Genomic DNA, 72,089 nt, shown 5'->3' with positions numbered 1-72,089 from the left:
GAGTCATTATATTCACACTGTGGTCTCGTAAGGTTTCCACCGTGTGTGGTATAATAAGAAAATTGTGCCGACCAACTCCGACGCACTTTCCACTCGCTGCCCAAAGGCACGCGATTAGGGTGAACATTATTTTTGCCATTACAACGCGAACGGGGCTGAGCTTGCAGTGATGTACACGAATCGTACGGTATCACGAAATCGTAATTTTTCAACACTGAGGAAAAAACCACCCCACACACGTTATACTTAATCGCAAACGTATCATAGAGGCGCAATAATGCCACCGATAATATTATTAAGACGTAGTGGAAATATTTCATAATACTTAATGATAATAGCACATGCAGGGTTATTCTTTAAACACCCACTAGTCATCTTGAAATAATCAGCTATTTTTTGTGGGAATAATTTTTTGAGTTGATGAAAATTTCGAATTTTTTATTCCTAGGCAAAATATCAATAATTGAGATCATCGAAGGGTACATCTGGGCCACTCCTCTGCGTATCGTTAATTTAAACTCTGAATACATATAATTAATTATAAGTAATTGGCTTTATATAAGTACTCATTTAAAATTTCATTTTTTTGTTTATTAATTATAATTTATTACGAACCTCAGAAAAATATTCATCTTAGGAATATGAAATAAAAAAATTTAATAAACTAATAACAATAAATAAAATATTGTGAAAGTTTTTTTTATCATGAATTCAATTTTTATGTAAAAAAAAATATTTCAAAATATTATGTCAATACTTTTTGAGAGAATGAGAGTGTTTACTAGTAAGAAAATCACCCAGTATAATAATGATAATTATTATTAATGCTCGCGTGGGAGGCAAAATCGATGTGTTCACTGGGAGGAGGGGGGTAGGTGTGTATTGTATATAAAAGCGTCTGAACGATAATAATTTATCATATTTTTCCGACACCTGTGGAGTGGTCTATTCGGCCGAGTACCGCGCGTATAGATACTTATTTATATTTATAAGACATATATATTCTGTTTAATATTGGTACCTGCCTATAATGTACGCGAACACGATTTCGGGTCGTCCGTCTTCGCCTCGATTTTCTTTTCTTTTCTTTTCATTAATCTTCGTTATTGTCGACGGATCGTGCAAAGTATCCGATATTTTGCAATGTCTCATTTGCGCCGCTCACCGTCGACGCCACTACGTGTGCTCGTCGTTTCGTTTACGTACAAAATGTTTGCCTCGAGTCTGTATTAAAGTGTAAGTGTGTGTACAGGTTTATGATGTGGAGACAACTCGCAGATTGATGGCGTCTAGAACAGTCGTCCTCACGACACGGAGTGTCCGTTTGGGGCCATACAGAAAATCGTGGTTATTACTCGGAACGATGTTCCTGCCGCCGACATACGGTTTCGCTGCTCATCGGCACTACTTCCGGTGTTGGCAGTCGAATAGCGTGTATTTGACAGTGTCCTGCGGGGGCTGACAGTAAAGCCAAATTGCATTAGGGGCGATCCCCTTCCAATGCAGGTATAGTGCCTGGAACACCCACGTACAGAAGGAGCCCGAGTGACATGATACAACTCGAGGTCCTTGGAAATGTCCAGAAGAATCCTGCTCGTTCAGGACTCCGACAATAAATTGGTCCTATCGGGGTCGTCGAGAGTTAGCTGCGGATCCTTTTTAGTTCCATTGCGAAGGGATCCTCGCGATTCAAACAAAAAATAGTTGAAGCATTCATTGAAATAAATGTCTGTCAACAAAATAAATTAACTAAATAAATAGTGGTCCGTTTAATCAGTGCGAGTAAAATTATTTTAAATAAAAACAAAAAAATATTCCTTGATTTCATAATTTAGTTTAGGATATACTACTAACGTTTGATTTCCCAAACCACTATAGCTAAATATGTTCAATAAAAAGATACGAAGAAATACTATAGGATGAAAGTTGAACAAAATATTTAGTTATTATTTAAAAAAATTTGAATATTGCACAGAAATCGTTATGTAACTATAGACAGATAATTAAAACAAATTAAAATCAACTTATTTTTAACCGAGTTAAGTTAATATTTTTACCGGGTAAACTTTAAACAGTTTAATAAGTTAAATATAATAATATTGTTTGTTCACTATTAATTATATTTTTTGAATGTTGACTTTTCTTAACTAACTCAAAATAATTTGGACCATCCGTTACTTATCAATCTATGATTATTCTCTCTGTGACATGCACATCAAGAATGTTGGCATTTTTATATTACGTATTTTTATTATATTACCTACTATATTACATTTACTAGTTTTTTACTAAAAGCTAATAAAAAAAAAAAAATATTATATTTACTATCTTTATATTTTTTGATTTTCTTCTAACAATCAAATTTTAATATATTTTTTTATGATTTTCAGATGTTTGATACTTAAGTATCAATATGAGAAAATATTTATGCTTTCATATCGATACTTGAAAGGCATTGACATTCGTTTTCGATTCCGTACCAAGTGAAATGATTGTTGATACTTATCTCTCGATGTAACATATCTTTGACGTGGATGGTAGAACCTGGTTGGATAATTATTCTAAAAAACGTGTTTTCCCTACTATGTATGATATTCGTTTATTATTATTATTTTTTTTTTTTTTATAGGCTTGTTAAGGCGTTGTAACATTATAGTGTCAAAAGTACAATATCGAGTGTTTTACGAAAATGAATGAAGAAATATAAAGAAAAAAAGAATACACGCATCGTACGTTTACGTCATGGGGCAGATAATAAGTGTGTCGAACACAATATTTCACTTTCCCTCAAACACATGACATAAATCTGTACACGCGTCGTTTCATGAAGTGATGACATTATTTTGTGGAAATAAATTACTTGTGAATCATGGTTTAACAATAATATGTTAATAATCGATTATATGCAAGGCTCGTAACCCGTACAACCTACATTAACTGAATAATAAATAGCCTTATAATTAAAGCCGAACCAGGACTAAACTTAAATAAAAGTTATGGCCTGAAGCACCATAAAATCATAACCGACAATTTTATTTCGGTTTGACAAATCCATAATGGTTTACTTGGCGATCTAATTATAATATCTCATATCTACAAATTAAAACATGTGCGCGGGTTGAAAGGTGATGTATTAAAATATAACCAAAATATTCTGCAATAAATCTTGAAATATGTATATATATATGTGTAAAATGTAAACAGAAATTACGTGTCAGTTTTGATTACCTACCAAAATCCGAAAAACAATTATATAATTTATATGATAGTAAGATAAAATAAATTAAATAAATACTCTTACCCAAACCATAACACTATTTCTCTACTTTTCACCGAAAACCGCAACCTGTACAAATGGTCTCTGTTACTTGTCCGGTTTTTAAAAAATCTACAACGGTAGGTATGAAGACATAATATAACTATTTGCAAATGTGAAATTACATATGAGACCAAGAAGATTATTAAAAAATAATTAAAATAGTGCAAAATAATAAAAACGATTCAGACCGCAATTTTAAAGAAGAAATCCTCGATGACTTGACCATTGGTTTGTTTCACATAAAGACACTTAAATAATTTAAACTAAATTGTACAATCAAATATTTGTCATAAACAATAATATATTTTGGATGGCTTCTTTGTCGAGGCCCAGTACGTCGTGAAGGTGCTCAGGTATGTTGCATTTTTGTTGGGCCTCTCGAGTGTCTCTACATTCGATAATTATGTATAATAACAAATGTATTGTTTATTTTAATATTAAATTTTTTTGTATACACATTTTAATATATTTTATGCATTTCGATAAAAATAAAAACTTATCCGAGTTTAATTGATAATTTATTTAGTCTCACATATCCCTCTAAGGCCAGTACCTGTAAAAACATTGGACTAGATATAATAATATGTGAACTATATTATAGAATATGAACAGTGGGAATATTTCAAGCAAAGCCCTCGGGTTCCCGTTGGAAAGGTACGATCATTTTTCACGATTTGACGAGGAACCGATTGGGACGAAAAAATGTAAAAAAAACACAGTGTCGAGTAAATAACACCGGGGTGGCATGGTAACGCACTAACGAAAAATAAACTCTTCAGAGTAGGTATTGTATTTGGCAATATTCGGGAGATCAATATGAATGGATATATATATATATATATATATAATATATACTGATGTACAACAATGAATAAAGTTGATGAAAACATTTATATTGTATAATTTAATGTCGCGATTGATCTTAAAATTGAACACAAAGAGACGAGAGTAATACCTACTTTTGTATTTTCTCGTTATAACATTGCGTACAATCGACGTATTGAACTTTACACAGCTGTACGAAAGTCGTGGGTTTCCACCATCGTCTAAATACATTTGAAAATACCCGCATAATATTTTGAAACCATTGTCGACTCGCTGCGTAGCACAACTTTTAATGTTTCCAGAATTATTCAAACATCTAATGTGACTAACAAAAATGTTTTCACGGTGAAATGTATTTGTAGATAGGTACCTAACACAAACGTAATTGATCGAGAACGCAGCGCAAACGTTTGGGTACCTGCACTTCTCTTATAAAACATTAAAACTCTTTATTTTATGGAAATTAAAGCGCCATATTATGATGGGAAAAATGCGTCTCGAAATGATTATTTTAATATAATTACTGAACAAAAATAATTTCAAAAAAACAAACTCAGAAATTGTCGTCGACAAACACTTTGTACAACACATGATAACCTATAATGTTTACTTTATTTTAGTGCTGTTATGAAATAAATAGAACGTCCGCGATTAAGACTCTCTTCGATCAGCGCGGAATATTAAAATATAATCGACCATAGATCATAATATTAATACGCGTATAATAAACCATTCACCGGAACCTCTGGTGATATTATTTGAATTGAATGAGATTCAATTTTTAATCTGCTTGAAATTATTATAATGAAATGACGATGACTAAATAAAAACGGTTTCGAAAAATTCGAACTCAGAAAAATATGTTGTTGACAAACACTCGCCGTACATAAATATTCTGATTAATAATGTTTAATACTATTACAAAACCATACCAGTATTATGACATGCATAATGAAATAAATATAGCGTCCAAGATTGAGACTCTGTTCGATCAGTAGAATATTTAAATAATATAAATAATCGACTGTAGATCAATAATGCGCGTGTAATCACCGGAACCTCCGGCGGTATTGTTCGATTGAATTCGCATCGGTGGGCGACGTTTGGGCGAACGCAATAATATTATATTTTATTTTATCAGATCGTTATTATATTAACATTATTATTATCATTATTGTTATAAAGAATAGTGGATACCGGTGCCGTCACAAAACCGGCATGGTCGGATTTCAAAAATGAATTGAATAATAATTTTAAACAGACAGTAAGATGGGAAGAGAGTGAAATTATTACAATCGTAAACTCGTTATGACTATAATATATTATTATTATGTGTTATCTAAAATACTAACAGATAAGATACATACATGTATGGTATCATCAGGCTTCGTAAATGGTTTTAAAATATAATTTTTCTTATTATTATTCTTCTTCGGAGAAGTGGTTATAAAATATTATATGATTATTTACTATGATATGATTCTTGTAAATCAATTGATACTTTTGAGTTCGCAATAAACTTACACTTTAAAATGTATTATTTAGCATATTGATTAAAATTTTTTATCGGCTAATAATAATAAAAATATAATAGTGGACTTGTGATCTGTTTTTGCAAATCAATAATACACCGGTAATATGAACTTGTCTCCTAAAATGTTTGACCTAAATTGTGAATTATCATACACACTCAATTTCTTATATACCTAAATATGAACTAATTAGACTAAAAATATTTTTAAAAATTCCAAATTATAAACTATTTGTGAATTCGTTGTGAATATTATAAACGGTATTGAAATCCATATAGTAAAAAAAAATAATAAACATAATTTGTTCTGTTTGCTTATCAATGCATAATATGAGGTTAAACATAGTTATACTCACCTCCATAATTGAGCCATAAATACATGATTACTGTTTACAGCTATAGTCTATACTCATGAATCGTATAAAAGTCTTACTGCTTTTCATTGAACAGTTATAAGAAAATTGTAATGTTGATAAAACTGGAAAAAATAACAATATACGTATTTTTGTAAATTTTAAAGTCAACATTAAATTTATATAATATTATGATGATTATTATTATTATTATTATTATTATTATTATTATTATTATTATTATTATTATTATTATTAATATTATTATATTAATAATTCTTACACTGCGAGATTGTGTAACCTGTGGAAACAAAAATTTAAAATAAAAAATACTTTTCCAAAACACGCACTGATGTGAATTCTCACTTAAGTCAAACCGCGTACGTTAATCCTGTAAAGCCACAGATATTGTAATGTTAATAATAATTTATTGAATATTGTACCTATGTTATAATAACGATAAACGACCATTTTGGCTCTGATATCCGTGGACAAATCGATACAGCAAAAGGCAGTTGTTTTATTTTTGTATTAATAACTCATAAATAAATAATAATAATAATAACAATATTCAAACTACACAACTATTTGATTTTATGTTTCTTGGTACGGCAAATTTATATGGTATAGACATGAGACCTAAAAAAAAATCATGATAAAACATGTGTAAATATTTTAAGAGTCATAAATCACAAATTTCCATCAAATACATACCTATGTTCTAATGTTTAGGCGAGGCTTAACGTTTATCGGCTTCAGGTTGCAGATGTTATGTTTAGTAGAGTATATAATATTAACCTTTAATATATTTGACCATGTATGGACGAGAACTGGAAAGTACGGTGATTCGGTGATGTATAATATATAACTCAGGTCGGGAGGTGGATCAGTGAAAAAACTCACATTTATTGACGAAAAAAAAAATAGGCGTTTCAAGGTATTAATATTATAATGCCTTAAAAACAAAACAAAAATAATAATACAAATAATTTATGCCTATGATTATGATATTATAAAATTATACTATAAAAAATATTAATAAATTATAGTCGTACAAATTGCCTATGAATTTTAATAAAATGTATACGTCAAATCATCGTATATTGACTGTAAAATACTAAAAACGAAAACCGCCAGTGAGCAGTCTTAGGAATTAATAGTCAATAATAGTATTATTTAATAGTAATGGACTAATAATAAGGCCATAAGAAAATTTGATTCTTATGAATAATTCTCTACTATTATAATAATTAATTTACACGAGAAAAACAAGTATTTCATATTATTTAAGTTTTGAGTCATTAAGTTACGACTTAAACGGTCATTGGTTTTCGATGTACATTTGTACAACAAACAATAATTAACTGTTTTTACTACCTAGTAAGATTACTGATTTTTATATATTATATTATCCGATTTGCCCAGGAAAAGATCTTTTATTTACATTTTTTAAATTTAATTTTACTAACAGTGATGGCATACTGCCATACTGGTGTATTCCTACTATCTTAATTGGTACTTTGTCAATCGACCGACAACCATTCGACCGACTTGACAATCGACCTACAACCAAAATACCGACAAGATATTTAATTTCACTTTTAATTTATTTTCTTATTTTAAAAATCTATCTAATAATGTATATTATTGACTATATTAATAATACATTTTTTTAATAATATTTAAGAATGATAAAAATCGTCTGAAAATAAATAGTAATGGCTAATTAAATATAATTCAACCGGGAGCATATGTCATAAATTGCTGAACATTTTGAAAATTAGCACATGCCCACATGCCGAAATTATCGGAGATTATAACTTTATAGAAATACATTTTTTAAATAAGAATATAAATTAAAAGTAAAATTAAATATCTTGTCGGTATTTTGGTTGTCGGTCGATTGTCCTGTCGGTCGAATGGTTTTCGGCTTAATTTACCTAATAATATATAAAAAAAAAATGGTTGCACCAATCTATCATTGTTATTGTACCTATGACATAATATCTGTTTTTACCTTACTGCAGTGTACATACACGGAGTGATCGGTACGACAAAAAAATAGTGCTTGCGTATAAATTAATGTATTTTATATTTTAAGTTTTTTTACCTAAAAAACATAATTTCATAAAATGTCTTGATGTCCTTAAAAAAAAAAAAGCCACGAGGGTATCGAACCCCCAATTTCTCTTCCTGCCCATACACTCCTCTATTGTACACTGACCCGCAACCCCTAATATATAGTGGACGTTTTCACGAGCTCCGCACATCGATACAGCGATTTCCGGTCGGCGGTGAGGGTGTTCGTCGTCGGGGGATGCCGTGAGGGGAGGGATACCCATTTCTCCGTAGCGTTTCGTGGGTCAATGTTGCCTCGCCCCTCACTGCCTGCATCGGTAGTCTAGCCCGTCCAGCGGAAGTGAAACACCGGAAATCCTAGGAAACACGTCGACTGGTCCAGACAGACCAATAATAATATTTAACAGTGTGATGCCGTGACCACGTACCTATATGTTTTCTGAGGGTGTCGAATTATTATATCATTAACGACATAACTTAACGAACCCCTTTCCGCGCCCTCGACTTAAACACACAGTGCTTAACTTAAACCGTTAAGTTATGAAATTAAGAAATTGACTTCGGGCTGAATTGCTCGTCTTTTTTTTTAATGCAAAATTAATAATAAAAAAAAAAATTTCAATTTTCGTCAATCGTTATTATCTCGCAGCATTTTCTAAGTTGGCTTACAAGAGGTTTTTTTTAATATTGTCAACATAATATTTTTAAGTCTTTCGTATTATATTATTATATTTTATTTATTATTATATGCCTTAACACTTCATTTTTGCCATAAAATTAAATTATAAACTTTTTAATCATGCAGTTATTTCTCGTGTTTTTTCTTATGTTATTTATTTGAATTTCTTTTCCTTAAGTTTACATAGAGAAGATGACTGAAACACTACGGAAAATATACAGCGTTTATAAAACTTTTTTTTTTAATTTTTTTAAATTGTCAGAGGTATATTGAAAAAAAATGAACTCTTATTGTAGTTGTTGTTATTATTGTTGCCGTAATGAAATTAATAAGATGTTACTTAGGTATAACGTGTTCATAATATTTTTCACTAATACGATGGTATTTTAATAACTATACTTTTTTCAAATCTTCTTATTTCGAATGTTTCAAAAAAATTCTTTTAATATTTTTAGATAAATTGGAAGAAATTTACTGGTTATTTTTTTAAATTTAAATGTTATAAATATTAATAAAATATGTTTCTAATACATAGAAACGCTCGTACGCCATCAAAGACTAAGTGCAATTATATAGTGAAACACATTTGTAGTAAACTAATCATTAAATCCGAGTGAAAATATAAAAAAAAAATATCGAATTCAACAAATTCCATGTCGTAATGATTACTGTTATTATGAGATAAAAAAAATAAGAAGAAGAAGAAGAACGTAGGTGTGCTCAAAAGTCTGTACCTATGTAGGTGTAGCGTGTAAAATAATTTTATTATCCAATTGACTTACATCACTTTTAAGACATCTTGACAATATCAATGTTATACGTACATGATACATATAAGGTGATCCATTGAAGTGACTACACTGATTATTTCGAATAATCGTTTAAAAAAATATTAATTTTACATATTTTACTTGATTTTATGGTAAAATGAATTTTTTTTGCAATTGTATATTGCAATAATTTTAAATATGTTTACTTTTCTGGACGAAATCATACATTTCTAATTGTGATTCAATTTTTAATTTCATATTCCGAAGAAGAATATTGTTTAGAGTAATTCGAAACATAAAAATCTGATTTTGAACTAGCAAGTAATAATTTATAACTAGTTAAAGTCCGTCATCGAAACATTAAATGCTTATATTGTGTACCTGACTAACTTCTCTGCAAAAATTCGATTTTTATACATTATCAAAAAATACTCTAGACAAATATTTTACTATGGAAAATAAAAGAAAAGTTGTAATGTTATCATTCAAAAAAGTAAAACCTTCAACAATTATACCTCAATAAAAAAAATAATTGTAAAAAGTATAACTTTCAATGTTGTTTTGCATTGAGAAAAGGAGGTAAGTGGATGTCGCTTTGCTGTACATTAGATGTCTAAGAACTCGCTGTAATGGATGTTATTAAATTTGAATTCAATGATATCAAATCATTGTGTACGAAAAACGATTCTGAGTGGAGACGGTATGTCAGTTATAGGATATTTTATACTGTTATTACTTATTATTAATATGGTAGCCGGCAAGTTGAATTAATATTATTCATAAATTATTAGTGATGCTGCAAAAATATTAAATATATCTATGTAAAATCGGGCTGTCTTGGAACCGAATTACAATAAAATGATGAAATTTGAACTTAAAATGTCTGTACAAAATAACTGTATTCATATATTTTTTAGATTTCTTTTATGGAAAAACTGAAAATTGAGCCTTTTATACATTTTTAACTACAAAATCATTTTCAGTTTTCAACTTGATAAATATTGTCAAAATTTGAACTTTAAATGCTTATAAAAAAAAAGTGCCTATGTGTTTTTAATATTTTTCAACTGCTATTGTAACAAATTATCTCTTGAAGAGTCTTGTATTAAATGTTCATGCTCCTTGACCCCAACCAATAACATTTGATTGACATTTATAGAAAACAATTTTAATGGACATTTGTGAGGAATCTTATACTCAATTTTTAAATATTGGATATAAATAGAAAAAATTTTAAGAATTTCTAACTAAATATAATTTATTAATTTTCATGACTTTTACGAATTTTGTCAAAATTCTAAGTTTAAATTCTCATAAAAAATTATTGTGGATTTACGCTCAACTTTTTTTTTAAATTTCCATTAATAACACTTTACGAGGAACCTTGTATTACATTTTTAAGTTTTTTGACAAAGCGAAAATTTTTTTATCGACTTTGGTTGAAAAAAAAAACAAATAATAATCGAAAATTTCATTTGCCTATAAATAGTTCAGCACAAATCAAAATATTTTGAAAATTGTATAGAGTATAGAAAATGCTTCCACAAATATTCAGTGAAAATTTCATGTATCTATGGTCATATTTGTTAGAGATATACTAAAAACCAAAATCGATTTTTCGAAAAATGGTTTACCTCCTGAATGCTCCAACTAGATTCGCTTTCCTACCAGAAAAGCTGCTATTGAAGAAAATCGAAGCACTTTTACTGCCTCAAACTGTGATGGCAGACACAAAAAAAAAAAAAAATAAATATAAAAACACACTTCGTTGTAAAATCAATACATTCATCGCTCCGCTCAGAATCTAAAAGTTAAAACTTTTCGAAATAGTGTTTCACTTTAATAGATCACCTTGTATATTTTATTATATTATAATAATAAAATATGTTGTGTAGGTGTGGAGTGTGCGATTCTTATTCTTTTTTATTCGGAATTTTTTTTTATGAAGGGATAATTGAAAAAAGAATAATAACAATAATTTTGTGTACTGAGCTGCACATCAAAATAAGAGGTACGAACGAATGAGTTTCCACAGTAAACATGTTTTTATTCGTCAACTGTAATATAATAATGTTATATTATTGTATACTATTATTATGGCGTACTGTTATTTACTCATAACAAATTGTTTTTGTGTAACGACTTCGTCGCATTGTTTCGTCCATTATTCGTGTGCGCCATATTTTAACGACATGTAAAATCTTGAATATTGCTTACAGTACACTTATACGAGCGCAGACCGGTGGTCGGCAAGTTTTTCTCGAAATGTAAATAAAATAATAAACCATATTGATTACGACCACTTTTGCAGTGCACTCGAGTAAACGTCACAGTCTCGTATAGTTTTTCCGCAATAACTTATCTAATGAATAGGGCTTTACGCTGCAAAAACCAAAATGCTTTTGTATGAATAGAGTTAAACGTGAGAACGTCACTTAGCATAATGTATTCAGTCACCTCCCCAGGTGGAGCTCGATGGATTTTAATTGATGGAAAGGACTAAGAACTGATAGTCACAAACATGATATTTACTGTACAACCTACATAATTTATTTATTTATTGTTCAATTGAAATGTTTATAGCATACTGGTTTTCAAATTTCCAATAGTAAATTATTCAACTGCTCTTACTTAATACTTTAGAAATATATCTATAACACCCACCTACGCATATGTTTCAAAGGAATGAAATGCAGGAATCTATTGTTTTTTTTTTGTACTCTTCTCAAGTCGACTGTCCATATTAATATTCAGTAATTATCTTTCAGTTCTTAAATAAGTAGATTGTTTTTATCGTCTTCGGTATTGTTTGATCAATAAAATGGGTCTGCGTTAATTCAATTATTAACTCGCACACATTACAATGAGCTTTGATGATAGGTAAGTACTTGTATTTTACATCTAGGTATAACAAGACAATATTAAGGATTATGTGGTGAACAGAGTTATATTAGCTGTTGAGATAATTTTTTTGAATATCTTATAGCCTTACAGGTAATATATTATATCATACTATAAAATGTACTAATAAAAAAATACATAAACTCATAGGTGCATTATAACATATAGTTTTTGAATGGATAAACTTTTCAACAACTTATAATATTTGGTTATGTAATTGTTGTACTAAACAAGGAAATTCAATAACAATTATAAGACAATAATAATAATAATAATAATAATAATAATAATTCGCATTTACATTTACTTCACTTAACGAATTAAATAGACTTACTTTAATCTTGTATTTGAGCAAAATAATAATAATTAAAACATCAATAATACCTATTATAGTAAAAATAAAAATATCGCTTAGCCATAATAATAATAATAATAATAACTACGTTCGTCCATCATATCTAAAAAAAAAATGTAATTAAACGTAAGTATAATGGTAATAGAACCGTCCGCACTTGGTTTCGAATAAAATTAATGACTTGGCATATAGCAATACATCGTTCTGAAGTGTATAGGAGTGTCGGGAAGTTGTACATTTCGAGTCTCAACAAAATTTCTATTTGTCTATAGAAACTAGAAATATTATATTATTATAGTTGAAATGTATACACTAGACAGGGAAGGCGGACAACCGACGAAAAAAAAAAATACGAAGTTTAGTGATGACGGTGGCGAATGATATTATAACGTCTAACTGCTGTCGACCGCAGCCCCGGACACTGCTTGCCCGTAATACACAGTCGTCGACAATAATTTAACCCTCGAATTTCGTCCTTGAATATTACGATAATATTATTATTATTATTATTAAGTATAAACGTGAACGCGGGCTCGGGAAAGTCATAATATTGCAGAGTCTCTCGGCTGTGAGCCGGCAGAGGTACGGACAGTGCAGCTGCATACTGCGGACAATGTCGAGGTCGGGAAAACAATTACTATAGTGATATTCCGTCGATCGTCTTCCAGCCATGATAATATTACAGCTCTCGTATTATTGGGTCGGTCCACGGTTTCGTCCACTGAAAATTAGGTAAGTGTGTCGACGATTTGACGTAATATAGTGAACGCACAAGACGGAATTTTAATTAGCACGACAATAATTATAGTTATTTATTTTAAGCTTCTAATAAATAATAATGATTGTTATTGTATATTTTTTTAAATTATTATTGATTATTATTATTAGTACACTACGATATTTGAAGCTACTACAGTAAGTAGTAAGCACTATACGGTCGTGTATTTCGGTAAACCCTTCGAAATCGAGTGTGGTGACGAAGTTGATATTGTGACTATTATTATTTATTTTACACCGACCGTCGCATAATAATATGCGGTTTCCTGCACCGGGGCGCCGCAGCTGCAGGACCTGCAGTCGTTGTCCTCGGAGCTATATCGAAATAAAAATCTAAAAAACGATATCGGCAACGACGATAAAAATCATCCTCCTACACACGGTCTATAGGTATATTATACACAGCATTCATGATAAAAAAAAAAAAAAACGACTAGACTTTGGTTGGCGTCCTCGTTTTTTGACAGTAAGCACGTCCGGTTGTGTTATTTTATAAATGTACCGCCGTACAGTGCTACTTTATTCTCTTCTGCGGTACAATGAAATGTCGTGTATTGATTGTTGTCTGTTCGTTATGCGATTAAAAAACAAAATAGTTGTGAGTATATTGTATTATACTGACCTCAGCTGCAGCGCCCGTCACACAAAGAAAAACGATCTAGTTTTTTGGTTTGCTATTTTTTATTAATTTAATTTTTTCATTACTATTTTTATTTTTTATTTTTTTGACAGGCGCAAGATTATATAAATCGGCCCAGAATAACGTTAATTTTCCACGACCTTAATATTAATAATAATAATAATAATAATAATAATAAAAATAATAATAATTATAATAATAATATAGTACATGGATAGTGGATACATAATAATTAATAAGATTCGATAAAGAAGTACGGAAACGGCGAATCGATCGATTTTCGCCTTATTAATAAAACAACTACAACGGTAATTTACCAATCACAAAATGTATTTTAAAATAATATAATACACCGAAGGGCTGTAGACGTTGATGCAACGGTCGATTTGTTTTACAATATTATTATGTAGAGAGTACTATTAAAATAACACTACAATACCTATACAATATAATATTATATTTCATTAATATTATTATTATTACGCCGATAATGCCACTTGAATTGAAATCTATTGAAAACGATCCGCAGCCCTTCGATCTCACAAATGTTAACTATTTTGAAATAATTATGCGCGTGGGTGATGTAGATTACATAAAAAATATTCACACACATATAAATATATATATATGTCTAAAAAAAAAATATATATAAATACTAGATTGTATCCTAATTAAGTAATAAAAAGTCACTGGGTAAAAAAAAACATATATGTATATACCTATGCGTGCGCGTTCTTGGTGTTTAATCCGTCACATGTGTAGAGACGTCACACGCACACGCACAGACATACGCACACGTACATTGTACATAATATAATTTTGGACGGTAAATTTGATTAATTTATGTCACAAAAGAATGCTGAGCAAATATTATCGTTTTAATCTAAGAAATCGTTATTAGAATAATATACACGTCACGATGGTTCCGTGAGGGGGCGGCGTTATGAGAGGGGGGTAGATACATTGTGGGAACTGGTGGAGGGCGAAATCGGCGTACTCGTTTTTCCGAACGGATTCGTTTCCGGTGCAGGCCATTTGCACCCACCTCCAGGGGGGGGGGCTAACGAAAACTCTAGCTCAAACGTCCGGGGACGACGGGACCCGTGAGTGCTGGCGGAACGACGGGATGACGGTTGGTGACGGGGACGAGGGGGGACTTTGGGGGCGTCGACGCTTAGCCGCGCTTGAACTTGAGTACGGCCATGCTGATGGACAGGAACAACACTATCCACGAGATGGTGGACACGAAGCCCAAGTACACGTCGGGTTCCAGCAGGTTCCAGCCTCGGGTCAGTATGCTTCTCAGTGACGTCGTGGCCATGGTCAGCGGCAGACAGTAGCTGACGTACCGCAACAGGATGGGCATGCCCTCTACCGGCCAGATGACTCCTGGAAAAAATAATTATGGTTCACAACACGTAGATTATTGAGGCGCGGCCGCGGCGAGCAGCAGGTAGGTGCGTGGCGACGATATTATTATTATTATTATTATTATTATTATCGAACGTCACGCCAATATGTCTCGTTGTACTCGTTGTACCACATAATATAAACATTGTTGTTCGCGAGAAAATCATTAAACGAGCGTGTATGTCGTATTAATTGGGTCGCAATTAGGATTTAGCAAAGTTACGCTGCAGTTACACAGTACACAGTGAGTAATGACTGTGGGGGCCCTCGTCAAAACTAATAAACGTATTATTACTGCAATATAATGTTCAGAGTGGCGGAAATGACGAGATTGAATTATTCGCTAACGGATTCCTTTAGAGGGGGGTTCTTGAAATGAACTTTTTAGGGACACTTGACCATCCCAATTTCTAACCCTTGTTACGTCTTATGCGGAGACGTGTATTGTATACTGTAAAGACTCGACCTCTAGGACGTTGTTGTGACGTCATATGTCTGGAACCATGATAATTTTATACACGACTACATTATACAAATACATTATGCTGAATACCTTTATCGTCATTATAAAAATATTGGTTGCAATGAAAAGAACTCGTTGACAAATCCTTACGATTGCGTCACTTATTTACGTCATACTAATATAACTCACATTCAACTGGTCTAAAAGTAAATATTGAGGTAAAACGTGTGTGCTTGTAACTACGTACTATCAATAATGAATTGGTACAACTTATGTGAGGTTCCATTGTATGTTCCATCGTTCTAATAAAAACAATGAGTCTATGCCGAAATAATATAATTATTATTTAACGTGTAAACACATTATGTTAACTAAGATTTTTGTAGAAGAACAAAAAATGTAAACAAAGTTTAAATAAGCCTTCTGCTTTGCGGCAAAAAACTTAAAATTCGTTATAACACTATTGACATATTATTATCTTGATATTGATATTTTAAAATTAATTTCAGTGTACTCTGAGTACACGCAATATTTATGTTCTATTATTATAATCTTTCATAAAAAAATCGCATTTTAATGTTGTTTTTTTTTTTTCTTTAAGCGAGTAACGTGTTATAAAATTGTATTTATCAATCGGTAAAAGGGGAACCCTATAACTTAGTTTGCAATAAAAAAAAAATAAATAAAAAAATATAACTAAGAATGTCGTAAGACTTATTGAACTGGAGCGATAAATAAAACGACTAGCGCAAGAATCGAGTGTATCTACCAAGAACTGCGGTACGCTCCGAGTAATATGCATAATAATATTATGATCCTAATGCGTACGCGAATAGACGTAATCAATAATGTTTACAGTGTTATAGTTCGATATTAATTATGATAATATTAATACGATAAAATTATGATATTTTTTTTTACTGCTGCTGAATCGATGCTGGGTGACCACTGACTATAATAATGCCTACAAACGAAAGATAAGAGTGGAACGGAAACGAAAAAAGATAAAATTGTTTCCAATCAAAATATTATATTAGTATGTCGTCGGGTGCAATTTAAGTAATAATTTGCATACCTCGAAATGAACCTACCTAATTTACTGTTGTGCGTTCGTATACAACACTGTCTAGTCCGGATAAATACCGTGTCCGGCGTGCTGATGTATATTATTATCATTGTTGCAAATTAGGGCGATATAATAGTGTGCAGGGCTGTGTTGTTTTAATCGGACAGAACTCATTGAATCGTCAATAATTATCATTCGGCCCGGACGGGCTTCGAGTGTTTGCTCCACGACAACTCGGATATAATACACTTCAAATTCAGCTGACATGACTACACGTCGACGACACTATAGATAGCGAGTCCTCGGGACTCCTAACGATGGTAGTTATGTAAGGACAGTGCTGAAAATATCTTTGTTTATTTTCAACCCTCGTTACGCAATGTCGACTAGCTGCTGTATGGTATTCTGTGTGAGCACGATCGCTTCGTACCTTCTATCCACGGGAGGGGGGTGTAGAGAGTGCGGTGTCTAAGCGAGTGTCTCTATTATTATTTTTTTTATTATTATTGTTATTGATAAATTTTTATTTATTATTTTCGGTTGATTTTGTCTCTTAATTTTGTTTTTTTTTTTTTTTAGTTGGCTTTTGGTACTCGACTGAACGACATATAATATAATAAAATATTATTAAATAAGTAATAAATATTTTTTATCGCATACTACGATTTGGTGTTCACATATTTTAATTCTTATGAGCTGAAACTGTGTTAAACACAATATTATGTATGTACCTTATGGCGAAATAACATTAATTGCGTGATATTAAATACGTAACTACTTGTCGCACTGAGTGTATGCAAAATTGTGTACACAAAATCGCTAAATAAAATTATATTTATATAGTATGTAAAATAATATTTTTCAGTTACACAAATGTTTACTAAATATAAAACCAATAATTATCACGATCGTTTTTTTATATTCCACCTATTTCTTTTTTGAATAATCTCCATATCGTAATAATATAACACTTTTAGAAGCTGTACCGAATATAAATCTAGATTAAAATGAAAATAGCTTATCGGAAAATATAATATTCATATCGTATGGTAAACCACTTTAGAAAATGCATATTATTGTCGTATAGAATATAGAGAACTAGACTTGTTGACCCTGATTTCAAAGTATTTTTTTTCGAGTGGTGTAGTACCTACCTGTATTGAAAAAAAACTCTACTACGGTTCACTACAACTATGAGAAATATCAAATAAAACTATTGACACATATAAACTTAAGTCTTAAATGTGTACGATATTTTTCTTCAATAAACGATTTGTAAAAACATAATATGATAAAAAAAGTTACATATTAAGCACTTTGGTGTTAAATTAATTTTCTTAGTATATTATATTGATAAAAAGAAAATAGAAAGGTGAAATGTACAAACATTGCAGTGTGAAATTTACTTTACACTCGGATGGTGGTGAAATTACTGAGTTTCAAAAGTTTGCATTAACATTTATTAATTTTTTTACCATTCAGTGTTCGTTTGTATATTGTGTACATTTTAGCCACCTGAGTTCTTTAAGCATACACATTATTTCATTGCAGCTTACAACTCTATAATATAGTAAAGCACCAATTTATATTAAAATATGTTTTATGTTTGAGTAAAACGTTCGACCTCAAAATACGTTTGTTGAAAGCTTAAAACGATAAATATCATAAATAGTATATATTTTAGTACCACACGTCGAGAGATCGGTATTAATTCTAGTACCTATCTAATTAACATTTGATTAGTTAACATTTACAACAGCGTGTAAGTCGAAGGTTACGGTGACATTGATATTTATTGTTAACGATGGGCGATATTTTGAAGGTAATATTCAAGATTGCTAACTAATATTAAATAAATAATCATAATATTTTATTGTTTTCTAGGTGTATGTGTTACGCGAGTACTAATTGTATGATGAGGTCAAAATATTAATTCGTTTCGATTAAAACCTAACATTGTGTAATAATAATATATGGTTTCGAACTATATCGTATACACATACCACTGAGCAGAAGTGTCGGGTAAAAGCTTCCCAAAGCCAACTGGATAGCGTTTCTTTCTAGTTCACATATGGCTGATATGACGAAACCTGTAAAAAGAAATGTTACACATGGTTCTAGAAAACTGTTTTGTTTTATGTTTCACTTACCGAAGCACATGCCGCACAGACCCTGCAATATCGTGAGGGTGATCACAAGAGTAATGTCTCCTTTGCATTCCACGCCGAATACAAGAATCATGAATATGAGTACAAGTGCCGTCTGTCCACACATGACTACGAACTGCGTGATGACGTGGGAGAACAATATTTCTAACGGCGTCACACCTGCGGGAAACATTTGGGAAAAAAAATTAATTTCTGTGTGTGAAAATTAATGTTGAACCGCTCATATTTTGCATCGTTTACGCCGAGATTCTAATAGCATAATATTATTTTAGCACCTCCAATAGTTTTGATCGATTTATGAAATAATATGATGATGACGAATAAGAGTAGTAGGGTACACTACAGCGAAAGTCATGTTACAAAAATACAATCAATGGTGTTCGAACATATTATTTTTCCCGACAACAATAAAACCTTTTTTCCGTTTCAGTCGTAACATTTATTTTTCGAGATAGAAAACTGCAGGCGATACTATACAGTCGCACTCGTTATAAGACGTAAGATCTGTGAGTGAGTGTAAATTATGTAAAATGAAAGGGCAAAAAACGTTACGCATTCAAATGTCCTATGTAAATACTGGTACCCGCAACAATTTTATTGCCCCGCGAAAACTCGCGCCAAGATTAAAAGCCGTAAAACATATCTGATCTTTTTATCGGATGGTGTTTGGATAGTGGAGGCTAAATATTCATACGCTTACGCCACAATGTAACTGTGCAGCAGTGTACAATATGATAATACACTGCGAACAAAGGGTGAAAACTCCGCAAACTGCGACTATAACGGTTTTATTTTAACTGAAAACTACTTTTTATGATCGTAATATTTACCGGCAACCCAACTCCTGTCCAATAGACCCTCAGTCCTCTCGATGATCAGCGCCGAAGACGTGAGTGCGACGGCCAAGAAGAAAACGATTCTATAGATGAACGATAAAAACAATATTATTATAAAGACTTTAACAGACTAGAAGACGCAAATGTTGTAGAATACTCACGTTAAGATAACTCCAGGCGCTACGAAATCCGTGAAACTGGGGTCACTACTGCCGTATATTGGTTCTTTGAACTATATCGTACAGAAGGTAAAACAATATTAGGATATTACGATTATCGTTACATTTTATTTATAGTTTTTAAATATTATCATAAAACCGAAATTCACCTGAATCGGAATGTCCGCGAGTTTGGGATTTTGGTCACAGCTCGACAGCAAACCTTGTCCGAAGTCTCTGTAAGACAATTGCAAGTCTCTGTTCAACATCAAGCCGATCTGTTGGTCTGAAAAACGAAATAAAATATAAACATACGGTCGCGTTCGTGTGAGCGTGGTGATTTTTAAAATGCTGAATAAATCTGATTCGACACTTACTCGACATGTCAAGCCACACCCGCACTTCGCTCTGGTCCAATGTTTCTTCGTCAGATTCTCTGCCCAACGCCATTCGTGCTACGAGTGCGTCGGTAAAGTTTTCAGTGAAGTAAAGTGCTCCCCAGGCGTCGCCCACCTTAACGGCGTTTATAGCTTTCTCGGGGGTCTCATAATAGTCCTGGGAAACAGTAAAATTTTATAATCAACTATTCGCATGACGAGCAATAATAATTATTATAATAATATTCCGATACTCACTAATACTACGGTGTCTTTTGGTAAAGCGTTCAGGTACCTACACGAAAACATGTTCAGTGTACAATTATCGTAAACAGGACATTCCATTGTTTCCCAGTCCATTTCCTTATTGACTACAGCCAAATGTAAGCCTGTTGGATCTCTACCAATGGCCAAACAGAAAAGTATGACTTGCATCACTGGCAATGCAAATATGAACAACATCACTCTGTAAGCATAGAATAATATTTTTGTAATATTTATTCAGGAATTTGTTCGTAAGATTTAGGCGACAAAATAAAATAAAAATTGCGTAATATTTTAATATTCATTGTTGCTTGAAATTCAGTATTAAACAATAATTGTTATTAGGTACAATAGACGTGCTGAGGCACGCATTTTAAAATGCAGCGTTACATTATTTTACATCACACCAAGTGAAATAATTATAATAAATAACATATTAATAATAATTGATTTAACGGAGTCCCTAAGTAAACTTACCCAACGTTTCTCCACATTCTCAAAAAGTTCTTTTGCAACAATGCCTTTGTTTTTCCTCGAGTAGTGATTTCACAACAACTAGAATCGTATTGTGGCTCCATCATTTGCATCTCCGCCAATTTACCGTTTATGCCATTTGACTGCTCTTGAGCAAGCACCTCCTTCGATTGGTGGAAGTTCAAGCCTACTACGCCGCTCTCTTCAGTTACGTAAACAGGTTCGTCCTTCTTACCCCAGTTCAACGTAGCCTGAAAAAATAAAACAAAAATACAATAATTATTATTAGCCCTTCTGATAACAAAACGAAATATGTATTATTGTTTGCCTACTTAAAACGCCGTATTGAAAATGACTATTGTTATAATAATATCTCGATACAATGTAAATAATAAATAACTCACGAGTGAAATGTTGTTCGATATATTAACTGGCGTTTCCTGCGGTTGTCCGTCCGTTCCTTGTTTTCTACTCAGTTTTAAAAACACTTCCTCTAATGACTGACAGTGATACATAGACAGTAATGCACGTGGAGATTCTTCGGCCAATAACCTTCCGCTCCTCATTAAACCGATCTAGACAAGCCAATAAAATTTTAATTTTAAAATATTGATTACGTCTTACTTTATAAAATTAACATATTAATATAATATGGTATAATATATCACATTATGGTGACACATTTACTTACAGTGTGCGCTTGCCGAGCCTCCTCGATGTAATGTGTAGTGATAATAACTGTTTTGTGTCCATCTTTTGTGATCTGAACCAGATGATTCCAAATACTAATTTACCAGCCAAAAATATTAAAATATAATAATTAATTAATAGGAAATTATGAAATATTAATCATTAAACTAGATAATATTGCCCTCAGTAGTAATACCTTTGACGCAGTAACGGGTCTACACCGACCGTAGGTTCGTCTAAAATCAATAGTTCCGGATCGTGCATAAGAGCCACAGCGAATGAAACTCTTCTTTGTTGACCACCACTGAAACATAATTTAATTTGTATTACAATAAACTTTAAGTCTTTAAACAAGCTCCGATCATTCAAAAATTAATTACCTAAGATTTTTCACCAATCTAGACTGGCTGGGCAAATCTAAGAAGTTCAAAAGGAATTGAAGTCGGTCATTGATTTCCGACGTTTCCATACCAAATATCCAACCGAAATACATCATTGTCTCTTTGATGGAAAACTCTCCATATAGAGCTATTTCCTATAAACATAAAAAAAATATTAATTTGATGTATAAATCACAAGAATATAAAATACTACAATTTTTTAGATAACCAAAATGTATACATGAAACACAATAACAACGAAACTCTATAAAATTGGCTCATTACCATGACTCATACAACTCATACATTCGTAATTTAATTTCTAAATGTGTATGAATATTACAATAGACTGTCCCACCTGGGAACAAAACTACTATTTTTGATAAAACAATCTTATACTTTCCAGACGTTGAGTTAATATTTACCACAATACTTCATTCTTACGTGACATTTATAGTCAACGTGTACGATAATAAAATATATACAAAAACGATTTCCGTGAGTTAATAAATTTCAAGTTAAACCTTACCTAACAACTACTCCCATAGTATTAAATTTATGTTTGAGTTTTTTTTTTATAAATTAATGATTTTTATTTCCATAACTTTTGAATTATTTCGTTTTCGTCTTTATAATTGATATTGTTTATAACAATATTGTTATCGATTGATGTAAGTATGAAAGGGGTAATATAAGTAAAATGTAGATTTATTGCTTGATGTTATAACATCAGTGGTTTTTTTTATCGAAATAACATTTACAAAAAAAAATTATGGTCTAAATGTTCACTTTTATCCGTTACAGTCGGTGATTTTAGTATAGGAAAAAAATAGTTTGCAGCACCAGAGAAATCGCATTTCCACGTACACATTCTGAATACGAGAGTTCAAAATATAATATGTGTATCTTAGCCTTTCATAATGCCAGAATCGGTAAAAACTAAAAATCTGTCAATACACGTGTAAAGACTAAAAATAGATAAAAAAAAATTAACAATGTGTTATATAATCATATATCCGACTACGTGACAGTTGGAATTAATTTAGAAAATAACGTTTGTGGTTTGAACAAAACTATATATTATATTTTATCGACTATAGTCGCTTAAATTAAAACCCGTGTTTAGCCACGAATCACGATCAATAAGTAGAAAGTAATAAGAATTAGACATTTTGAAAACTAATTGTGGGAAAACTGTTTTAATGATTTGTTCAATATTGAGTGTCTCAGAAAAATATAGAGTCATAATCAAGGAGTTTTATCTCATAAAAAAATAATGCTTTGTGGTAATTTTTTGTTATTTTACAAGCATGTAATTAGGGCTATATTATATTGTTTTTCTATTTTAATTTTAATAGCCTTCAAAGGCAATAAACTTGTTTTCTAAATATTTTAGCGATTAGGACACAAATTATTCATCAAATCGTCTTCCATATTATAATCACTTGTCCCCTCTCCCTTCTTCCGTTATCAATCGCCGTAAAATCCAGCGCAAGTATCTACAATACCAATTATGATTTCGTTACGAGGTCAGTAAAACATTATGGATAATTACCAATATTCAGTATTAAAATGTCAAATATAGACATAATTAAATGATGTAGTCGGTAAATATTTAGCAAAAACAAAAAATAATTGGAGAATTAGTCCAAGAGTAATAATTCTGTGAGTAATCAATATTCAGTAATGTATTGATGTCTGAGGAGTGAAGACTGCTGTAAGACCTTTTTTTTGTCCTATAGAAATCAAAATTGTCATTACAAATTATTGATGCGACGTGGCGCCGAAGAATAATTTCTAAACAATCGACACGAACGTCGACTATTAACGTCATTCGAGTAATTGTCTGAAGAACGATTGAATACAAATTGAAAATATACAAGTGTCAAATATTATATACCAGTAATTTGATGTCATTGATAAATTTTCAAAACTATAATATGTATGGTACATACAATTACCGACTATTATAAACCAAATTTAATTAAAATTTTACTTTCAAGAACTATTATATAAATACTCAAAAACAAAAAGTAATTAAAATGCAAAAAAATACATGCATACTTAAATGTAAGGTACCTACTGACTTAATTATAGGTATAGTAATATTCACAATATTTCGCAATTCATTTTTCGATATAATACCTACCAAGTAACAAGTACAACCATCATCGTTAACATTATACTTTAGATTAAACAAACCATAAAATAAAAAACAGAATATATTGTGTTTTTTTTTTTAAAAAAGAACAAGAGAGTTTTAACAAAGTGGGTTCTATGTTAAAATATTGTTCAACTCATATTATATTATTTAGGCAAATTAAAAACTATCCGTACGAAAATCAATAAATTATTATTGATTGGAACATATTTACGAATTCCCTTGAAACGTTTAATTCTTATTTTTTAAAAACAATATGATGGTAGAAGAATGAGGCACAGTACAAAATCATGACAAAATGTAAAATTATGTCATTGAAACTATAGCTCAATTTTTTGTATCGCCATTATATTATAGTGTAATTAGGGTTTGAAAAAAAAAATAATAAAAACTAATAACTAAATATAACATAATATAAAATGTACTATGCAATCTCGAGTAATTATAAACCAATAACAAATCTCACTGATAAATCCTATTAATTTATTAGAACCTTCAATTCAAAAAGGTAAATATTAATTGTTCCTTTATGTTATGCTGTGAATGTGTTACGGACACGGACGTTTTTATAAGTATGCACGTGTGAGAAAAAAATAACTTGAAATACGTGCTCCACAATTTCAAAACATTGAGGAACAAATATGGATTCAAACATGTTCTCTGAAGAGTTGTCTTGTCATTGTTAATATAAGTTGACAGTGTATTTATTTATTTGTTTTTTTTTAAACAAAAAGTTGTTACCGGAAAAATGAAAATTATTATGAAAACTTGTCATGACTTCAACTGTGCTCAGTAACGAATTCACAAATGTCAGGTAATATTTTAATGGTATTATATATTTATTAATACTAAAGTAATAACACTCTTCTTAGCATAATATTAATAAACAATAATACACATAATAATACGTTATATATAAACCGACATAATAAAATGGCTCGTTGGATTAGATTTTAAGATTACGGTATAATAAAATATAAATGTACAGTTCAAACTTTCAAACCGATTTGAATAAAAAATACAAAAATACGTCATACCGACCTATTTAAACGAAATGAAATTGTCAGACTAACGCGTATTTTGAAACTCGAAGTATAAAGAAAATTCCATTAACAATTGAAATATTCAACACGTTGGTACATTGTTTTAGATTGAAAACATGGTCTGATACAGTAAGTAGAGAATTTTCATAAAATGTCAGGTCGGAACTTTAATATTTTATTCCCGACCCCGCAACTAACCTATTCGGCACATCGATACGAGTTCGCACGAAATTGTAAAAGGTTGTAAGATATTTTTTTGGTAAAGGGATTTAGTATAAAACCACGTCTTATCCCAAACACTGTACCTAACACATCACTATTATATTATTACCGATGAATATAATATATAATACGAGGAATTCGTACATTATACATACGAGTAAAATATTTGGGATATTTGTAAATTTGTAACTTAAGATATTGAAATGGTGAAAAATAAACACCTTTATACCTACTGTGGGTTATACATTTTTGCTGCTCTTATACAATTATTTGTTCGAATAAAGAACATCTAGTAGAGAGGTGTTCAATAAATACTACTCATGATAAACAAAAATAATAATAAGTAGTTGTTGACCGGATAAAATGACAAAATATAATATCATCTTACAAAAAGCACTTAATTTTTTCCATAGGCTTTTTTCTCTGTAGATATATATTTAAAAAATGAATTGCTTTTAAACATGTATTTTGTTTAAAAAAAAAAACAAACATAAGATTATATAATTATTTGGGCTTTAAAATTAAATCTTATGTAATAAATGGAATACCTCCGTTAATAGTTAGATAGTAGTTACCGCTTCCTAATCATGCAACTCGGAAAAATTTGATAATATTTATGGTATTAATATTAAACTTCTATATACAGATGTAATGCTAAAAGTCTGAGTTATAATTTCAAGACCATTAAATAAATAAATAAGGATATATTATATTTAAGATCAAGTTGGAATGATAATGTTGAAGAGAAGACTTGATTGTTTTACTATGCAGTATGATCATAGGCAATAAGCTTTTCGAACACATTCTGACTAATGTTTTACGCAGTTAAGGGAAATCTCAAGTGACATACTTTTTAAATTAATATTAGTATTATTACTATTATAAACTTATAATTTCTTTGTAAAACTTTTAAAAACGCATAAACCTAAATGGAAACTTATGCTGCCGACCAGAAAAGTAGGTAGGTACTTACTGGTTGCTATACCATCATTCGTGGGGATATTTTTTCTTTCAAATAATGTTTTAAACGTTTTAAAATTAAAATTTCATTAAACTCTGCGTGGGAATAAAACGTACTTATCAAAACTTCTAATTAAATTACAACTGCAAGATACGACGACGTACAGAAACTTTTTTCCCGTTTGGTTTTTTTTATTCTTATTATTATTAATATTTATTTTATAAAGAAAAAAAATGAAACAGTAAACGTTAAGAAATTGCCATTTACAATGAACGGAATGCTAATCAGACATCAGTCGGTTGGGCTTCACGCTAGTAAGTTTCATTCTTGACGTACTATTATTATTATTATCATGTTATGTTGACTCCGTGCAACGGGGTTATATTATATATTATTATTATATAGGTATGTGTGAATGTTGCACACGACTCGGGTCGATGCGTCCTGCGGTTTTAGCAACCATTGCGGATAATATGTAATAGAAACGATGTAAAATTATATATATTTTATTTTTTATTGTAATAATATACGTGTGAACAACACGTCAATATTAACTTCGGGTAATAATTTTAAAGTCGATATGGGTTTTTGTCTCTCGTATTTCGCACGTTTATCTGAAGATTGATAATCAGGACGGTGGATACTGAAGGGGGGGACTACTGTCCAACACGGCTGCAGCATCGTAGGTACGAGAGATACTAAATATGATTTAATATTTGCTATGAATATATTATATCAAATGAGTAATGCTCAGCCTTGGTGGCGTCCTCAAGAAAAAAATTAAATTAAATGTGCAAAAAGAGCAGACTACAGTTAGCGCGCACTCGCGTGAACGCGTCTTTGCGCCTTGAAAAGCTTCGGCCGACCGATCGACGATTTATCCGCGTCGGCTGACCTTGCTCTCCCGACATCGACGACGGCTTCGTACGGACGAAGTTTCGACAGACTTTTGCCAAAACCCAAGGACCGTTTGCCGTGCACACGACGTTTTCACTTACGAGTCCGACCGGACCCGCTTTATAGTCGATCGTATACATGACGTGTCATACAGACGTCACCGCTCTCGCCAGAGGTCGAATGCAGGCCGAAACCGCACGCCCGCGAACTATATTGTCGTCGTTGATGATAATATTATAGTGCGTCCCGTCGTATATGTATAGTAGATACCACTAAATATTTCAACCCGATGACCTTAGATGGTAATACGGTTTACTGTGAAATTATACTGTCTTGATGGTATACTGACGAGTACACAGTTTTGGGGAAATTTCACATTTTTAACTCCCCCGGTCCACGCGCAGCAACAGCCACTGATATTTTAATCATCAGATATTGACGGATAAATGCTTCCAAGTAATTTCAATGAACCACGTGTTTCTAGTCACAGCCTGCTGTTTAAAATTTGAAAATAATCGGATTTTCTTAGTGTTTAAATTTGAGTGGATATATGAGCATACCCGGGTGTATATTTGTAATCTTTAGAGAATGTGTTGGTACTGTGGTAGCTATCACAGCAAACCGTATTTCAGTCTGAGGTCATCGGGCTGAGATGATAAGTTTCACATATTACTACATATAGAATACGGGTTACACTGTATATAAATATTATTTATTATTTAAGTATAGTGCATAATTAAGAGTCACCGGCACGTGGTGGTCGTCTTATGGCAAAAATAATAACGGATTTTCGTTTTCCCAACCAGGATTGCTCAGGAGTCCGTCCGACTGCAGGTAGGACTTGGGGCCCAACCGCTTATTTTGCATTTAACATGATTAAATATAATCATATGTGTCCCGATATTTGTTAGTTATTGCCCGCGCCCGGTGCTTCTTCTACTAATCCAACTTTTAAACAATTATTGAAGCGCATCACGTTTTTCCGGTTTGAACGTAACTGGTTTCAAATATTATGTTTAAGTATGGCGAGGTACAAACATATATATTTCAACAAGCCTACAATTATTAGAGATATCCAAGTTTCTTTTCAGACCTAATTTTCTCTACTACCTACCACTATAAACCGTTAGATATAACAATAAATCAGTTTTAAACTTCTATCGAAAACTACTACTAAATATTAAATTTCTCAGTATAATAAATTCCAGGCATAAATTATTATTTTTTAAATCGTATGTAATACATATTTTGAATACAACATCTGAATAAATCTGTTACGGTTATACATAATTCTGTTTTTTTTCTATCATTGTTCCTAAAGTTTTCTTACATTTTTGGCCTTATACTCGTCAAAAGAATGACATTTTAATAAATATAAATTACCTGAGGCATGTATCCAACGCGTTTTCCGGGCACTCCGCTTCCTTTTGTTCCGGGCTTTCCTCCGAGCACAAATATCTGTCCAGTGTTAAGCCGCCTCCGGCCAACAATGCAGCTGAGCAATGTCGTCTTTCCGCAACCACTAGCTCCCAGCAGTCCATATCTGCAATATTAGTTATAAGGTTTGTGAGAAAAATATCGAAATTCTCAAAACCACATAAAACGTAATCAAAAATCAGAAACGTAATTTTCAGAAATATAATTCATGGGATGCCTATATAAAGACCAAAGGACTATTTCTTCGAAAAGATTTACAAAAAAAAAAATGTTCTATAGAAACTACGTGTTTTCGTCAATGAAAATAATTGTTTTAAAAACTAAAAACACATAAAAAAGATTTAAAATTCGATTAAATAATAGATAAAGTTTGACGAAGGGTACAAGTTTTTCAGGTTTAATCAAATTAAAAGTTTTAAAAGTCTGGGATATTGTTGTTTTTTTTTTAAATCTTTTTTACCCTATTATAGGTAGTAAATATTTTGATTTTATAATTTAGTAAAACGCACCTAGTAGTTGTAAACATTCATGACGAAGAATAATTATTCGATATTTTTGTGAGAAATATAATCACGATAAACAGCTGTTTGTTTAAAAAGTTCTGTCTATAGAAACGAACCGATTCCGTGAATTGTGTAAAATCGATAGGTTTGCGTTTATCTAATACTTTGGCAGAATCGTGATGGTGAATCGGAAAAATGGAATAAATCAACACCGGGGGCACACTCTGCTCTAGACTTATAAATTATGTAGACTATTGAGAGTATAACGAGTAATCACTGCCATCCTCAAAATATTACATCGCGTACGACCGTATATAATATAACATATTATATTAAGAGACGCATTGTGAGGTAATCGTAACGCGTCTCTTGTGTACCCTTGGGACACCGAAAATAATAATTGTTGTGAAATTCCGTTTTCGACGACCTACGCCTGGCCCAATCATCAAAAATTTGATTTGAGAACGTCGAATACCGTCATAATCGCCGCCGCCGCCTGGTTATCAGAGACTCCGTGGTCCGGTAGATACACGGTATTATAATAATAATAATAATAATAATTATTATTATTATTATTATTATTATGATTGTTATTGTCATTATGCCTATAATGTATGCGGATAACCTACGGAAGATTGCCGGGTCGTCGTCAGCGGAACCCATACAAACCGGTTGGCGTCCGGAGGTCGCACCAAGGATAATGTGTCTCTACATGACGTCTACGCGTATATTACAAGTAAGTAGAATATTATAAAGTATTATAAACGCATTGGCTAGCGTAAAAACATAATATCATATAATATGCGCTTTGACGTCGTAGACGATACCTGACTTAAATGTAATATTATAATTATCGTCTGTTTGTCTTCCGCAAACACCAGCATTCTCTATTGTAGTCGCTTCCGAAACGATGATATTCACGAACCTAAGCGTTGAAAGCCGAACGGGCACTTATTTTACCAGCATGTTTTATGTACCTACGCATTTTTAAATTTTGATGTTTCATCCCGGCAAAATCTGGAGTTTAAATTGCGTGACCCGGTCGACGCGCGGCCGAGAGAGTGCGAAAAATAAATATACAATATACACACGTATTTGTTCGGCGGCTTAGGATTAATGCCGGCTGGAGAGTGATGAACCATGTTGGCGGAGACTATACTGTTATAGGTATCTATATTATAGCTTTTATACTCGCGAGGAAACCACTCGAAACGATATTCAGCAGCTGCGCATTCGAGTGGTATCGAAGAATATCGCACTCGAAACCGGTGCTGATCACTTGACGAGTGTACCGCTGCGTCTGCTAGGAAAGCCTATAGAACTATGCCGGTTTTTTCGGGTTAGAACGAAGATTTTGTTGAAATGCACGAGGGAAAACCCTAAACTGTGACGTGACGCCGGATATACGTATGAATGTACGATGTAAAAAAAACGAATATTTATAATGAAGTTATGCTAATTCATTAACTCCATTGCACAATTTGCATACGAGTAGCTCCAACGGGATTTCCTATTCTTGGCGCTCTCTAAGAAAAGTTTAACGAGCTCGGCTAAGACGTCGTCTCGGCGAGACCGAATCACTTAGCATAATCGTATTATGAGGAATCGCGGTAAGTGTCCCGACCTAATCTCTTAATGTGGTGTACTGCAGGTAGCTAGAGTGAAAATATATCCTGATAGAAATAGAATGGTAGTTATACGGGACCCGCCGCCGTTGGCGGCGATAATAATTGAATACCCTACAGTCCACGGTGCGGTTAAAAAATCCTACGAAATATTATCCTGCAGGAAACATCCGGAAGATTTACCGTTTTGTTGGCAGCGGCCACGAGGGAGGGAGATGGAGAGGTATCTCTACTCTCTGCTAAACTGCGTGATGGACAATAATATTACAAATACTATACGGTTCGTACTAACATTGTGCCTTTAGCGACCGTCATGTTGAGGTTGCTGAGCACGTGGTTCGGCTTGCTCGAGGAACCGTAGTGCTTGAACGCGTGTCGGACGCAAACGGCCTGCTGGCGGCGAGTCCACACTGTGCTTTGTTGGCTGAGCAACGAAGGCGGTTGAAACGCGGGGTTGACGATACCGCCGCCGCCGTCCGCTAATCCCACGCTGACGCTACCGCCGCCGTTCCGGGGCTCCATGGCCACCACGTCCGGAGAACTGCCCACGCCGGACGTCATCGTTGCCTTAACGCCGCCCGATTCTTCGTTCCCTTCTCTGTTGGAAAAACAAAACAAAACAAGACGTTAGATATTTCCAATTACTATTTACACAATATTAGTAATATTATTATACTGTTGGCAGTTTGAGGACTTAATACAGGACCGTAATATCCACATTTCGGGTGCCGGGTGTAGGTACATATTATTATTATTATATGATATGGAGAGGGATGGCGGTATCATAGTCCGACGTCTAAATCAAATATAGCCACCCGAACTACGAGACATGGTTTAGAAATTGTCATGATTATTTGAATTTATTTTACCACCCGCGGATCGGACACCACGACAATATTGTATACTTCCGATAGACTACACGCAAACATTTACAACGCTTTACCAAACATATTATTATTATTATATGTATTTTAAAATAATTTTGATACATGCAATACATAATGATAGCAAAACGGTCGCGAGTCAACAGCGTGATAGTCAGCTTATAATAATTACTGTACATGTTATATGTCTATTGTCACGTCGATTAGGTGAGCGTTTGATAGTTTGATTTTCCTAAACAATAACGTGCACCGAATATGATGTCTCCCAACACTCGGCTCATCGATGGGTTTACATGGCGACAACTCTTTAATATTCCAATATAATGACGATTGAATTTTAATTTGTAATAAAGCCGATTTCACACCACTAATAATAGGGGTGGTTTGCGACATTTGACTCTGACGTGAACCCTCCCTTACTTACGTAATGGACGCACACGTATCCATATTAAAGGCGCCGCCAGTCGTGGTTTCATTTGAATCGGACTCTTGTAGATATTACTATTATTAATTGAAACACTCAGTTGATTCCTTATACGTCTTAATTATACGGTTTTAAGTTAAACTTTGAATCGATTTAAAGACGGAGCTAACAGTTTCTGTCAGAGAATCGGACTTGTAAACTGTAAATAAACTTTGATGTGAGTGTCAATAACGTTACGTCTAGACAGAGACTAACTCTAACTCTAGAGGAATTACGCCCTATATTTATACTCTAACCCATGTTTTGGTTTGAGAAGTGGAATTTACATGGATCTATACACAAATCGTCTTATTAGACGGTTTTACATAAAAACAAATGATCCGCATAGCTATTAATTATTATTATACCACAAATAGATGATAACACGTACCTATTTAGTATTGTATTTTGTTTATAATATAATATTTGTACAATTGTCTACAACTTGTTTGATATTGACCTATACACAAAGGGTTCAGCAATTGGCATTATAACTATTATACACACCGTTATATCATTATTATTCGTGACTGCAGCATATTATTATGAAAAAAACATTTTTGTTTTTTTTATTGTTTTTTATTGTTTTTTTTTTAGTACACACGACGTTTTCCGAATGAACTTAACGAGTGCAAATCGATATAATATATTTTAAGCGCGTCTTGTTAACATTCAAGGAGAATCCGCTTCCAATGCAATGTGTACCTACAAAACGAACAACAACGCGTATAATAATTAAAAGGCGGTATAGGTTTTATACACGTGTAAAATCATGGAGAGATTTTTGCTGATATCGCTGTCAACCGTCAATGGTATCGCAATAATATGTATTATTTATGATTTACATATATTGTTATAAATGAACGTATATACATCGGAAACGCGAACACAAGCGGATTCGTAGATCTATGATGACCATAAGGGGTTGATTGGGCGGCCACTCGATTTAGAGAATCGTCTATAAAGTTGTATCCAATTACCTTGATGAAAAAACTCATTATTTTACATTTAACCGAACATATTATTGTACTTGTATGTCTTCTCGTTTCCGCACATCTGTTGACGAATCTATTTCCTAGTGACAGGCACACTACGCGTACGTCGTTTTAATATTCATCGTGAGTGTACATATAGTATGTAAATACTTATAGTCGATGATTTTCACGACCTATCACGTTCGGGACGTTTTTTCTCTCTCTCTCTCCCTCGATAATATAATGTTAATTAACGAGGCCCGTCGAAAAAATCTACGATTTGTCATGATACGGCTATAATATTATGAAGTGTGGTTTTCGGATTGTCATGCGACGTGTTAAATATTATTATATGTTTATCTCAAATATGGTAGGCGCTTTTCAACACACGATAGTCTGTTATTGTACACGTCGACCCATCGTCAGCGGCCGATCCGCGGAGCTCACACATAGGTAGGTACACATATTTCAGCAGTTGTACACCTTGAAAACGATGATTGCGTTGACCTTAGATTTTGAGAATTCGCGGTCGGAATGCGAATATTATATTTTTCAGCCCTGAACACGCGACTGACTGGACGTCGTAGCCGAGTCAGTTTTAGTAGTTTCAATATTTTATATGCCCAAAATGTTATATTATGGTTTATCGTATTATATAATATTATGTATAGCATTCATATCAGGTACCAATATACAATATTTTATTATCATATATAAGGACTTGATTTCTTTACTAAAACATTTTAATAAATGTTGAGTCGAATGAGCGAAGAAGTAACGTCGACTGGAATCCGGAAAATACTTTCGCATATAGTATGTAGGCGTGACCAGACCTCGACGGCATACTATTATTATTTACGGCCGGTGTTAAATTAACAGGGTTGGAGGGGATAATCCCAGGTGTGGAATTTTCGCGAGGCGTACACGTTAATATACGTAATATAGCAATTTATCATTTTTTAATAGTATCATAATCAGTGACTTTAATCTTGTAGCATAATTTTTGGTAAATTATAAGATTTGACACACACAACAGACTCTATTAGTATTACATTATTGCTCAATGTCATCACGAATAGCACATTTGTATAAAACTATATCGTTCAGTCTTTTCTTACGATTTTAGTTAAGACTTTTGACTACTCGTTTATTAATGCGATTAACAGACCACAAGCGGAAGCAGAGGAACTACATGTATTCAAATTATTGTGACGTCTGGAAAAATATTAAAACGACGCAACTTTGACATATTATAATAAATTATTAAGGTTTAAAAATAACAATTGTATACACTCGTAGAGGCAATATTATTAATAACTATTTGAAACAAAAATGTCTATTAACAATGAATTTGCACTGCAGTGTCGAATATAATATATAATTTATATTTTTCTCCTCGCCCCTTTGGAAATTACAGGAACAACCGCTTGTGCAGCCTCTGTTTCCATCATACATAATATTATAGTCACCTGTGACGTGTCTGCATATTATTATATTTTACACGTCGATATATTATGATATGGTCTGTGCAGTGTATAACATAATATTATCATACATTTGTAGATTGTGGGTCGCACCGATTACGCGGGTTACCTAATCCAAAGTGAATGTAAACGACCGATCCGGAAACGACGAGCGAGCGTCTCGCAACGGGAATATTATGCCCTGCGGCTTTTGGTGCGTGCGTGAGCGTCAGTGCCCGCTCGAAGCGAAACCATTCGCGTCGACTTAGTGCTCCCTGCTCCCGACCCACCACCCATCACTATATGTATATATTATACTCTCATACTGCTATACTATCCGGTATATGCGATCCAAAACACATATAGTATCGTCGTTCAGTCTTAAACTATATCTGAAACCCATAAAATCCCGCAATAAAGAAGAGAGAAAATGCGATTTTAATAATAATGATAATAATATATAATATGTATGTATGAGTGTTTTTTTTTTTGTTTCTCGTACAAGTGCGTGCGCGAGGACAACATAATAATAATAATAATAATAATGTAATATTGTAAATTGTCATACGGCCGCCGCCGTTATGCGTAAGCGAGTTTTTGCCGCGTCAAACTATACGTGTCGCGGGACGTTCCGGGAACGACCTCAACAAATTACACGTCGTTTTGCAATACTATATACATAATAATAATATTATCATGATTATTATTGCTATACGTTTCGTAGATTATTATATTATGGGCACACGTTTCCTTGACCTCGACCCGCGACTCCAACGACCCGAAAATGCCAACTCCGACGATGTGCAGCTCCGGTCATTTTTCGCCTAACAGAAATGTATCCCGCCCAACAGCCTGCATGGCTTGAGAATCCGTGAAATAGGTACCAACTGAGGTTGTTTTTTATTGTTAGTAGCAGGATCTTTCAAAGCATCATATTAATATCGAGTTTGCTAAATATCGTTCAACCTATCCAGCAACAAATGTAGCTGTTTACCAGCTATAATACTGCAAGGGCACTAACGTATTTCATTGCCAATTATTTTGATGTCAGAAAAAAATATAAAAATATATTATATGATTAACATGATATTTTAATGATGAGACACCACAATATAAAAACGTAACCTGTCTGTTATTAAGACAATAGATAATAGAGCTCCTCACACGTCCTTATTATATTATTATATTACATTATATTACATTATATTATATTTATTAATGCGTTACAGAAACTGACCGTGGAATTTCAGTATTAGTAGTATTACACATAACAATATTGTTATGTGAGAATCTTTTGCAATCGTCGCTACGAATATTTCAACAAAGTAGACTGCACAAAATTACAATGGTAATAATTCGAGTAATAACATATCGACAAATAATTAGGGCGCTAATAACCGCGTTAGGTTGTGGATACACCTCGTTATAAGAGCAACCGATTGTAATAATTAGATTACAATATAACCGATCATTGGAATATTATTAGCCGCACGACAGTAACCTATATCCAATAATAGTGTTTGTGCCATTTTTCATTGTTTACATGAGCGAAAAACGTCGTCTTCATTCATGTGGCATGCCCTTTATAGAGCTATTCAACCTTGACAATATGTACAGTTTACGAAACATATTTTGTTATTAAAACTTGTTTGTATTCATTGTAGGCTGTAGCCCCGCCAACAGCCACAGTTTTAATTAGTCACCGAAACGCATAAACATGTATTCGCTTTTTCCAAATTATTCCACGCGAGATTATCTTGGAGAAAATGTACGAAATAACACAACATAACGGTCTGACACAATGATATTGTATTTAATGAAAGACTACGCTTACGTAGTAATTTTGAGGAGATATTTTTTTCCATCGAAACCAAACTTTTTTGGTTCGGAAATGTATGAAACCTATGTCCTGCAGAGGCCTACAGTGTTTGATATATTACTCATCCCAACAGATTACCATACGAAAACGGTAAATTATGCGTAAACTTTAACGAAAAACTTTAAATGTGCAATGTGCATATTATAAAAATGGCACATATCAAATATAGTAAAACGTATTTATCGCATGAACCATTACATATTATAGGTGGTAATAAGAATATGAACATACGAAAGGAAAAAAACAATATCAATAGATGTACCTATATAGTATATATAGTATATACGACATAGAAACTCTTGTTAACGAAAACGAAAAGTTGCCACAAATCGATTGTGCAGATAGTGCAACGGCGTACAATATATAGAACTTCTTCCTAGTCGAGTCTAGGCCACAGTCAGCAGGTTATAGGTGAAAGAATAAAGATTTGATAATAGCATAAAAAATGGCTGCACATATAGAATACCAAAGCGTTTTTATCGCATGTATGATGAACCAATACATATTACAGATGGTAATAAAAATATGCCCACATGAAAGAAAAAAACAATATCAGTAGGTTATTTAATCTACGAATCTACGAAAGCTTTCGTTAACGAAAACGAAAAGATGTCACTAGTTGTGCAACGGCGTCCAATGTTAGAATACCTATTCCTAGTCGAGTCTAGACTACAGTCAGCAGTTAATAGGTGAAAGAATAAAAGTGAATAATAGTAGCCGAACTGACGAGTGTAATATAAATCAATAGATAATAAGTTTTCTTTTGCAAATCGCTCATTTCCACATAGTAAAATAAAAATAAAAAACAATCAGTTTTGCCGACCACGCGTCGCATGTGAGTGGTGGCATGATAAAAACGTACGTATACATATAGACCTACGATATGTGTTCCATATAGCCAGTTATCTAATGGAACACAGAAGCAGGTTATTGCAACAGGTATCCAAAAAATTCCATAAATGTATCAATTATTATTCTACTCGCGCTGTGCACCATACTGTATAGGTAAATACTAAACGTTTCGCCGTCATCGCCAGCCGAGACGGTCGTAAACCGTGTAAAATATACTATTATATAGGCGGTTTCGTGGCATTATTATGACTTTTAATATTATAATATGCTCTCATCTCATTTGCAACTTTTATAAATCCAATTTTCCACTGACGCCACTCGTGTGCCCTGCAGTTTATAGTATGGTATAGCCTTTCATTAGACCCGTGGTCAATCAACTCATATTCGCCTATTTCGTGGAATAGTCTGTTCCCGGTTTATGATAAATAAATTACTATATAAACACACGGGAGCAAGTTTGATTATTTTACTCACTGTCTACTATACATAATATTTTTACTCTATGTATGCTAATGTCAGAGATTATCATATTAAGGGCATATTTCCAGATGATAATATTTTAGTCGGTTTTCCGATTTGATAGTACATATTTTCCAGATTAATACTATTTCCATCAAGCATTACAAGTATTTAGGTTTTGAAGTGACGTCACTACGAAGCAACATTTTGCATTTGTATTTTTTTTAAACGTTCAAAAACTCGCACTAGTAATGTGACTGATCAGATTCGTAAAATCATGTTATTCTTGCACGCACGAAATAACGCATAATATGAAAATGAGCTACCAAAACATTATAATATTGTACGAATGTGAAGTGTGAATTCGGTGTAATACCCGGCGGTGCCTAAGCATACTATTTATTGTACTATTAACGATCCGTATGTACACATAAATATCGACATCGCGGCCGGCCATTTCGCGGGCGTCTCTCGGTCTGGTCCCGTGGGTACACAACGTTATAATCTCGGGTCCGCGTCGGCCAATCAAAAATAATTACCCGTGCAAATATAATAATCGCAATAAACAGCAAAATACTTGTACATACATACATATTATATATTGTTATTATTATTTAGGTATACACACACGCGCGCGGGCGCGCTCTCGCATATTTATCCGACGGCGGTTTTGTAACTTTACGATAATATTTCGTACACAACTCAACCTGACTCGACTGACGACGACCTTGTTTCGGAACGGCCTGCACGGCGCGCGCGCGATTACTATGCGGAACGGCAGCGGCGTATAGTGAGCGTATAAATTTATATTTTTTTTCGTTCGGTTTGGGAAAAAAAAAAATTGCCAAGACGGATCCGATCGGAAACACATGTACGCCGCGACATTATAATAAATACCGACGGCAGTGTTGTGTAGTAGTAGGCTGCACCTCTATACGCACGCGCCCGTCGAACACCGTGTAAAAACGATACGCGTATCGTAATACAATATTAATATTATGTTATTATTATTTCAATATTTCTATGTACCTACTATGATAGTAATTCTGTGGTTGTACTATTTTCGCGTGGTAGATATTCAATTACCGCGGTATAACTATGAATTATTATGATTATCGTCGTCGTGTTGAGCGGAAAACGCGCGTCGGACGTCGGCGTAACCGGTTTTTTGGTCTTAACCGGCCGACCGCGATGACGTCTTTGGTGGCGGAGAAAAACCCTCGCGCGCGCGCGTCATTGCATCGTTAGCGCGAGCTCGCATTTTTCGCTCGCCGACGAGTCGTGGTTTCTACAACGACTGTTGTCTGTTGTTGTTATTTATGCCGAACCGATAAACATATTATACCGAGCAACCGAGCTCTGTTTTCGAGAGTTCATGTCCCGTGTAACGATAACAATAATATTTGGCGTACGACCACGGAGTCGCTTGTTGACACGTCTTATTGTCGTTCGACCAGAAAAATAATTAAAGCCATTTACAAAGAGCCGTGCGCGGTGTCGAACGCGTGAGTGTACCACCAACGATCGCGTCAGTTATTACTTATTAATATGATTTATAATATTATGTTTTATTTTATAGGACTTACGTCCTCATCACAGCTGTATAATTTATTTTCGGGCATCAATGAATTGCGAGATAATGTCAATAATAATGATAGACCGGGGATCGCCTTGCACGGGCGCTTTTCACGCGACACGATTGGCATCAAATCACGAATTGTCGTAATGGGGGGAACAAAAATAAAATACAAACTTTGACAGCGATGGTGCAGCGCGGTCGAGTCGCCGCTGGGAACGGTCTCGATGTGGAGTGTGCTGAGCGTACTATGATGATATGATTCGGAAACACTAGTTATTCGACGAACACTGGACGCACATTTTTCGTTTGAAACGCACGTACGTGATTTTATCTCGAAATATTTTGCTGTACACTGTGCGGACAACAATTATTTTTCGAATGAAAAAAAAAACGGAATGCCCGAAAACGATTAACGGAAAAAAATATATAAATTAAACGAATACGATATGTATAAGAAAAATATTTTTTAAAAAAACAAAACGAAAAGTGAACGTACCGGGGACGGACCGCGGCCGACGACAATAGGTAACTATACTATGGTGGTTGGGAAAGAACGACAGTGCCATCGACCACAATGCCTTCCTCCATGGACCCCACCATTTTTTTTTCCTTTCTTCGTCCGAACGACGGATAGAACAACACAGTTGTCTATGTGTTTTTCCACTATCGTGTGTGACCCCCCGTCCGTATTCCATTATATCGTGTGTGTGGTACGTACAAGCGTTAACAACACGAAGAAGCGCCCAAGTCTACATAATAACACGGTATACCTACCCACCTGCCATATACACGATCCGTAATGTAATTTATTAATATTGCATATCTATATAGTCTTCGATACATCATAATAATGATGTAGGTACTACACCTACCATTTAGTCGACTATAATATGTATAATAAGCAGCCGTATTGTATAATTTATTGATTTCGATTAAAATAGGTACCTCCTAATCATCGATTGGGGTGAACAATGGTATGGTATTGTTCATGCCGGTTTTGTTTAAAAGTCATAATATATAAATAAAATACAGGGACTGCCCCACTGCCCTGTTTACAACTCCAAGAAACTATTTAATAACATGTGTTCCGTTGAAACGTAAATGAGATTTAGAACTTGTAGAACTTAAACCACATTATATTAAAATTATTCAATACCTCCGTTATTTTGAGGTTCAAAATTAGTATCTTCATCAAATATTAGATTTCAATGAAATTTTACAGTAAAACAGATAGAGTGAGTCAAAATACAATATTTTTTTCGGAAAACGAAAAGATACTTTTCATTTGTATACTGACTGTGTAATGTGCCTTTCATTTTTGAAAGATAGTTTAGTATAAGAAAAACTACTAGCAAATTACCACCATTGTTTTTACAATATAGTGTAATAATTACAAATTATACGTATTCGCTCTTTAATCTATCCACCGCCCGATAACCATATTATAAATACATTTTATTATTATAAATAATAATATTTACAGGTGTAAGAAGGAAATTGATTTTATTTTGAACTAAATTAATTCAATATTCTGTAACTCATAATATCGATGAAAACTTAGGATGCCTAGTTTCGTACCAAAGTTCATTATCACAGAAAAAAATTAGAAAATCACTTAAAATTATTATGTTATAAATATAAAATATTATTATAATATTCCAGCCACTCCATTTTTAATTGACTATATTTTGGTAAATGAATTAATTAAATCAAAATGATACGTGGACCATGGTAAATAGAGTAAGTTCCTCGGAAATGTTCTTGAACAACAAATAATTACTTTTTGAAATTAAAAATATATTTCATGAATTATGCACTTATAGATAATATAATACTGGTAATTTTTATTTTGAAATAACAATAACAATTTTAATACATCACTTAAGTTTTAAGTTGAATAACAAAGACACCATTAGCATGTGGGTACTAAAAATTATTATTCTCATTAAAAATTAAAAATAAGACTGATAATAAATAAAAACATTATATAACTTATAAATGCTCAAACAAACAATTAATAATTCGTGTAAAGAATTTTTTTTTGTTCACCAAATAAAAATATGATGGTAAAATCATCGAAACTTGGTCATGGTAAAAATATAAGTGAAATAACTAGTGCAGTATTATACTACTATTACTCATCATTAAAGACATACAATGTTATTACACCAGAATGTTATTATTTTAAGAAACGTATATTATAAGTTTCAAAATAATAATAATTATAGATAAATTATTTTTTATTATTTTTATCAACATATAGCGTGTGAAGATTTACAAAATAATTATTTCAAAAAGTTTTTATTGTAAAACAAGTATAATATTATTAAATATCGTACATAATTATATTTTGCATTTATATTAAATCAATTTAAAACTAGTCGTATACTTTGAATAAATGTACCTATAAGGTAATCGAACAAGTTGTTTTTTATACTATAATCCTATGATTAATTGAAAAATTATAAGTGTTTAAAAATATTAATAATAAATATTAATTATAATTCAGTGTGCTTCCGCATTGCGTCATGATTTTATAAAAAAAAAAATGCTTCTACTGACAAATTGTCAGGTTTTGTCACAAAAAAGAGTTCATATAATTTCATTGTACAAAGATTAGAATTTGTGATAAAAACAAAAATATATCAACCTTGCAAAATTATGTTTCGGTTACTGACGAACAAACTGGTGATATGATCAATTCAGTTGTATACGTATAAAATATACGTACACTATTGTGCAATATGTATTATATTCTAAAATCATATTTTTTTTTGTTCATAATTTAATATTTCAAGCTGAAATTAATCGATAGGTTGTAGGTTGGTTACCTATAAATAAGTTTATAATAAAATTCAAATGAAAATCACCAAATATATTTTTTTTTAAATTCGATTATCCCATCTATTACCGATCTAGATATTTTAAAGCGTTACTGCAGTAGTGTAACTCAAAAAATGTTTTATTTTGGAAGTTAAATATTTGAATTTTAAATGTTTCATTATTTAACATAATACCTATAATAATATGCTATGAAAAAATAAAATAAAAATCATAAGTCGTCGTGGAAGTTGGTTAATGGTCAAATCACATAAACTAATAATAGTTTGCTCAATGATGAATGAATGTTTTAGTAACTATATACGGAACTCACTTGTATAATGTACCTACATACGTTTTGAAAACTTGAAAAGTGAATAAACCATTTAAGGACTTAGGACGACACAATAATGTATATAGGTAGGTACCTAATAAGCCACACTGCTGCTGTGTAAAATCGACAGATCTACAAGAAATGCTTTGTGTGCTACAACCTGATGTGTTCGTCGAATACCTACCGGGCACAGACATTTTTTTTAACAAATAGCATAATATCAAGTAAACAGCATGTTTTTGTTTTATAGTCTACTGATTAACATGACGTAACACTTTAATATTATTATGAGTTTTAATGGACATAAAAATGAGCAAACTAATCTAATGTTTATGTAAGATGATAGAAACACTATAATTCTATAATACATATTATGTATAATTATAGTGTATGCCGTCAAGGAACTGTAAACAAGTACAACACGGTTGTCTTTGTTTTATTTTTATTATTATTTTAAGACAGCCAGTTACCATCATGGGTAGTAGGTACGCACATACAAATAATTAAAGAGCAAAACATTTAGAATAAGCATACGATTTTCACTAAAAATTTAGTAGGTACTAAAGGTCTATAGGAAGTCGTTGTAATAATATGTTTGCATGTACGTACTATTATTCATTTACACTTTAATGTTATGGACTCGTGTCTCGTACAAAAGAATAATAATATAATAATCTCCATTAGAAGGAAATTATATTATTGTAAATTTATTTGCGCGTATAAACATAATTACGTTTAATGTGTGGACTGTAGATACATAAGTGTGTCATGGCGAAATTGTATTTAGTGTGTAGGCAGGCTGGTAAATAGGTAGGTTTGGTATATTCCGTTTCTTCACTTATAAAGCAATTGGGACGGCTGGTAAAATTCAGTACCTAAATGAGCATTGGTGACGCGAAGAGAGTTAGTCATTCAATATGTATTATTTTACAATTAAACGGAAATACGTAAATATAAAGTTGACTTAAACCGACGACAACGACGACGACGATCTTATATTTTTATCATTCGTCTATTTCAATACAAATTTCGAGTGAAACAAGTGCCCCATACCTGCAAAGCGACAACTGAAGCGCGTATAAGACTATAGAACCAAGTTGTAGGTCGGGTTATACATGCACCGCGTCGACATTGTACGTTGCCGGAGTGTTACATAAAACGTAATATAATTAATTATTACAAAAATAAATATTATTAGGTTGCACAATATTTGTTTCGTCTAAAGACCATTCAATGGTTTTCACTTTTAAAGGTTTGCAGTGGATAACTACAACCAGACGTGTTGTTGTATAAGACTTAAGCACTCACACACACGGCCACACACACACACGCACACGTCGTGTGCGCAGCCGTCGATACTATATATAATAATCTATTGCGGTGACATTACGTTTAAATAAATATATTATTATTATATACCTACGCGGTCGTAAGTTATAATGTACTGTTGACTGTTGTAGTTGTTGTAGTTGTAGGATTTAAAAGTGACGAGCGATCTGGGTTCGTCATAATATTTTCAATAGTTAGATATAGCCTCGGGTAAACAGGATCCTTATAAAATATATCGCGTCAAGCGGATGTTTAAAAACATTTCGTTTGTTTTGAGCTTTATACCTCTATAGGTATTATAATATTATACTCCTCGATAATAACTAATCGATTTTCGCACATCCCATGCGAGGCTACTGGTCCGTGAACAGCTAATGGCGACGAATTAAACAGATATTCGCGGTAAGCCGACATTTTCAGCGTTCTCGCGACTGAATTATCATCGTGAAACCCGACAATACTTAGCGGCTTTAGTGGGGGGCCGGACGACTTTACGAAAACCGTATGGTTCGTTAAACGCCATAGATTATTCCCCACGAGACCCGTTCGAGTAATTATCAATAATAATAATTATATCATCTCGATACACGGTATAACCCATTCCTTCATTTCTCGTTCGAACATAAATACCTCTACTAAATTGTGATAGGTGAAATATTAAAAACGTATAAAAAAATCACTTCGTCGAGTATGTAAGACTCAGTGTCAATATTGCACAACGAAATCGGTTAATCATACTCGAGACTGCAGATCACTGATTGATGTTAAAAAAAAAGTGGCAGAAGTAGACATTTTTAAGGTGATTCGTGCATTGGCGTATGTACGAGGAGGCAAGTAAGTACAATATTGTAATCCAAATAATAACTATAATAATATGTGATTTTATTATGTGTTTGTCCCGAGTCATACCGATTCATGTATACGAAGGTCCGTCCAGATGAGGTGTTTTGCTGACAGCGATGTTATATTCCGAGCTGGGTCGCCCAGATCTGCTGTAGTACTCCGATGAAAAAAAAATAGAAGTATAGTTCTGGTATTGAAACGATTTGTAGCAGTTCACGTAGAATAGCGCCTCTGCGATACAATTAAATATTATAATATAATTATGATTTCAATAATTTCCGGCCTCGTCCATTATATTAATAATACGTCGTCACTGCAGTTATTGTAACTATATTTAAATCTATAAGTACTTGTGCACAACACTATCATGATAATGACACAATAATATAATAATATGTTTACGATGACGTCAACGAATCCCAGACCAAGACTATACCGCGAATACCGCGGGCTACCACTGAGGTGTAACGTCGTCGTTACTAAACTATAATAATATTTTAATTCACGACATCGCAGTCAGCTTATATTGATATCAATAAAATATTGTTATCGATTTTATCGTAGCTTACAATCGCCACTTTATAGTCGTGTGTGTACGTGGCGTGAGTGTGCGTGTGCAGAATTTTGAATTATTTGACGACGACGACGATGATGATAATAATAATAATAATAATAATAGTAATATTATATATATATATATATATNAATTATTTGACGACGACGACGATGATGATAATAATAATAATAATAATAATAATAGTAATATTATATATATATAGTTTTCCTGGCCCGAAGTCCGATCGACGAGAGACGGAGACGACGGCCGTGGCCGTTCGAAAAACGACATTCTTCGGCACGCAAGTTGCATAATATGATGGTCACGTCGTCGTCGTCGGCGGCGGCGGCGGTAGGGGTGCTCAAAATACGTAATTTTCGTCCCCCGGGTCTGCAGGCCGCGGAATATTGCGTGTGTGCAGGGAAAACGTTCTCGCCCACGTCGATCGCCCGGTCGGTCGGTCGGTCAACGAAAATGAAAGAAAATAGGTAATAATAATATAGTAAGACCGTCTGAGATTTTTCTCGTGAACTCGCTCAAAATTACGACGCCCGGACCACTATAAATTATATATAGGTACCTATATATACACCTATTATAGTATATATATATATCTGGTATCTGGCCACGGGTGAAAGCGTTGCTTGAAGGTCTCCACGGCCAATATTACGGTATATAGATTTTACAGCGGACAACATTATTATTATACACACAGTTTTCCGACTACGGTTTCCCCGCCCGCCATTTTCGCATAGCTCCGTGATAAACACGAAATTATAATATAATATATTACGCGTGCCTATACATACCATTTTAACGTATACATTATACTGTTCATGTTTAAACACGCGCAGACGTGTCGCCGTCGTATATACGCGTTGTCGGTTTTATGTACATTTCCCTCCCAACGGAAAACTGTGCGTTCGGCGTCGCCGCCGGGGTCGCGGCGGTACGGGCAAATCGGACAATACGAATAATATCCACTTGACCCACTTTCGGTGTTTTCCCGGCGAGCGTCGAGAATGGAAATCGTATTAGGTATAGGTCCGTCCGTCATTTGGACACACGCCGGTGGCCGAGGAATATAATATAATACAAATCTGCGGACCTACCGGCTACCTATAAACGATACAACCGCGGTCGCCGCGGTAATAACATCATGGTTGTAACCGCAAAGTACCACGACTGTCGTGGTGGTGCTGCACAGGGGGTAGTTCAACAATATTATATTGCACGTGAATCTCGTACGCGTACGACGTAGAGCTGGACGCCTGTCGATGTGCGGCGGCGGCGGCGGAAAAGTGTTTCCCGGTCCGCTGATGATATGCGATTTGGGTCAGGGCGGCTCTCAAACGGTTACCACTCGCGCGGTATAATCTTATCAGCTCCAATCGGCCTCGCGTTCGGTGCGGACGTTTTCGCTGACTTTGAAATACTATATTTATGTTGTGATGTGCCGAAAGCCGAGCGAAAACCGCACGTCAGCCGGCGGATCGCGGGTACACAGCTGGCGGGGCTTGCGCGTCGCTGTCGGCGAGGTATTCCCACGCGTGTCTGAGCCGATCGTTTATCACGTCACGTACGTCATACGCGTATCATTCGCATAATATATTATTATTTATTATCAGCGCGAATGTCGCGGTACCCCAAGAGGGCCTAAGTCGTATAGCTGAGAGCCCGATTTCGACTTCCGTCGTAAATAATGATAATAATATTGTAATGCCGTATATACCATCCCACACAGCATTATGATTTACGTTGAATAAACAATATCATTACCGTGGAACGCGTGACCTCTGTCCGTCGTCCGTCGACATTTTCAAGTCGGTTGCCGTGTCTATATCCGGATCACACGAAACAATGAGAGTGTTGCAGGACCCGCGACGGAAAGAGCAAACGAGTTTTGGACGCATTATATAAATCGATTTCTTGTTGGCTTACGCGATGCTCGCTTACGCGTTTATAAGACGGGATTATTCGGAAACGACGCCGGAAACGAGTTATGTGCATATGAAATTCGGTAAACATTCGAGTGTGAGTGTTTTTTTTTTTTAATCACATAAGAATAGTTTTCGGAGTTTTACTATTTAAATGTATAGTGTTGTAGCAGTGCAGCGAGTGATTTGTTTTTCTGTAGATAATTGCTCAATTGCGCGTGGCCATAACATAATTATTATTGCTGTATACACATGTTTACACATTGCGTATGTATATTTCAATCGTTTAAGTCGTTTTGTACAAATCTACAACATTCAACCGTTCCAAAAATATATATTTTATAAATAGGAAGTGTAATTATTTATTATGTCAAAGTGTTGGATGATGTATCTATACAAAAACTAAAAAACTTACTATATAACAAACGCTATTATTTAAAGTTTGTATCAAACAAGACGTTTTACTTTAGTTTGTAGAACTGGAAATACATTTATACATAATACATATACATATAAATCAATAATCCTTTTGAAAACCGACGCAAAATGAGGTCGGGCCCTACACAAAGGAAAGCGTATTTGTCATTATTTCAAGTGTATATGTGCTCGCACGTTTGATGAAAATCTTCTCTTTTAGCCATTGTATATAACTCGATTATATAAAAATTGTTACTTTTGCAATAAACGGATGTCTATGTCCAACAGTTCGGAAATAGGTTTTTAAGTTCATCAAATTTTGTTATTCCTCTTTTTTTGGTCACTATAGTGATCCGATCCAATTGAACTCGAAACATTTGAAATTAAATTTATAGATTTACTATTATTTTAATATTATATTGTTCACTAGGTACCTACTTATATTGTAGTTATCGTTTAGTCGCTAATATTATATTAACCACAAATAATGCATTGTATAAAAGTAGGTACCTACTCGATGACTGATGAGATAATTAACACATATAATTGACTAAATTATGTTATCCACGCTCAATAATCTATACAATATTATATCATGGTTTCATATATTTGTATCGGTAATTTTTACCAAACATAAATAGATAGTTCTGTCGAAAGCTCGTAATCTGTAATGAGCATGGACCTGTGTAATATTATTATGTTTGCATAATATTTACAACTCGCTGAAAACTAACCACGGTAACTCGTCAAATGGAAACGGCCGCTGAGTGCCGTTTAAACCAATGTCGACACATTAATTTTGTTTTTAACACTGATCGTAGTTATCGTAGGTACACAAAATGATTAATGTCATATACATATACTATAGTTTGTATTGACACTCGGCACAATCGTGGTTTGTGTGCTTTATTCCAAATGACTTACGGCGAGGTGTTAAATAACCGTCGTGTGTGTATCGTCATCGTCGTTATAATAGTAATATACTAATAACACTAATAGTTTACAAGGCGAAACCCTTTTTGGCGGCGACTGTTGCGCAAAACTGCAGATGCACATTATTCTCGCGCGAAGACGACAAACGATGACGAAGTCTTCACAGTGCTCACGCACGTGACTTATGATAATGTGCGTATTATTATATTAGTGTCATTATTATTATTATTATTATTATTATGCACCGAACGTCGTCCGAGTAATGGCGATAAACAGCACAAGACGGGCCCAACGACGGTGAAAAGCAGCGACCGCGGGAAAAACAAAGCGAGGAAACTGTACCTACCTACGAGTGCCTATGTATAAAAGAATCACTGGAGTGCTGCCACGGCAACAGATGTAATAATGTAACGCACATAATGAGACGGAGAAAAAATACCAATGACGACACGAGAGAGGAAAAAGAGCTTTCGCCATAGATATGTGCGCGCCGTTGCCTCGAAACCGAATTATTATCGAATTACCTTCACGGTCACTACGTCCGATAGTACTTTCACTTTTTGCCGAACCTAAATATATATATATATTTATATGTAACATGGTCGTCCCGGTGTTGTGTGTGTGTGTTAGTCTGAATATATATATATATTATAATTTAGTTGTTGCGTCTTCTATAGTGTGAATTCGTCTGGGAAAATAATACGCAGCCGGCGTGAGACTACGTCACTATATACTATTATTATTATACTCGTTTATATCGTATCAAATATTATATATTATTATACGAGAGACGGAGATCCGTATATTCGGCGGGTTCGGCGTCGCGACAGCCTTAAAGTATATTAGGTATTGTTGTGTTGCGATCGTAACATCATCACCGTGAAAGTCCGCATATATATATATATATATCATATATATCATGTGTACGAGTGTACACGACGTTGCCCGAGCGACCGGTGAAAACAATACGAGAAAAACGCTCATTGCGTGCCGCTCATTGTCCGACTGAAACGACGCGTAATAACAATAATAATAATAACAGCAACAATAATTAATAACATATATCGTATTTCGCAGCGCCGCTTCTGCCGTTGATCACGTAGGTTATACATCTGTATTACACGTGGGTACGTGTGTCAAGTGAGTATCCATATTGTGACGTGTATACACATTGAAAACCCTCGGCGGCACGGCCGAAGTGTCGGCGACCCGTGTCGACGACGCCGCAGAAGGTCGTAACGGCGCCAAAAACAATATTACTGTGACCGGATATCGTTATGACAACAATGATAATAGTATCGCATCAGCAGTTGTAGCGGTCGAGTGTATAATAGTGCATACAGCCCGCCCGTTCAAAAATACCATAGACGCTGCTCCGATTTTAAGCGGTCATAACCGCGGTTGTGGTCCGGCGATCGGTTCTTCGCACGCCAGCAGCGCTGCACCCCATTGGTCGGTGTACGCTTTGGGGCGGCCCGCGGAAAATAGATGGGTTTGAACGATCGCTGCGGCACGTTGCATTGTTTTCCTAGTACTTAAACAATCGTTCACGACATTAGCCAGATTTGTAGCGTTTGAAGGAACCTGAATGTGACTGCCCCTCCCCCCCGCCCTGTATGGGCTACGGATCCCGGAAAACGCGCAAACAAGGCGAGGGACGCATTTTCGAAACGTCTCTCTGATGGCGAACGCGCTCACACTGCTTGCTGAACGAGTCACGAACCAGGCGGCGATGGTCATCGCAATGATATTATGGCCGATTTTATACAAAAAACCAAATTTTAGTTACCAATAAAGTATATTATGCGAAGAGAATCGTTTCGACTTGATTTTCCAAGTATGGCTTGTATTGAAACAAAAACCATCCGTTTTCCGCGAACCACCGTGTATCCCATCGCATCGTCTGCTAATATTATAAAATATACTGCGACGACGTTATTGTTTTTCATCACAATCTCGTCGTGACATTGGCGAGGCACACGGACGCTTTCGCTGCGTATTTTGATCGGGCAGGCACGCGCGATGTCGTTAACTCCCGAAAATAATATTACATTGACGGTTGTTGGGGCTGTGCGAAATTGTATTTTGATGGGAGACGACACGCCATGAAACAAAACGAAGACGACCGAACGTCAGACGCGGCGGCGGCGGCGGCGGCGTTCTGTCCGAATATATTTACGAGCCCGCACAAGACATAACCGCGATATTGTTATATTATATGGTCGTTTGTGATATTGCTGCGCTGCAGTAATCATCGAACCGTAAACGAAAGCTATTAAAAAATATATATATAAAAGAAGTTCGGAAAATATTATAGGATATACAGTATCATGTATCGGCATCAAACGTCTAGTTTTTATGTCGACAAATAATGACATAAGTTCTCCCTCGATCGCATCGACGCGATGCGCACGTGGCACAAATTCCGTATTATATATTTCCCCGAACGACGGATCAGTAATAATAATTATTATTAGATACCATCGACGTACGATGAACCGGCGGAAAACGCGTGTCGTGGATAATGTTATTACCTAACGAAATATTTATTTTTATAATATTACCTATATTGAAAACAAAAATGACCGACGTAAGCCAATGGTTTTCGGAGGTCATCAACCAGCGAGCTGGCCGTTTGGTATTATGATTTATCATTTTTGTAAACACGTTTTGAAAACGGACAAACCTCTGATTATCACGATCGTCGACCATTCCCTGCCTCCACCTCCGTCTTATGTGATCGAGCTTGTGATTTAATTGGTTTTTGAACGATTCTGTCTGAATCACTTTGAAAGTTATTATCAAGTTAATATCATAATACTACGAAAAATGAACGAACCAGTTGATATTTGATAACAATAATCAAAAGTATAATATATAAACACAAATAATAGGTACACCGCTTTCGCTAAAAAAAATATATACCTACATAAATAAAATAGAATAAAAAGCACCAATGCATTTGGAAACAAACAAATTTTAATTATACTTTTCTAAGGAGTATAATTTTGTTTTCAAACGTCACACGAATGTACTATAAAATAAATTTGTTTACATTACACACTACGTGAGTTAAAATTTAGTTCAAGTACCTACGACGAACTTAATGCAGTGCATTTTTCGTCTGAAAATAATTCGTCATGCACGGTTTAAAATTTTTTTTTTACGTATATTATTGTTAAATATAGAATAAAGAAAACGATGATAAAACGAGAATGAATAGATGTATTATTTTCTGAAATAACTTTTCCAATTTCAAAGTGTTTTGGTATTCAAAAGAGTTAAATAAATGACTATAATAATTGTCAAGGTATTGTCTACGTCTCTACGATATCAATTCGTTGATTAAATTTCACCGATCGTGGAGACTACCAATAAACTGTAGTAATCATCATATGGGACTCACAAATTCCTAGCTTTTTTTGCTTAACTCTACATCGGATACCGACTGTATGGAATTCCTTGAACATCCCCTACGATTTCATAGGTAAGTTTATTTGGAAATGTAATCTTTAGGTATTACTTACCAACGTCTACTCTACTGCAGCGGACTACGAAGTAAAACGATACAGGTTATTATTATAACAGGGAATATTATATTTTATACAAATTATTAATTGAAAAGGGATCCGATCAACCAGAAGGAATATTCAATCCAAGGGTAAAACAGTATTATCCGCGATAATTGTGTACACGTGGGTACATTTGAAACTAACCACTGTGAATACGTCTGCAGCTGCTGTGTAGGCACAATAGTATAATGCATTTTACCCATTTAATTCGGTTATTCACTAAAATATATTATAATATAAATACTGGGTATATTATAAATAATGCCGAAAATATCCATCTACCCAGAACTGTGCAGACTGCTGGAAAAGCGTATAGACTTTTGAAAACTCGGAGTTGGAGATACAATTAGCTGTATTATAATATTATTGACCCTGACCCTGTCGTAATGCGGCACCTAGGTATTATCTATATATATATATATTATATTATACCATTATTTTACTAACGTGTTTATCTTCAGTTCTTTATTTAGGTATCTTTCGGGCCGTACCAAACATCAATAAACAAAAAATAAATAATAAACCGTTGTGGTTAAATAACAATATATCGTTTAATTATTTATTTATTTATAACGTACGCAATGGAAATTAGTTTTGGAAACATTAATTGTTTCTAGTACGTAGTTGTGTATAATGGTCATAAAAACGTTCTTAAAAGTTAAATATACCATGTGCGCATGTATAATATAATATATTGTTTATTGTTAGCAATTATTTTTCTATGTGATATATTGTGTATAGCTTATACTATTATGTATACTCCAACACTTATTTAGTACATACGTATTCATATCGATTAAAAACTTAATTAATGTCCACATTTATTGTTGACAAAAATATGTTTGGTATTATTGAAAAACCGACCAAAAACTAATACTTCAACGTGGTTCAATTATTATAAAATTATTTTATTAGTTTGCCACGTGGAAATGCTTATATATTTTAGTCTGAGGTAAATCAAAAGTAATTATTTTAATTGACTACATTATTATTGTCAATCAAATTCGATGACGTATAGCAAATTACTGTGTATAATGTCCATTAAGTTTAGCTATATGGTATATAAAAATAATAAATCATACAACCATACATTATGACATCTATTGTAATGGATGTCTTCATCCGTATTTATTTTTATATTTAGTGTGGTTCTGTGCGAAGGTTATTTATTATCTCTTTGGATTAAAACATTCCTTTGGTTTATTTAATTAAACGTTGTTCAGTTGTCTTCCGACAATTACAAAATTCATGAGTTACATACTTATGTTGCTCAATGTACCTATAAAATAAGTTATTGTACATACACAAATACAACATTATTAGTTGTTATAATAATACAATAAATATTACAAAGCTACACCTTTTCTTAAAGGGTTTCGAACAGTATTTACCTACACATTAAAGTGTATCCGTACAATACTACAATCTTTATTTATATTTTTCACCCAAGTAAAATGTACTTATTAGTTATTAGGTACTGTAGGCGATTTACTTGTTTAATTATATAACATAAATACCTAAGTGGTATATTTTAGTTACCAGGTATGGGAATTAAATAATATGAATACAGCATTCATATATTTTAATATCTACGTTATTACCGCGATCGTTTATTAAAATAATATCTCCAACCTTCAAGTTGTATTATTTTTATTTTCAGTCATGTTGTCGTAAAATAACCTTACATATGCTTGCAAATAACTCGTTAAATTTTCTCGCACGTTTAATGTCAGTAGGTATTGATTTTTGCATGATAATTTTTTTTATTTTAATTATTAAAGTCAATAAATATATACATTTCATTTTAAATTAGACATTGCAATATTATAATGACAGTTTAAATTTTTATTTGACTAATTTAAAAATAACAAATTAAAAAACACAACAATCAACATCATGACTTGAACGTAAATATCTTTAACGATTTGATTTAAAAGTCGAGTTGCTGTTACACAGTAAAATAAAAAACAAATAAATAAAAAAAAACTTAACATTATTCTATACTCCCTGCTCTTAATTATTATAATACAACAACAAATACACCTATATATGTTTATAAAAATACGAAATATTAAGATGAAAATCAAAAGAAAATCAAAAGAAAATATTTCACAAACATCCTATTTCATAAAACGATTTTTTTTTATTTTACAATATGATCATAATGACAATACAAGATAACTTATCTTTTAAGTGTTCAGTAAAATAAATTGATGATATAGTATTCCATGTTGTGTTCAATATTGACGAAAGTATAAAAAAAAAGAAACCACTAAAATAAATGAAGGTTTTACCTAATGTAGATTTATAATCAATAAAAACGTGTTTTATAATTTAGGGCAATCAGCAAATGGTTAAGGCAATTATATAATAAAATAATATTATGTATGTGTTACTTATAGAGAGTATTATAATTAAATCACAAGCAAGGACGCTCAAAGTAATTATATATATTTTTTTTCAAACAAATGTTGATGTACTATAGTTTAAAAATTGTATTCTAATTACTTACACTGATCATATTATACGTGAATACATTATAGAAAATAGTGACATATACCTACACAAGTAAAAGACGAAATGGTTTGAAGAAATTGTAAAAAGAAGTTTTGTCTACTGACCTACATTATAATATCTTTGTTATGTTTTGTATTAATTTTGGCCACACACACACATTTTAGTGAATAGTGATTTCACGGAAAATATTACCGTGACTTGTGTCTTTTAAACGAAGAGATGCATTTAACAGAGGATAATATGTATAATAGTGTAATCTCAAATCTTTAATGTCTAAAAAGTAAATTGATGGGTATACAAAATGAATTCAATAAAATACAGGTAGATTCCAAATTAATAGAACGTTGTAGTTTTTGTGTTTAATACATATTGCCATGAAATAATTTTGATTTTAAATTATAAACATAAAGTCGGTTAGATAACATATCGCCATAACTTAAATACTCAGCATCTATACCTACGTTCAATAAGAAAAATCAAGCATTATTTGGTGAAATTTTTTTAGGTAAAACTACATATTTTCTCGGGCTGATTGGTGATTGATAAATATGTATTCGATTACATATATTTTATGAATGATTACGTCAGTTCTGAATAATCTACGAAGGTCGTTTTATAGAGATTTCGAATCATTACAACAACTTACGATACTTTTTAAAGCGTATATAAATAATATTATACATTTGTATACCTAACATATTATTATAAACATTGTACAATCATTAATAGTTATATGGTACATTTATTATATTTATTTCATACGCAAATACCGTATACATATGTGTGTATATAACATAATAAAATATGTATCTACTTATGTGCTTATTTGTTTTTTCGAACTAACGCATAAAAATCCGACAAAATAATATATTGTGTTGAGATAGAGATCATTTTCAGTTATGCGTTTTATATCTTTCGTGATTTCCATTTGATTGACTTTACGATGTACACATTTACTACAGGACTAGTTAGTCTATTTCCGTTAATATTTTTACCTGTTATAAAATTACTATAGACTCGAATAAATAGTAATAAATGGTCATATAGTATGTGATCGATACAAAACATACCGACACAGGTGGTATTTCTATAACGATTTCTGTCGAATACAATTTGACCTCGAGATAAAGCTGGGTTTTTCAAATGTTTGAGTATAATATTGTCTGAATCTATTTTTTAAGCTATATAATTAACCTTTTAAAATAATAATAATTGTGAACAAAAAATTATCTATTTTTAGCATATCCGCTGCAAAACCTTGTATACCGATAACTTGAGACAAAAACCAATTTCTACTTATCAAAAGTCCGCATATAATGTATGGGTTTGAACGTCTTCGTACATAAATTAATGAGGATATAGTGTGTATTCACAGAAGTAAAAGAACAAAGTAATTAAACATTTAATTTAAAAGCATGTATCCATTATTGATAGAGTCTATGAATTAAAGTTGATCGCAAATACTGAAATACTAGCCCATAATACATATTTTATTAGTTTGTAGGCAAACATGTACTGAAACCACATTATCATACAGATGGCCATAATATATAGTAAAACCAACGTAAACATTTTCTTAACACAAATCATAGAGGTAGACGATTAGATAAAAAATGAATCGCAATATTTCAACCCCTCCTAAACGAGAAGAAAAAAATTGACAGTGAAAATGATAAAATATACGATTTTCCTACACGGGTTTCTACAAAATAATACACTCAAATCTGATAAATACGATAAATATTACGTAATCTCTAAAATGTGCTTTTATATGGGAAATACATTTTTTTCCTACGAACTCGCCATGTTTAACAAATCGCGCACATTTTTCACCACTGAAAGCTACATATACTCGGTTAATTTATTATATTATATTATGTAAAGGGATACAAATCTGAACTTGGTTGGTGACAGATTTTTATTAAATTTAATAAAGATAAACATCACTACATTAGTTGAAGTGTCTAGTAGTGAAATATTTGCTGACAGTATTTCGAAGATGAATTGGATCTTAAGAAGAAAATATCATATATACATATCAAACGTATACCAAATCAATAAATTACCAAGAAAAATCTAAATAACTATAAAAAAGCGAAGTTAATCGCATCAAACTGCATAACAGATTAACATTAAAAATACAAAAATTAACCATACATAGATATCTCTCAATATCGTGAAATTAAATATTTAAATGTTGGGCATATTTTACTGTATTTTATTAATCGACCTATTATTTTGTCACATGGATAATGATTATTTTAATTATTTTCGATTTTAAAGATTCCAAAATATGATTATTATTGGTTCATTTTTTACTATCTAAATCTCTGAATTTTGTATAAGTACATTGGCAGGCATAAATGTATAATGCTATGTTGTTTATTTAATATCATTTTTCTCCTTCCTACAAAATAAATGGTTTAGGTTTCTGTTTCGTTATCTTTTTTACCCTTTCACTTACGTTCACTTTCTTTCAATCGTTTAGTTTTGTACCGTCTTCCGTTATCGAATGACGTATATTACATATTTTTATCAAATATACGAGCATTACATACTTCTTAACAATGTGCAAATATATTAGGCATGGTTAGAGTTTCATATTCAAATTTAAATCTTACAGTTCTGTCAAATCGTTAGATTTTTGTTTAACAATAAATTGTTTGTTATGTTTAAATATGATGCAGTATTTTACATTAATGTAACAATGAAGACATAATTCACAAATAATTTACTATGGTATAGCTAACGAGCACTTAAAATAAATACATTTATATGTTATGATGAAAAGGTACATTTATTCGAATCAAATAAACACATTCAAGTTGAAATTTATAGGTTAAGACACTTTTTACGAGATCTGACCTTCAGGAGTGTATAGTAAATATTATAACTGCCCAAACGAAGACCTATTTTTAAGACTAAACTACTGATCACAGCTAACTGGAAAATTTTAATTAAAACTTTTAAAAGTTAAAATAGACGTAATACGTCTAATAATTAAACTATTGAACTATTCGTTACAATATTGTAAGTTTAGCAGTATTTATCAAAATAATAATTATATACACTATAACGTTATAAATATTATATTAAGGTAACTATTAACTTACTGTGGGTAGGTACTAAAATAAATCTTATGGGGTTATGTATATTTTAAGTATGGTTTAATTGAGATTAATTATTCAAAGGTTGTAAAATGAAAATCTCAAATAATACATAGTCAACGAAAACTGATAAGAAAAATCTAAAATTCATTTTTTCGCTTAATTATATATTTTTATAATAAAAGAAAATTCCATATAAAAGTCATGTACGATTTTACTATTGTTGTTCAACGTTTTCATCGTTACAAATTGACCTTGACACAAATAAGTAGTCAATCAGCTTCCGGTGATGGGTATAATAAAATGTAGCAATAGATTGTCAACTGAAAAGTTGGATTTATTACGTCTTTTATCAACATTTGGACTGTTCAAATTCTCATTAAAGCCATTGGTATGTTTCAGACGCTACATGTTTGACTATGTGCATAATGGGCTTATTATTTTGCATCGCTATAGTTTGCCAAAAAATAACATAATAGAATAATATTATTATGCATGCGAATGAAAGTCGTAGATGACTGAATAGTTTAATGCGACGTCGAGAGCTGATAGAATATTAATATTATATTATTGCATAAATAAAACATCGGATTATTTTATTTTTACAAATGTTACCATAGGTACCTATTTTAGTAGGTAACCTACCTATAACATACGAAACAAAAAAATTGAAAAAACAACATTGAGCCGTAGAATTACTAGTGTAGGCAATTTTACATGGCGACGTGTAATGGTAATTATCTAGACGCGCGGTGTATTTTTATTTTTTATTTTTTCGTTTCCGAACCTCCGATCGCATTCGATCGGGGCACACGAAACGCGCGAACTGTAAGACACTAACGTCGTAGGGCTTAAAATTGAAAACGCTGTTTTTCCTACATTATAATGTAATATTATTTAATTGCTACGAGTGTGACGTATGTAATACGCACGTAAGAAACGCGCGACGCATTATTATCTATTATTATAATGATTATTATTGTTAATCGACGTGTTCAGCACACGCTAAAAAACACGGTATTTATAAAAAACGATCAGGTCTCACGGCCGACACCCCGAAACCAGCTTTCCCGATGGCCGGCGCTCTTGCCGGAGACTGCATCAGTGGCGGTGGGAGCGCTCGTCGTCCGTGGCGTAACAAACCGGTATCCGCGGTGGTTGTCCCGCTTTGCCGGCCGCCACTGGCTATACTCGAGCGGCAGCCGCTGCCACCGTCGATTTCTTCTTCGGTTGCGTAACCACGGTTAGGTTATAGCCACTGCACGGTCGTAACATTGCGTGTGAAACGGAAAGAAAGAAGAAAAAATCTACCTAATTCACGTAAAAAAATATTAATCCACCGTTCACGGCTGCTGTGCGGCCGATAACCACAGCGGTTGGAAAATACTAAACTATAAGGGACACGTCATCATAACTGCTATGATATTATTTCGGATAATAGTATGTTTACGACCTCTAATGTCACAGCGAAGATCTCGAACCAGTGACTGTCATTCGACGACAATCGTACAGAAAAAAAATTATCTGTAGGCCGACACGATAAGACTGCAGTCAGAGACTGGAGGGCGGTGTCGGTCCAGTTACTGTATACAGTTCTTCTAATCAATTTAATTGCACCTACGCGTATAATATTGCGCTGTGTCGAATTTGAGGGACCGTTGAGGCCCCTCTCCGCCGGCACTCGCATACCACTGACAACGCGTAGACTTGAACGATCGGCGACGACTCGGTAAAAGCGCGCTTGTCTCAAAGGCTTCCTTTACGATCGCGGCACACTGTGACACACAGTCGTAAGGGTATACCTGATGACTAGACCTGTCGTTATTTCCCCAACCAACCCAATACGTGGGGTACACTTTTAGGGGCTGTTTGTGGTGTTGCAGACGGAGTGAAGTGTTGTTGTACTCACAGGCTTGAGCTCCAGCTGAACATCCTCCGTATCTTATCCTTGTCATCCATGTCGTCGTCGTCGTTTTCGTCGTATACGTGTGGCGAACCTTAGCGACTCGCGTGTCGACCACAAATTATCTTTTATATTACGTATAGAAGAGATAAGAGAAAAACCGAAAATACCGAAAGAAAATTTAAAAAAAAAAAAAAAAACCAGGAGAATACCGAATTACTGCAATAACGTTTAAACGTCGCGTGCGGACGTGTTTCCGACGTTATATTATTATTATTATATTATAATTATTGTGTTGTTTTACGTTTCGACGCGAACGCACACTGCATTCACGCTCACACTGCACGAGTCACCGACGCGACGGTAGTGAAACGATTGTGCAGACTTGGCCACCTCCACCTCCACCGCCGCCGCTGCCACCGTCCACAGGTTGGTGCCGGAAGAATAATATATAATGCTATAATACATATATGAGAGGCGCTACGAGTTTGGCGAACGCTTATTATTCGCACGCGTAATAATATTTATCGGTGTGTGTGTGTGTGTGTGTGTGTGTGTGTGTGTGTGTGTACGTGTGTGTAAGATGTTGTGTATTTTGTGACTGTGTGTTTGTGTGCGTGTGTGTGTGCGTGTGTAGGTCTCGAGCGAGCTCGTTTTCACTCTTCGTGGTGGGACCGTCCTCCGTCCATCGGGTACGTGCGCGCGCGCGCTCGCCCAGGAAGGTCGACCGGGTGTACCGGTTCACGTGCGACATTCCTACGACGACATTCGACGATGGTCCTACATAATAGTAATAGTAATAACTAATAATAATAATAATAATGGTGTACCGGTTCACGTGCGACATTCCTACGACGACATTCGACGATGGTCCTACATAATAGTAATAGTAATAACTAATAATAATAATAATAATAATAATAATAATAATAATAGTAATAATAATAGTAGTGATAGTAATAATAATAACGCGCGTTCGCTTTTTTTTTTATTTCATTCTTTCTCTTTTATCACAAACGACTTAACACCATCGAAGTCGTAACATCCGATATCCGAGCTGTACGCGTTAGAATGTTTCGTATAATGTGAGTCTTTATGCACAGTATACCTATCTAATATTGTTATAATATCGCAGGTCCGTCTTTGCCCATACGCGGTCTCCGGCCACTGTTGCGGGGATCGGGTAGTTAATAATATTGTATCACATTCAATGATACAAACAGGTTTGGAATAATAATTACAGTACTTATTAACAATAATATTATTATGTATTAAGAACAACAAAATGATTACAAGTTTAAAATAAAATACCAACAAGAATCAAAATATTCGGAGGTTCTGGCGACTGCAGGTAAGCATAAAATATTATTATATTCTACACCCTTTTTAGACTGGTCTTATGTTGGTGACCTATGCGTTGTCGTAGTGTAGATAAAAATTATTGCGCATGTACGGAACTCGGTAATATTTTAAGAATATTTTATCGGAAAATAGTTAAATTCGTTACCTTGCAAATTTAATGATTTTATTCACCTTGTAAGGTAAAACATAAATATTGTTTAATACAAATTGTTATATAACTATTAATACCTATTTTAGAGTAGTTGTCTTACCTACTTTTCTATGTAATTCCGTGTCAATATATTGAAATGGTATGGTTGACGAATGATTATTGCGGACAAAATTCTCTGACCTTCCGCCAGATAAAAAGTCGTACCGACAAGAGATGGTATTTTACTCTATATTTGTTAGGTGCTTAAAATTTAAGCAATGAGTACACTTAAGTGCTTACGTAATTTAAATATAAAAATATAACTATAAGTTATAACACGTATTTTTACATCTAAAAATTCATTTTAATAATTTGCGCCACGACAGGGAAGGAATAATATGTAATCTGAGCCACACTTTCAACTTCATTTATTGAAAATATGGTACACATAGTTGTAATTGTTAATGATCATAACGATTAACGGACATATCTTGTGCACTAACCACCTTAGTGATCAACCAAGTATAGACAGAAAAATGTATTTAAATATAGAAAAGCTTTGGAAAATCTGTATATACTAAACCAAGTAAGATATTAAGAACAGAAATTTTTGTTAATTTTTACTTATTTCTTATATTATATGTAGTAGCTATAGATACTAAATGACCCAAACTACAATTTTTTAGGTACAGCTGATGGCACTGATTACATAGTTACCACAGATGTAGATACGACAATAAGACGTCATCTGCTTTGTGATATAGACCCAATGCGTGCTTGACCAAATTTCGAGGCACGTCAAATAAAATCTCAAGACCGACGAGAATAATATTATAGATTCTATTAAACCTTCAACGCTCTACGCTTTTTAATGAAAATAATCAAACCACTGTCCACTCCTGTTCATATCGATCAATAATCTTAATTTCTATACTGTAACTACACTAATAATATCTACGGACGAAATAGTTTCATATTTTTGATTACAATCAAAATAAACCAAGGTATGCGCATAACCGATTAGGTATATAAAAAACATTCGGATATAGGATACCATCGTGACCAAATGCGGTAAGTGGCATGTTTAATGTTTATATTATGGTTTGAATCACCTCGACACAAGACAGTGGTGTATTATTTATTAGCAATTTAATCTTAACGAACAAATGTTGATTGTGGTGGTTAAAAAACCGACCCTGAGGGGAACTCTAAGAAAAAGTTTAGAGTTAATGGTACAAATTATTAATAATTAATAGATTTAAATATTTATTGCACATAAACTTATATGGAAATATGTGGTAGTTAGGTATGTCAAGTTTTCTTCTCGTATTATCCAATCTTAAAAATTTGAATCTAAAATGATATTGTTATCAAAAAATAAGAGACATGAAATTAAAAAAAAAAAATCACAATTATTGAAACCTTAAATTTCTAACGAAAAAATGTTGAAAAACAAATTTTGAAATGTGATAAATATTATGAAAACTATGTATTTATATCCAATAACAGCATTCGGATATAGCCTTGTACCACTCCTAAAATACCGTCCTCACCCTCACTTCATTCAAGATCATAAATCGGTGTTAGGTATTTAATTAAATCTATATAATAATATACAGTAATTATTGTCAAATTTCTCTATTAACATCCAAGAGTCGCAAATCGCGTATTAATCGCAATAGAAAAACTTTGACATAAACTTCTATGTGTAGGTACGTACCTCGCGAAATATTTAAGTGATTGAAAAATTCCTATTTTAGTGTTACTTAACTATTGAATAATCTACAAAATTAAAACTATGTTGCGGCGAATACTATCCATCGTTAACTCAGTATTTACTAGAGGCTCATAACCGTTTTCCTCCAAAGGGATACCCGCTTTCAAAGGTTAGGTATTCCAAATTCCGGCAATAAAAACTAACCAAGTAACTGTTTCCGGCAATGATGACATAATAATAATGATCCGGGACACAAGAAATTCTCAAAATATTACTAAAATAATAAAAAATTGTATGGAAATCGGAATATTATAACTTAAGGCGGAAAACGGAAACCCTCAACTAGAGAACTAAAAGCAGTTCATTTAATAATATATTTCAAATATCGTTATTGTAATTTGATTGAATTTTACACTTGTTTATTAAATCATGATCTTATTAAAAATTATAAGCCAGAGATAATATGTAAATATTACATCTACATAAGTATCTATTTGGTTGTAAATTTTCCTTTTTACAAAATGTATAGATAATTATTAAAGTTGTAGGTACCTAACCTAACCTATCTGTATTAATCACATTAAAATAAAGCATCTCTGCAGGGTCAGCTATTACATGTAGTCGCAATGCAACATGTGAATTTTGTAATAATATATTATCCTTATTAAGTCAGCTACTATTAAAATCATTCGGATTTCATAGTTGCCAAAAACATTTGCGGGTAAAAAAAAAAAATATTTAACTACTAATATAATATTATAATATTGCATCACAATTTAATTAATTTACATATTGTAATCGTTAAAATGTTTGTATCTGCGTCAGTGTAATTACGACGAATCATAATATAACAGAATAATATTATCGTATTCGGTTCGTGGGCACAAATTGTCATGGAAAATAATCTTCACAAGAAAAACTTTGATGTTTTTTCCCTTACAACCTGTGGGAAATACTAGCGCCCGACCTAGAGGACCAGAGACAACAACGATTCTTTTTCGACTACCGAAAGAGTCCGACCTTATCCAGAAAATATGCCATATACACACGGATTAATCACATTAAATTAAATTAATATAAGCATGTCATGTATCATATTTAAATAAAAAAAGTATAAATCTTTAAAACATAATGTATTTCGGAAACGCCAATAACCTTAGCAGTCGAGGAGTATATTATTATATAGGTAAATATTAAAAAGTAAATATAATAATACTGTCATCTTTTTTTTTTTTTTGTTAAATAAGAGTACAGTTCTGAATAATATCTCAGTGTTTTGAGATTTTCTCGCAGTAATATTAGATGTCAAAGCAAATGTGGGATTACGACTATTTCAGATATGCAATACCCCTGCGATATACCACTTTGATATTGTTGAATTAAATGCGTGACGTGTACTTACTATGCGAATTAAAAACTGCCGTGCTCACACTATATTAAATTTGCATTGAGGAAAAAACAGAACAAACGAAAAACTCGTGTTACTTCATCGTATTGTTTTGAACATTTCGCGAATAAACAATTATACATTTAACACGTAACATGAATAAAATCACAATAATTCACTGTTACAATAATAATATTGTATACTATATTATTATTATTATTATTATTATTATTATTATTGTTGTTATTATTTTATTTTGCCGGTAAAAATTTTTTAGCGCATAGCAATGTGCTAACATGACTAATTTGACTCGTATTCATTCGTTCGGGTTATAATACTATCAGCTATAGTGAACACTAGTTGACTCTTATCGGAGCAATAATATTATAACCATTATTACTATTATTGTAGTTGTATTTTCCGTGCAACAATAGTGAACACTGCAGCAGTGTTGTATGATTCTGTTTTAATAATTATTATTTCTTCGAGATAAACTCCCGCGGGCTACGATTGACCTATTGGCGCTGGACGTATTTACATACCATAATAATATGTGAACGATTTAATTCAGTAATTCGTTTGCGCTCAACGAAAATATTATAATTTATACGCCATAGTTTGACAAATCGTAATAGTAATTAGTATTAATGATCGCGCTTGCGTGACGACAACTAAGCGTTCGCATATATTATTTGCACGCTAGAAACATATAGGTAGGTTACTTGCGATTATTAAGTTTCAAATATTTTTCCCTCTTCCGATTTCGCTACCGAATTTTTTACGTCAAGGACTGTTCTGGATTTTAACCGTCGAATTATTTTTCTGACTCTTCGTCCGTTATCAGTTGCAAAAATGATTATTATGTGTAGTAACGATGATGTATGGGTCATATACTGTACAGCTGAGCTATTAAAGTCGAGAAAGTCTGATATTCTGCGGCTCGCAGCGGTTAGTGTGTAGTTGCGGTGATAGTGTATATTAATACTATGTTTCGGTGCTCTGAGGTAACTTCCGTAACGTCTCCTAAATTTATTGTCAATAAAAAAATAAAAATTGTAAATTTAACTTTTCGTTATTATATAACGCGTGGAACAACATAATGTTTAAATATTTTCATTTCAGTGGTTACCAATAACACACAATACCTATAATACGAGAATAAAAACTAAATTCACGGTTGCGTTTTCTTGACAATTGTTTAATGTAATCATTATTTATTGTGTTCATAAGCAACTGTGCCAATTAAAGGTTATTTACTAATTAAAGATTTAAGGTTATATTATGTGTATTATTTTTTATTACATATTTCATTCATTCAATTTTTAATTTTATAAAAAGTATACCTTTGTCTTATTATGTGTTTTTTATACGTTTCTATTATCTCGTGCGTTGTTACTCGAGAATAGTTAAAATAATAATATCTTACAGTCAATGTTAAATAATCTCGTTTCAAGTTGGGTTTAGAAAAATCAAACGATGACTTATAGTTTTATATTCAACGAAAATAAAATATGACGTAGTGCAGTTGTACATTTAAAAAAAAAAAAAAAAAATTACACCATCATACACGCAGGTATGCCATTTAATAATTATATAGACAAGAAATATAACTGAAAGATTTTTTACTCGGATTTTAGTCTATACATGTATTGTGATGCAGGTTACAATATGTACAATATGCGCATTGAAATAAAAAATATAAAAAATGTTTTCAATGCTCACTGCAGATGTTTATATTATATAGGTACCTACTATATGAACAGTGCCACGAGGATATTACGAAAATTGCTTGTGGACCAAAATATTAGTGGTTGAATAAGCCTTGATTATTGCGACTCGACTTTTTCTTCTATTGTCCCCATACAGATATAATATGGGCCGATAATATTATCATTAATTAACCGCCAAAGTACCTACTTGCATGCATATATGAAAGTTTTTTCTCAAAAATTAAAATAGGTTAATTGCGCATTTACTCTTTTTTTTCAGACTAAAAACTCAACCATTGATTAGTGACGGTCGTATATACATATTATTTCACTTAGTGTCTGTGGATAGTGCGTTAAATGTGTTTTGTTAAGCTTTCGTATGAAATTATCATTTTCCGACAAACAACAATAATTTTGTACAAACAAACGCGCGAAAGTCGATGCCCCTACCTGTTTATTATTACTAATAAGTAATAACATGCAATGTCACTTGATAGGTACCTAGGCATATAAGTTAAATAATTATTACCTATAAATAGTTTGTTCGGATCATAGTTTTATAATAAATAAATAATCTCTATTCATTAAATTGTATTTCCACACAATATTTGAATTGTCATAATAATATTAATAAAATATCGTCGAAAAACGTAATCATCTTTGGTTAAGTGACAAAATGTCAGATGCATAAACTTTTCTCGGTTGTCTTTCCTGAAGCTTCTGCAGTTATCCTTGCATGTTCACTAGCTGTTTGATTATTCTCGGTAGGTCATAAATCACGTCCTTCTTATGAGCATCCGCTTTCGACTGACAAAAGTGTTTACTGTAAATCATAACGATTTCCTAACCACAATTATATTTGAACGTAGCTGTTCGCCTGTTCCCTCACCATTTTATCGCCGAATCTTATTTAATTAGACCCTTATTCCAGTACTGCAGTTCATAATTAATTTAGTTTTTATGATGGTTCATTCAAACAATTACAAAACGATTAAACTTGTGCTAACAATTAAATTATTTTAATCAAACAAATATATCATAAACAAAATATAATACAATAGTCATAATTCATATACCATATTACAATAATTTAATATAGGAATATAACATATTATTAAGCTCCATTATAATACGTAAATACATAATTTAAACTTAATAACACTTTGTTTTAAAGACTGTTGATTTTTTATTTTAAGTAGCTAATTAATTGAAAAAAAAGATTTATATAAAAAAGCAATATTTTCAGTAAGTTTGTGTTTTTTTCAAATTGTATGTCTATTGAGTTTTGGAACTACGGTATTTACATATGACATAATTTAAAGGAGATGTAGCTAACGAGTTTAACCAGATTAACCTGCCTCAGGCTAATCAGAGAAATATAATAAAGGCTCTGTTGTCGTTCGTAACAATTCTAAAATGAAGAATGATTTGAGTTAAATTATGCTCAACGCAGACGGAGAATATTTAATATGTATATAATCTAACCTAAACACACTAATTGTAAGTTTACCAGAGCTTTAAGACGTTCTGTGAAAAAATAAAAACATAAACTTTTGGTTAAAGTTTTTAATGAAAACCAAGTACTAAAACAGAAACTATGATACAATTGGAACTGAAAATGATTTATATATATTTTTTTAGTGTTGATAACATCTAAATCTGAGTATAATGGGAAATCGATTTATATATGTAAAAAACAAAATTGGATGTTATTGATTTTTTGTTCTATCCATATCGTCTTAAACTATTATTTTATAAAATTTATTATGTGTATGATTTTTATTTTCTAAGTATAAAATATGTAGAAAAAAGTTTTCTGACATTGAAATCGACCATCTTTATTCTCTGCAGTAATGCAGTATATTATATTGTTAAATTATAGTTTTAAATGCGCACCTTTTAAAATAAGCCAAACTTTCGCCCTTAAAAAATTGTTCTACTTGCATTTTAATATCTATAAGATTGTTTATGATAACTGAATTGTATTTTCAATATTAAATTAAACACCATGGTTTTATAATAAACCATCTGCTGCACAAATGGATACTGCAGTTTTCATTGAAAATTAAGTAATGCTGGGGCCATTGAAATAAACACAATGGAAAATGTTTAATTGGTGGACGCAGATAAAAGGTGATTTCATGACTGAAGTGCAGCCATATACTACCAATTTCAATACTAAACATAAAAGTATAATCGATTCAAATACAATATGAATTGAAAACAAAATAGTAAATATTAAGGTATTAAAGGCTCACTAAAATTCAACAAAAAACTCCTCTTTTGAATGGTAAATTTGTACTATTCAAACTTACTTTTTTGAAAGATATCAGTTTTATAAAGGCAAAAATGAAAAAAAAAACAGTTGTTGTGTAACAAGGGATATATATAGTGTATAATATTGTATATACAACATATAATTCTGTCAATTCGTAAACAAGGTAATTTGAACTAAAAAGTTATAACATTATAATGTTATTATACAGAACATGAGTAACCATTAAAAATAAATTTTTTGATATTTTATTCTTGAGAATAAATTGAGATACTTACCTAAAAATATTTTTTTTTTGATTTATTTCAATAAAATCAATGTATATATAAAAAAATATCCTGTACGAATTTATTGTAATATTATACTAATATTACTTACCAGGAATCTCAGTTTTTTTATTATTAGTTAGGTAATGTATTACGGTAGTGAAAATATTGCTAGTGAAATATTTTAATTCCGCTTAGTGGAAGAAAAAGAACTAATAACTATATAGGTATGGTTCGGATTTTATTTCATGACGTTTTTGGAGTTTTATTATGTTCTGATTTTTGTATAATACATAAAAGCATTTAATTTATATTTATAAGATGCTTAGATTGCGAAGTTTAAATGTGAAATCACCTGAGTACATAATTCCAGAGTGTAGGTATTTCATAAAACAATTTTTTTTCTGTTTAGTACTCGTAGAGCATTGTATTTTTTCTGTTTGTTAGACTCGGTATAATATTAAAAATAAAATAAAATCTTGTAAAATGTATCGATTTGCGGTAATCAGATAATACAATAATATGCCCGAGAAAATGTTTAAATACTAAAATATATAGGTACCCGGTGCAGACTCGATACGAGTAACATTTTTTTATTTATATTTTCAAAACTATAAAATAAAAATAAAAACCTGGAAAATGGCTCTGCACTACAGTTGTAGGTTTTGAGTGTGCCTCATCATTGAGTAGGTCACTGTTTTCCTTCCCTAAATTGTTTTTTCCCGTTTATTTTGAAAAGTACCATAGAATTGATTGAAGTGCTTTTATCAACCAAAAAAGAGATTACAGGCTAAACTTTTTTTTTTTAATACACATCATTGTAAGACACTCCCATCTGAATTTAAAAATCCAAGTAAATGTAATCATTTAGGATATGATGCAATATTATACAGCATAAAAAAAAATTAAATTTGTACAGAAATAATTACAATATCGTATCATGGGTCAAACGAATTTTACAAAATTGAAATCAATTATTATTACCTATAGTATTAACTATTTGATTAGTTATAACATACAATTGATTTATCGTAAACTGTTATCAATGCTTTGATGGAATAATAATAATAATAATAATAATAGGTATGTTTAAACCAATAAGAATAGAGCGAATGACATGCGTATAAATGAAAGTATATACGGAAGGGGCAGATATGACGGTGAAAGTATGTTCGACAAATTTATTTTCTGCAATACATGTTTACGCATGCAACACTAGTAATAAAATAAAATAGTGTTTCTCATATATATTTATAATATTCATATATTTTATGTTGAGCAAATAAGCAGTGAGCATATTATTTTTTGCATTTAGAGTAATTAATTTTAGTTCCATATACTGTACGAGGGAATAATAATAATATTTAATATTAAAAATGTATACATACATATGTACATTGTACACATTGTGGGATTATCAGAAGTTTATGGCACGGAATTTTCTGATGAAACAGTAATGCAACACAGCTGGGTACTCTCTGTTTGTGAACTTATAAAGTTCATAATAATGAAGATACTTAAGACATCCCATTATTCTTGAGTAAAAAATTGCAACAGTCAGTCTAACGGTTTACATGTTATTTAACCGAAATGGAAAAATCATTTTCATCGAATCATTTTTATTTAAATTTAATAATCACGAAACAAAAGATACTAGCCAAAAATAAATACATTACATTAAATTATCTCAGTTCTTCGACGAACTGATACAGCAATATTATTTTAGTATTTTTATTTGTACGTCGTATGTGTAGGTACTAGCCAATAACTGAAGGTTCTTTATATTATTATTATAAAAATAGGCTATAGTGCTATACAATTAGTTTATTTGTCTTAGTATGGTGAGTTTTAGTTTAATACGCCATGGTATATTATTATACTAAGTAGATATAATAAATATTTATGATTATAATTAGTGATGTGATTATTTCAGTAGTTATTTCAGTATAAAAACAAATTATTCATTTAATCATATTCATTTTCTGTACATACCTTTCTTTTAACCTTTTCATCGACGATGAACTACATTTTTCTATGATTACCATATGTTTAATTTTTTACCGTTGTATTGTTATGACCTTGGTATATTTAATAAAATTAAGCATATCAGATTTGATGATGTTTTATAATTTGTTTGTAAACATAAAATGGTTAATGATAATTTTTTGAAAAATAAATATTTTTTATTTAATGTATTATTTCATATTTACATGATTTAAAGAGGTATCTGGTTAATATAAACAAAATTTGAATAAATATAATATTGAGAAAGTATACGAATATGATACAGAAATTATTTAAATTTAATTTTTCAGTTTATTAAAAGTAATAATGAATTGGAAAAAAAGTTACCTATATTATAATATGATTTTTAACAGCGTGAATTTAATGTTTAAAATTTTGTGAAAATAATAGGTATGATAATTTATAATATTAATTGATTATTAAATATATATTATAAACCTATATCTTCTATAATCTATACACAGGATAGTTTTTAATATTGCGATAACCGTGGAATCATTGAACATAATGTTTAGAAGACGACATTTCTATACGAACAAAATAAAACAGTAAAAATTAATATTCGGAATTTTTTAAAAGGATAACTTAAACCTGTAAACTTAAATAAGGCTATGGTTAAATTATCATAATTTATAAAAAAAAAGTGCAGAATAATACGTATGAGCATCTGTATATGCTTCCTATTTAGAAAATATTAAAAAATACATACAAATTATGAAACTTAAAACTACCTGTTAGATCTCGCAGTTCATTAATTGTTATGGTTTATTTATCATTTTATAAAGGTATACCTATTTAACTTTCAATTCGATAGTGTTTAAATAATCGCGGTTCTTAGACTGAGCGGAATTTTTTGATATAATAAATTGGTCTATCGACTATTCGTCTATAATGTAGAGAAATTTTATTTTTTCGTTTAAATTAATTTTACACAATAATATATATTATATTATTTTGTTTGAATCATTGACTCGTTTTAAAAGTCAATTTTTAATCGATCAGTCTTGCATATACATTGTATATTGTAGTATAG

General features: G+C 32.4%; 1 protein-coding gene across 3 annotated transcripts; it reads right to left on the bottom strand.

Moving 5' to 3' along the window:
- Positions 1-13,318: 13,318 nt before the first annotated feature.
- LOC111038116 (ABC transporter G family member 20) lies at positions 13,319-64,929 on the bottom strand. 3 transcript variants are annotated; one of them, XM_022321058.1, is made up of 16 exons: positions 60,192-60,567; positions 31,657-31,962; positions 29,183-29,342; positions 22,516-22,670; positions 22,332-22,439; positions 22,137-22,230; positions 21,850-22,020; positions 21,449-21,696; positions 20,966-21,173; positions 20,708-20,885; positions 20,501-20,616; positions 20,334-20,404; positions 20,167-20,255; positions 19,319-19,495; positions 19,172-19,258; positions 13,319-15,618 (listed from the first exon to the last, which is right to left on the bottom strand). In XM_022321058.1, exons 1-16 carry the CDS (start codon positions 60,239-60,241, stop codon positions 15,404-15,406), a joined length of 2,433 nt encoding a protein of 810 aa, XP_022176750.1. In that variant the 5' UTR covers positions 60,242-60,567; the 3' UTR covers positions 13,319-15,403. The 3 variants fall into 3 exon arrangements, with proteins under 3 accessions (XP_022176750.1, XP_022176752.1, XP_022176751.1); XM_022321060.1 differs by lacking the exon at positions 60,192-60,567 and adding an exon at positions 64,797-64,929 and having other exon boundaries at positions 15,404-15,618; XM_022321059.1 differs by lacking the exon at positions 60,192-60,567 and adding an exon at positions 40,092-40,437 and having other exon boundaries at positions 15,404-15,618.
- Positions 64,930-72,089: the final 7,160 nt, after the last annotated feature.

Source organism: Myzus persicae, unplaced genomic scaffold (assembly GCF_001856785.1).
Source record: "Myzus persicae strain clone G006 unplaced genomic scaffold, MPER_G0061.0, whole genome shotgun sequence".
In the NCBI taxonomy this organism is placed as follows: Eukaryota; Metazoa; Arthropoda; class Insecta; order Hemiptera; family Aphididae; genus Myzus; species Myzus persicae.
This window is presented reverse-complemented; position numbering and strand designations above follow the sequence as displayed.

What these genes read in the sequence shown, in the direction of transcription:
- LOC111038116 (XM_022321058.1), bottom strand. Translation starts at nt 60,241, where the DNA reads ATGGATGACAAGGATAAGATACGGAGGATGTTCAGCTGGAGCTCAAGC. An exon ending in AGATTGGTGAAAAATCTTAG is followed by an intron (nt 22,440 to 22,515) that starts GTAATTAATTTT and finishes ATTATGTTTCAG; the next exon opens with TGGTGGTCAACAAAGAAGAG. An exon ending in GACCCGTTACTGCGTCAAAG is followed by an intron (nt 22,231 to 22,331) that starts GTATTACTACTG and finishes CTGGTAAATTAG; the next exon opens with TATTTGGAATCATCTGGTTC.